The following is a 72,089-nucleotide window of genomic DNA, read 5'->3' on the forward strand; positions in this document are numbered from 1 at the left end:
CAAAGCTGTACCGAGCATCTTGCGGCGCCCCGTCTTCCCGGCCACCGCTAGGGGGCGCGTCGTTTCCGAAGGCGCCCTCCGGGGAGGCTGTGCCCCGCGCCTGGGCCTGCTGCGCCCGCAGCGCCGCCTGCTGGCGCTCTAGCTTCTCCTGCTGCCGCATGTCCTCGTAGATCTGGTTCATGATGAACTGCGTGGTGTTGCGCGGCGCCCGCATGCCGGGGGCGCGCCACCCGTACAGGTTGACCGGCCGCAGCGGCGTGCTCAGATCCACCGGGGGGCTCCTCTGGGCGGAGCGGCGAGAGTGACGGCGCAGGCCGCGGCCCCGGCGACCCCAGCGCTTCTTCCTGCCCGGGGGCCTCGCCCAGCCGGGGTTCCAGGGCCCGTGGCAGCAGGAGCAGCAGCAAAGGCAGAGCGGATGCAGGCCATACACCCGGATCACTTGCACCCGGCCCGGGGGCTTCCAGAATCCCGCTGGAGGCGGGCGCCAGGGCCCTCCCCAGCGCCCCCAGTTAGAATACACGGCCCAGCAGGGACGCCGGGGTGGCTGGAACCAAGGGCCTGGACCGTACTGCTGCTTCGGCTGGTTCCTCGGGGGCTTGTACTCGGCCTTGGGACCATAGCGAGGCCGCCGCCTGTAAACAGGAGCGCCCCTGCGCCTTCGGGGGCCGGATGACCAGGTGCGTAACGGGGCAGAGGATGCCCAGCCGCCGCCCAAGTTAAGAGGATCCTCTTTTGTGTCGAGGGTCTGGGTCATGATTCAGGGTGCTCCGAGAGGTCGACACGGTAGCGCCCTAGAAGCTGTCGTCGCGTTTGGACAGACCTGATGGTCTCAAGGGCCTCGTTTCTCTCTCTGCCCAGCACCACGTGCCCGCCGCTGGGATCAGGCCTTTGTCTCCAGAAGGATCCCCGCCTCTCTGCTCGCTCAGTCGCTCTCCACGTAAGCTCTGATCCTTCGCACCCGAGTTGTCTTGCCCAGGCGGGTTGGGTGGGACTGGGGCTGGGTAAGGATGGTGGGTGAGGAAGGTGTTGGTGGGCAACGCGCGGTGAGACCCGCTCCGGGGTCCCACGCACACCCGCCTCACTGGATGCGCGGGGTGGGGGGGAGGCAGGGGTCGCGCCGTTACCTTGCTGCTCCCTCTCAACCCAGGTGCTTCACCGTCGCCGTCCGGGCCGGACTGGGGTGGCGTGGGCCGCGGCAGCCTTTAAATACCGGCCGGGGCCCCGCGTGCCCACCGCATCCTTGGTTGCCCTGGGACACAGCCAATTGGGGTTGAGATCGTTCTCCCCCAGCGTGGAGGTGGGGTTCCGGCCGGAACCAGGTGCCCAGTGAACATTCGCAGGGGGCTTGTGACGTAGGTCTTGCGGGAGGGAGGGCGGAGGCTGGGTTTGTGCAGCCCACGTTAGGAACCGCCTGAGGCCGTTTCTTTGCACCGTCAAACCACCTTGAGGTGCTGGGTTAGAGAAGATGGACCCTCAGCCAAACCCAGAGGCGGGGGTTGGGGAGAAACTTGTCTGTTGAGAAATAATATCCTACACCTTTGGGGTGATGGAAGGGGTAAAGAGAAAGCCCCTAGAGTCGGGGACAGGGTACCATGCCTTACATTGTGGCCCCTGCGCTAACTTCTGGAGCTGTTTCATCATGCATAAAACCAGATGGCAGACGTTCATTGTGTGTGCTTACTCTGCAGGTGGGCTCATGGCTCACAAGCCTCACACCTACTCTGTGAGGTAGGACCTGTTACCACGTTTCGTAGGTTAGGAAGCTTAGACGTTAATTTACCCGAGCTTGTGAGGTCAGTGAATTTAAGGGCTAGTGTTTAAACGTATTTGACCTCTTAGCCCAAATTCTTAGTGAGGTTACTGCAGTGCCCAAACTCCTTAAACGAGGCTGTGATGAAGAGAACAGGGAATCTGTATGGTGAAGCTCCATACTAACTGTAGTATATCATGTACATGTGCTCTGATTAAACATTACCAGGATGTATTCCATGGGTTTGTAAGAATGCTACTGTGCCAGTTGTTTTTCTTTTCGTCTTTTTGTTAACCAGGCAGCATGGTACCTTGGGAGCCTCTGTAATATTACAGTTAAGAGTATGGGCTTTGGTTTAAATAGACAAGAGCCTATCCTGAATGACTCCCTACAGTCCTGTCAGACTCTTCGCCACCCTGTGGACCATAGCCTGCCAGTCTCCTCTGTCCATGGAGTTCTCCAGGCAAGAATACTGGAGTAGGTTGCCATTCCCTCCTCCAGAGTATCTTCCTAATGGAGGGATAGAACCTGTGTCTTCTGCGTCCTCTGTGTTGGCAGGTGGACTCTTTACCACTAGCGCCATCTGGGAAGTCTGCTGCTAAGTCACTTCAGTCGTGTCCGACTCTGTGTGATCCCATAGACGGCAGCCCACCAGGCTCCCCCGTCTCTGGGATTCTCCAGGCAAAAACACTGGAGAGGGTTGCCATTTCCTTCTCCAATGTGTGAAAGTGAAAAGTGAAAGTGAAGTCGCTCAGCCATGTCCGACTCTTAGCGACCCTATGGACCGCAGCCTACCAGGCTCCTCCATCCATGGAATTTTCCAGGCAAGATTACTGGAGTGGGGTGCCATTGCCTTCTCCGCTGGGAAGTCTAGGTTTATCCAAATCTGTAGAAGGTGTAACCGTCAAGAGGAGCCCTAATGAGCCCTAATATAAACTATGGACTTTTGTTGATAATGATGTGTCACTGAAGGTTCATTATTAATAAATGAACCACTCTGGTGGAGGATGTTTATAATGGGGGAGAGAGTATATGAGGAATCTCTGTACCTTCTTCTCATTTTGCTGTGAATATAAAATTGCTCTAAAAAAGAAGGGCTAATAAAAAAAATAATAATAATGGCTTCCCTGGGAGCTCAGTGGTAAAGAATCTGCTTGTCAGTGCAGAAGACTGAGGCTGGATCCCTATATTGGGAAGATCCCCTGGAGAAGAAAATGGCAACCCATTCTCCAGTACTCTTGATTAAAGCACTTAGCACAGGTACTTAGCACTTAGTAACTGGGAACTAGCATCATTGTCATACTTACATGTTTTAGGACTTGTCAAGAAATTGATACAGTACGTGTAAAGATAACTAACCTTATGCCTGAAGCAAAAATAGACTAGATGTCCCCATCCTTGTGTCCTTTTTCTTGTCCCACTTTTGAGAAACAGCAGGAAAGTACCACCGGCTTTGACCCTACAGAAAACTATCAAGTATATTCCTTTATTACCTTCCTGTGCTCCGTGGAATTGTGCAAAATGGAACACTGCCCACTGGGAACTGAGTCTATACAAGCTTCCATTAAATGACAGAGAAGCACAATGTGGGGAAGCCCTGATGCTTGCAAAGGGCATTGATACTTTCCTGGCTGAAAATTGAGAATAGTACAGGGGTTCTTGGATCAGCACTCCACCCTTTGACGTGGGACTTATAGACTCCACAGACATCATTCAAGTTCATGTTGCTCTGTGGTTTGCTGAGGAGACACGTTTGCTTGAGTCCAAGGGCAGAATGCTGACATTTTAAACCTCCAGTGTCCATTTTTGGACAGACTCTCACACACTTGGTGGTGACTCACCCCCTGATATGCTGAAGTTGGAACTGTGCTATTCCAGATTTATTTTTCTAAGAACATGTATGGTATATGATATTGAGTTTTAATTGAGATCTTTAGAAATTGAGCATGTTGATTAGTGGAATTCCCATCTGTTTCTTTCTTTAAAAAAAGATTACCTCAAGGATAATTAAGGGCATTTTTTTGATCAGTTGATGTGAACTTTATATAAGTAATACTGGCTTTATACACTTTTTCCATGGTGAGATATATATCCTTCAAATCTGTCCTCCCTACTTAATAACATTAATGCAGAATTGTCTTCCTTTTCTTAAGAGAAGCAGCAAATTACCATTTATGATTTTTGTTTTTTTTCAGTAGATTTACATTATAATACTGATTGTTCATGTACTGGTAAATTACCCAAGAGAATTAGCACTGGAGCTTGTTAAGCATCACCGTCAGAAATGCAGTTAAGAAAATTTAAAGACTTTTAAAATTGACCCGTATTCTTCAAATACTGCAAAAGGAAATACTTTGATTCAACATTAAAATCCAACACACCATAAATTTATATATTGTATCCATCTAGATTGCTACATTAAAAATTCCCACAAACTTAGTCATCCATAGTTAAAACAATGTGTACATACATTTGTTTTCTCAGCATTTCCAAGTGTTGGGATTCAGGAACAACTTAGCTGTGTTTTCTGCTCAGGATCTCCCTGGGGCTATGATATAAGCATTTGGCTGTTTGTGCTCTCATCCTGGAGCGCAATTTGGGAAAATCTGCTCCCAAGATCATTCATGTCATTGGCAGAATTTATTTCCTTTAACTGAAGGCCCTAAACTTTAGCTTTGCATGTTGGCTGGAGGAGGTCTTCAGGTCTGGAGGCTAATGGCAGGTTGGTGAGGACAACGGTGGTCCTAGAGGCAGCCTGCAGATCCCCATCACGAGCTTCCTCAACGTGGCCACTCACTCCCTCACACTGGCCAGGAGCCTCTCCTTCGTGCTTCCTAGCACGGTGAACACTCAGAGGCACATACATGTGTGTATCATAATCATGGGGCTTGGCTTTTGTGACATCCCTGAGCTTTGTCATATCCTCTTGGCTGGAAGCAAAGCCCAGGTCCTACCAGCACTCAAGAAGAGAGGTTGGATGCCAAAGAGAGGTATGCCAACAGGCAGGAAACCATTGGGGATCACTTTAGTCTGCTTGCACACATTTCAAGTAAAGGCAGTCAAATATGTCCTTTATAGCAACTAGTTGCAACTTGGGAGATTTTAATGATACTGCTGCATTTTGAAATTCTAATGAGTGCCATGTAACAGCATTGATTTTGCTCTGTTTTATGTTATTCAGAGCGTTATTTTGTTAAGTTGAAAACACTGCAGTCTTGGTTGTGCATTTGGGTGACTTGAAAAGAATGAATTCTAACACTTGATGGCAGTAGTAACTCAAAATTCAGTCAGTAAAAGTCCTTATACCAAAGAAACTGAAGCTAGACACTTTATAAAAAATATTTTATCACATATATCAAGTTACTCCAGGTTGCCAATATTAATTATCCTTTTTTTCCCTGGAGTGGTAGAATTGGGTATATTTATTAGATTTTAGCATTTTTTGGACTGGATTTTGGAAAGCTCAGCTCAGCTAATTGAACTTGTAAATAAAATTCTTCAGAGAAAAGTGAGATATACCTGATACATTTGGTCAGAGAAATGAAATGCAAAGCATATTTCAGATTTATCTTTGTAATCAATGTGTTGCTATGATATACAAAAAGTAATGTAAACATAACTCCTTTTATGCACACTCAAAAACTTGCCTTTTTCCACCCTGAAGATATTCATGTAGTTTAAAATGTCGTCGCCATCTAGTGGTTACAGAGACTAAATGCAAGGTATTAAGCCTTTCTGACTTTTTGAAAGTGAGAAAAGGATTCAAGATTACTCATTGCTTTCTCTCCACAATTTGGAAAGTTGTGGTGTTTGAAAGTTAATGAGGCACCTTGTACATCAGGGAGTGCCACTGTGATATTTTCCATTTATGATTCTCATATTATTTAAGTAAATTGTGAAGGGAAAGTTTATAATAAAATAACTACAAAGACAGTGTTGCTACAGATTTAAAGAGAAGTAAGGATGTGAATTTTACATTCATAATAGTAGACTGTGTAGGTATTATTTGCTATTGCCTTTTGAAAATATTACTAACCCTACAACAACTCAAGGTTTTCAGAGGATTAGCAAAATATATTGTAGTCCTATTATCTGAGAAATATGTGTATTTGGTGAGAATTACTTAGGAATTTCAATATGGAGATGTTTGCTTATAAATAGTTTTAAAGTACACTATAATATGGGACAATAAAATGCAATGGCCTCCCCCTTGGAAAAGAACCTGTAATAGTTAGAGAAAAAGAAATGTGTATAGCATATTCATGAAGAAAAACTGTTGCCATAAGGAAAAAAGATTGTGTTTAATCAGGGATCAATTTTAGAATCAGAGCTTTCAGTTAAGAATGTGATGTGTTTGAAGTGGTCATTTAAATGGGATACATTTAACAGGAATGCTATTATCACATACTATATTTTCAGGTTATAGTAGTTGATGGTGAATTACATCTGTAAAGGAGCCTTGTGAGCAGGCAGTCATAATGCGCATGAGAATGTCAACTGACCCCATAGCTTCCGCATAATGATACTCTTTTTATCCCAGTATTTTCTTTTCTTTCTTTCTTCCTTCCTTCCTGTCTTCCTTTTTCCTTCTTTTCATTCTTTCCTTCTCTTTTCATCCTTTCCTTCTCTCTCTCACTCTATCCCTCCTCCCTCTTTCTTTCCTTTGACTACAACTTCCTACACCCCATTCTCATGATTTTGTAGTCATGGTGTGTTGAGAATACTGTGAGAACAGAGGGGTTTTCTATGTCATTTGTGGGGAGATCTGAGATCATCAGTAGTTTGTGTGGGCAGGGCATTATGAATTTATGGACCCTTTCCTCCATTAAAAAAATAAAAGTTATATTTTATATCATGTTGCTATAAACACTAATATATTCCAGGCTGGATTCTTTATTGCCTGTTTACTATTATTATTATAATTGTGTGTTTTCTTTTTATTGAAAAGCATATGCAAAGTTCTAAAAATGAGTAAGTCAGCCTTGCCTGCTGGGAGTCTTTCTTTACCCTCCTGGTCCAAAGTGTCTCAGTCCATCTTTCTGCTGAATTTCTGGAGGTTGGGTATCTGGAAGCCTACTCTAGAACCCAGAAGTGTTTACTCAAATGTGACTCAAAGGCCTTTGGCCATTTGGAAGTCACTGTGGCATGCAAAAAGATAACACTGAGCTTGGCACCTATGTTAGTCTGTTTGGGCTACCATAATATCATACCATAGACTGAGGATAGGATATCCAAGATCAAGGTCTCAGCTGATTTGATTTCTAGTGAGAGCTTACTTCCTGGATTGCAGATGGACGACTTCTCATTATGTCATCACCTGGCTTTTCTTCTTTTTTTTTAAACTAATTTATTTAATTGGAGGCTAAATACTTTACAATATTGTAGTGGTTTTTGCCAAACATCGACATGAATCAGCCACGGGTGCACATGTTTTCCCCCTCCAGAAACCCCCTCCCACCTCCCTCCCCGTTCCATCCCCCAGGGTCATCCCAGTACACCAGCCCTGAGCACCCTGTCTCATGCATTGAACCTGGACCGGCAATCCACTTCACATATGATAATATACACGTTTCAGTGCTTCGCTCTCAAATCACCCTACCCTTGCCTTCTCCCACAGAGTCCAAAAAAACTGTTCTTTACATCTGTGTCTCTTTTGCTGTCTCACATATAGGGTCATCATTACCATCTTTCTAAATTCCATATACATGTGTTAGTATACTGTATTGGTGTTTTTCTTTCTGGCTTTCTTCACTCTCTATAATAGGCTCCAGTTTCATCCGCTTCATTAGAACTGATTCAAATGCATTCTTTTTAATGGCTGAGTAATATTCCATTGTGTATATGTACCACAGCTTCCTTATCCATCCGTCTGCTGATGGGCATCTAGATTGCTCCCATGTCCTGGCTATTATAAACAGTGCTGCGATGAACATTGGGGTACATGTGTCTTTTTCAATTCTGGTTTCCTCAGTGTGTATGCCCAGAAGTGGGATTGCTGGGTCATATGGCAGTTCTATTTCCAGTTTTGAAAGGAATCTCCACACTGTTCTCCATAGTGGCTGTACTAGTTTGCATTCCCACCAACAGTGTAAGAGGGTTCCTTTTTCTCTGCACCCTCTCCAGCATTTATTGCTTGTAGACTTTTGGATAGCAACCATTCTGACCAGCATGAGATGGTACCTCATTGTGGTTTTGATTTGCATTTCTCTGATAATGAGTTATGTTGGGCATCTTTTCATGTGTTTGTTAGCCATCTGTATGTCTTCTTTGGAGAAATGTCTGTTTAGTTCTTTGTCCCATTTTTTGATTGGGTCATTTATTTTTCTGGAATTGAGCTGCAGGAGTTGCTTGTATATCTTTGAGATTAATTCTTTGTCAGTTGCTTCATTTGCTATTATTTTCTCCCATTCTGAGGGCTGACTTCTCACCTTGCTTATAGTTTCCTTCGTTGTGCAAATACTTTTAAGTTTAATTAAGCCCCATTTGTTTATTTTTGCTTTTATTTCCATTACTCTGGGAGGTGGGTCATAAAGGATCCTGCTGTGATTTATGTCAGAGAGTGTTTTGCCTATGTTTTCCTCCAAGAGTTTTATAGTTTCTGGTCTTACATTTAGATCTTTAATCCATTTTGAGTTTGTTTGTGTATGGTGTTAGAAAGTGTTCTAGTTTCATTCTTTTACAAGTGGTTGACCAGTTTTCCCAGCACCACTTGTTAAAGAGATTGTCTTTTCTCCATTGTATATTCTTGCCTCCGTTGTCAAAGATAAGGTGTCCACAGGTGTGTGCATTTATCTCTGGGCTTTCTATTTTGTTCCATTGATCTATATTTCTGTCTTTGTGCCAGTACCATACTGTCTTGATGACTGTAGCTTTGTAGTATAGTCTGAAGTCAGGCAGGTTGATTCCTTCAGTTCCATTCTTCTTTCTCAAGATTACTTTGGCTATTTCAGGTTTTTTTTTTTTGTATCTCCATACAAATTGTGCAATTATTTGGTTTGGTTCTCTGAAAAATACTGTTGGTAGCTTGATAGGGATTGCATTGAATCTATAGATTGTTTTGGGTAGTATACTCATTTTCACTATATTGATTCTTCCTATCCATGAACACGGTATATTTCTCCATCTATTTCTGTCATCTTTGATTTCTTTATGACTTTTCTTTAGTATAGGTACACACACACACACACACACACACACACACACACACACACACACAGACACAGTCTCATTTTCTTCCTGTTCTTATAAGGCCACTAATCTCATCATGAATGCCCTACCTCATGACCTCATATAACCCTTATTAAACTCCTAAAGGCCCCATTTCCAAACACCATCACAATGGGGAGGGGGTTATTTAGGACTTCAATATACAATTTTGGGGGTAAGCATTCAGCTCATAACAACTTCCCTGTCCAGTCTGTACACCATTTTCTTGTATTCCAATACAGGGAAAAGACACATTCATGGTATATGAGACAGGACAGTGAGGTGAAGTAGAATAGGCCTTTGGGGTCAGCCCTTAACCAGGGGCAAGTTATTTAAGCTTTCTCTCGGATCTGTGATTGGAATAGTCATTGCTATCTTCAACTCCTAGGATGTTGTGAATTAATACATGCAGAAAACCTTAGATGCCTAGTACATCTTTTGTGTTCAAGAATTGGTTCCTGTTGTAACAATATACATTCTTGTAGTAGGCTGATATATGTTTTTCAAAATCAGTAGAGTTGTGTGTGCCAATATGATAGATATGGTAGGAATGATCAAGGAATAGTTTTAAGTGAAACAAGAAAAATAGTGATTATCTATTGTGCTTAAAAATCCATATTTACATGTACTGATACATACATAATAGTGATATATATATACATATTATATCCATGTGTATTTTTGTAAAAGAGGAGCAATTATTTTTGCTTCTCATGAAAAACTTGATAAAATAATGAAAAAAACCATTGACTATTTCCAAGGAGTGGAACTTAGGGTTTGCTGCAGGAAAGAAACTCACCTTTCATTGTGCACTCTTTTGTTATCTTTCAGTTTTTTGTATTATTATCACACATTTCAGAAAGTTCCATTTTCTCTCCTTAACTTCTTCCCTACTGTCATTTTCATATTATTGGTTATATTTTCCACTTTCTATGTTTTATTTTTTTCACAGGCACAGAAATATTCAGTTCAGTTCAGTTCAGTCACTCAGTCGTGTCCGACTCTTTGCGACCCCATGGACTGCAGCACGCCAGGCCTCCCTGTCCATCACCAACCCCCAGAGTTTACGCAAACTCATGCCCATCGAGTCAGTGATGCCATCCAGCCATCTCATCCTCTGTCGTCCCCTTCTCCTCCTGCCCCCAATCCCTCCCAGCATCAGGGTCTTTTCCAATGAGTCAACTCTTCGCGTGAGATGGGCAAAGTATTGGAGTTTCAGCTTTAGCATCAGTCCTTCCAATGGACACCCAGGACTTATCTCCTTCAGGATGGACTGGTTGGATCTCCTTGCAGCACACCAGTTAACTAATAATAACTAATAATTAGGAAAGGTCTAAAATCAGTTGGCAGGTCTTTAGGATGATAAAATATTATTATTAAAATACTGAAGCTATGTGTAGTACGATTATTTGCTTGTTGTGATTATAATGAATATTTTCCACAAGGCCCTCATAATTTTCAAATATTTTTATTCTTTTCTTCATTTTCTTTAATTAATTTGAAAATAAAAACATGCTTTAGTAAAAAAAAAAAAAAAAAGGAAAAGTTTAATTAAAACATTTAAATCTTGGCAATATACCTACATTGTTAATTTTTAATTTTTATTATGATTACTTTAAAATTATATAGGATATGAATTCCTAAAACTTGAAAATTACATGTGATTTATAAGAATATCTATGAAATATTTTCTCTTAGTCTCCTATTTCTGTACATTTTTGGTTTATTTCTGATTCATCTGGTGTTTTCTTAGACTACTACATTGCTATCATATATTAAAACTTTTAGCTGTATTTTATGTACTTATATCATCTTCCAGAACATATTTTGAAAGTATCATGCTGAGGTTTCTTTTTGAAGAGAGCAGGAAGAATCATTTTGTTATAGGAGGCATCATAATGTTAACCATTATCTGAAATCAGACAAGACTCCCAATAGGCAAACGAGGTAGGCACATGTAAGCTTGAGGAGTTTTGCTGAGATTGATAGGGTTTCCATCCAGTCGAATATCCTCTAATGCCTTACGAATATAAGTCAAATTTTTAACATTGCAGAAGGTATCTTCATGCATCTCCAGAATGTTGTTATTCTAAAAAAGATTAAGATAAATTATTAGATGAGTTATCACCTGTTCCTTGTATTGATTAACAATATAGTCCATTTTGCTCCACCCCTGCTTTTACTCTTTCATTCCTTCTCTCATCCAGAAATGCACATTATGCAATTATTATATATGTCAACACTTTCTAAGCAGTGAGGATAAGCCAATAAACATGAGAAACATATGCTTGCCTTTATGGAGCTTACTTCAGTAATGGGAGTATAAGATAATGAGATGAAAAAGCAAATTTAAACAAAACAAATTATTTCCAAAAATAATCTGAACTAAGAAGAAAGGAAAGTGTCTGTGAAAACTTACCTTAAGAGACAGCAGCGGAGCTGAGAATGGAATGACAAGGAGGCAGGGGCATGGGAGACAGCTGAGGTAAGAATGTCCCAGACAGAGAGAATGTCAAGTTCAAATTCTGAGTAATATGCAGGGAAAGTTCAAGAATGAGAAAAAAAAATGTCAAAATGGCTGTTGGGTTGAAAGTTTTGTACGTGACTGTTAGGGCTCATTAGGGCTGTTAGTGTTGCTCAAGTCTTCTGTTTCTCAGTATATTTTGTGGCTAGTTGTTCTATCCATTATTGAAAGTGGAATATTGAGGAATCTATTATTGTTGAATTGTCTTTTTCTCCCTTCAATTCTAATAATGAAGTCCTTATAAATTTTGAGGCTTTGTCATTAGGTACATATGTATTTATAACCCTTATGTCTTTCTGATGGATTGACTATTTTACAAAGTGTCCATGAGAAATAATATAGATTTAGTGCCTATGCACTATTCTATTTTCTTTGATAGGTAATAGATACTCAGTTAATAATTATCATGCCTTATCTTTAAGTCATTATCATGTATCCGTGAATGCTGCACCCACTTTATAAACTAAAACTGAGATGCAGGGAGGTTTAAATATTTGTTCAATCATTAAATAGTGTCAAGTAGAATTTCAGCCCAGGGAATCTGCTTTTGCCAGATCTGTCATTCTTATAGTATGTTGGAAAATATTTTTCAAATGAATCATAAAAAGAGATTTTTATAAGAGCATTAAAGATAAATATAAAATGAAGACAATGTAAATTAAAAACAGCTTTATACTGGATATTGGTGAGGTGATTGTGAAAGAGAAATATTTTTAAATGTTCACTTGATATTTTTTTAAACCTTAGAATAGGGAATATAAAGCCAATCACTTAAAAAAAAACTTAGATTGCATATGCAAGCACATTATGTTTAAATATAACATCAGAGACCTGGTTACTCTGTAGACTCAATATCATCAGACAGTAGTAATGAAATTTAATTCAGAATTGGAAAAAAATTTCCAATTCCTTTTATGGTTCCCTTGAAAATCCTCTTTCTAATCCTAAACCAGGCAAGAAATTCTCATTGACATAGACATTCACCCCCAGAAAAAGAGAAGACCAATAGAGAGCCATCCAGAAACCAGATAAGGGCTAGAAAGGGCATCACATTAAGGAAGTTAAGTAGTCAGAAAACCTCTCAAGAGATAGATATCTAAGAGTCATAGACAGATACACACACAAAGAAACCAGAAAGAAGTATGGAAAGATGTAAATAGGGATGGAAGAAAAGACACAGAGGTAAATAATTACAGAATCCACAGAGTAAATAAGAAAGAATCAGACTTGCTCTCACATAGCGGAATCACTTCTTGTGATGGTTTATACTTTTCATACTAAAAGACTGTAATATTGCACTATGATATTGTGTCTTTGAGCACATAATGGTTATGTTTTCTACAGATTTATTCCACAGAACAGATGAAATTATTACAGAAAGTTAATTACAACTGTATACCAAAAGTTACATCTGAAATAAGTAATTTATCTTTCTTTGTCTCAACAACCAAAAGTGTTTTTTAATTGATCATATTGTAATATACTTCAGTGGAATATATTTGGTTGGCCAAAGTTTGTTCGGGTTTTTCCGTAACATCTTACAGAAAAAAACATGAACAAACTTATTGGCCAACCCAGTATTTAGAAAATATTAGATCATAACATTTTGAAAATGTGTTTTCACTCATTACTTCAAAAATAAAATGTAGCTTAAAGGAATTTAAAATAACGCAAGCTTTCAAATATGTTGGTTTAGAAAAAAACTGCATTTTCTTAATCCAGAGAAATGAAAGTCCATCATCTCTCAGCAGATAGGAATGTCCTAGGATTGACTTTAACTCAGTTCATGGAACCTAAAATCAGGAGCTAAAACTGACATTTTTTTCCTTCTGAAAGCTATAAATCAAATTAAATTTTTCTTTCTCTCTTATTCTCTTCCATTTCTAATCTTCACACATTTCTTCAGCAGATGAAGCTCTTATTTTCTAAAAAAAGATTTGTGTGCCAAAAAGGTGCATTATGAGGTGGCAAAGAATGAAAATAAAGACTAAAGTTAGTTATCAGAAATAAATCAGTATAGATGAGTCATGAATGTGCAGACAGCTTGTACTCAGAGTGAGAGAGAGAATAAATGAGAGACAAAAAAAACTATCACGGTGTATTAACATGCCATCATACAGCTTTTGCATCGTGGCTTCTCCCGTCTGCATCCATTTTCCATGGATGTGTTGGGCATAACTTACTAGTATTAGCCTACCTGGAGGTGAAGGGCCCGCAGATTTTCCGGGAGTGGTAGCGGGATGTGGTCCAAGTTGTTATCCGTGAGGTAGAGATGATGGAGATCATACATATCCTGTAAACATTCCAAGTGTAGGGCCTTAATAGAAATTAGTGGTGCCACAGTCATACAGTTCATCCCCTGTTTATGAAACTATTTGTAAAATAACACATGCCTGTTCAGGTCTTGTTTTCTAAGTGAGTGAAGTTGTTCAGTTGTGTCCGACTCTGCGACCCCGTGGACTGTAGCCTACCAGGCTCCTCCGTCCATGGGATTTCCCAGGCAAGAGTACTGAAGTGGGTTGCCATGCTTTCTAAAGTTGAGGCAAATTAGTTTTCTCTGTTCCTGGACAATTCAAATGAGTTCCACAAGAGTTGATAGCAAGCAAATATCTCTCGATGTAAATGAAACATCTTTCTTAGTCTCTGGAAGAACCTACTTTGTCCACTCTAACTTTCTCAGTTTAAGCAAGGCATTGATTTCCCACATAGAGATTCTGCAATAAAATTTTGAGGATTATGGTGGGAAATAACAAAAAGTTCCTTCATGTTACAAGAATGGGGAAATGAGAAATTCTCCCCGAGAAAATGCTCCCATCTCCAGCACAAATAGCAAGAGGGCACCCTAGCAAGACAGAATATATGTTTAGATACGACCAGGTCTACTCCGACAAAATGTCACAGGGCAACTGTGACTCACTGTCACCCATGCCAATAGACTCTGAGTGAGGGGACTAGATTTGATCTTTGCCAGGCTCTGATGAGGTGCCCTAACTCCCTTGCCTGCCACAGTGGTGTCGCAGGAGCACTAGTGGAGATACAGGCTTTCTACCATTGCCCAGGGCTGGTGAATGAATCCACACAACCCCTTGTAGCCTCTATGGAAGTTGTGAGATGTCCCTTCAAACAGTAGCTTAAATTTATTTGTCCAACAGATATTTAGAGAGGCAACTCGAAGGGAGTTAAGACTGGGTGAGAAAGCCAAACTGGTTACTGTTGTCAGACTCTCTGCGGTCATGCCAAGCAAAGCCATTCTAACCCCAAACTTGTTTCCTTCACTTAGAAAACAAAATTCATAAGACTAACTGAATCCATCCCCCTTACAGATAATTTAGAAGGCTTTTACCCTCAAGGCATCACCCACACTCTGTACAAGTAACTGTCCTTCCAACCACACAAAGTACTGTCCTTGAGTGGAGCCTTGGTAAGTATGAATCATTTGGCTTATAACATTCCTAAGTGCAACTTAACAGACTGGTGCTCCACCCACTTATTCCAGCTCTGCTTTCTCCTCTTAGTTCTTGAGCAGCTTCAGAATGCACCAGTATTTCCCAAAGGCATGACACATAGTGTTCTAAAGTTTACTTTAGGCATTAAAAGTCTCATCAAATTGAATCCCTTTGTGGAAATAAAAAGGCTAGACACTGATAGCAAAGGGAATGGGAAGATTAAAGTATTTCATATTCAAACTTAAAACTCACTTTAAATGCTTCTTGCTTTATTCCTTTCCTTCCAAGTCTATTGTTGCTGATGTCAATAAATCTCAAAGTGGTTGGCAATTCTGGGAGCTGCCTAATTTTGTTGTCACGCAGGACAAGCTCTCGGAGTTGAGGCAGCTTTCTGAATGCATCTTCATCAATCTCAGATATTAAGTTTGATGTCAGATCAATCCTTCTTAGATCATCTGGAAAAAAAAAAAAGAGAGAAGTAGTTGAATATGTTTCACTCACATAAAAATATAAACATAAAATTTCCCACATATAAACAAATATAAACATGAATTAGCAATAGTTAATGAAACAATTATTTCTGACAACTTTATAAAAACTTAATAGACTGCAGCTGCGGCTCAGTCATGTCTGACTCTTTGCAACCCCGTGAACTATATATAGCCCTCTAGGCTCCTCTGTCCATGGGAGTCTCCAGGCAGGAATACTGGAGTGGGTTGCCATTCCCTCCTCCAGGGGATCTTCCTGGCCCATGGATTGAACCCCTGTCCCTATGTCTCCTGCATTGGCAGGCGGGTTCCTTACTACTGAACCACCTGGATTTCCTCCAAATACTATTCATATTTATGCACTCCAAAGTGTAGCCTTAGCAAAGAAAATGACACATTATATTTCATTATATTTAAAAGCATTGATCTTTTTCCTGTATTCCTCATAAATTTTGTCTGGATCTTACTATTTAAAATATTTTTTTTCCTCCGTGCTGGCAGATTATTATATTTTCTAACAGTAATAGATGCATTAGCATGAAAATACACAGGCATTAGAAAGAAATTTTCAAATGATTAAAACACTTAATGAAGACAAATATCAACTTTCTTCAAAGTTGGCAACAATCATAAGGTCAGAATTTAGATTTGCATTCATCAATTATAAAGCAATTGTGCTTTATTTTTTTTAATTGTGCTTCAATGGAAGTCTATTTGAACAAGCCAGATCCTACTAAATAGGATGGTCATGACTTTCTGCTCTTACTGTGATAATGTGATAATGAGTTTTAGCCTATAAAGTATAATTATTTGTGATTTTTGTTTACTTGAAAATAGTTTGAGAATATCAACAACTATATAGTTTCATGTGCATAAGTCACATCACTTCAATCGTGTCTGACTCTTTGTTACCTCATGGACCGGGGACTGTCATGGGGATTCTCCAGGCAAGAATACTGGAGTGGATTGCCATGGCTTCCTTGAGGGGACCTTCCCTATGCAGGGATCAAACCCATGTTTTTTATGTCTCCTGCATTGGCAGGCAGGTTCTTTACCACTAATGCCACTTGGGAAATCCATATAGTTTCATAATGACCTTTAATGATTCATCATTCTTTCTTATTGTAATTAAAACAAACCTTCAAGCATACAAATAAGTAAAAATTGATTTATGAGACATATTTTGATATTTATGTTTCATTTTCAGTGCCAACATTTTATAATGCAAACATTTAAGAAACAAAAGGGAAGGATATTAGTGCCAGCATCCATACTTAGGCTTGCAAAATCATTTTTGTTGATCTTTTTAATTCTGTTAAAACGGGAATAGAAATAAGCTGTGTTCTTGGGCAGCGGAGGAATAGCATCAAGTTCGTGGTCATCACAGTATACGGTGGTACTTATACAAGTACACAGAAGGCAGGTTGGAAAGTCTAAAAGAGAGGCAAATAACATGTAAGCAACAGGCAATTTCTAACAAATAATGGGATTACAAATGTTTATTAAGCAAGATTACAGTCTCATATAGAGTATGCTGGAATATTTAATATCTTCTTATGTAGTTTTCTATAAATAGAATACTAAAGTCAAATATAACAACTCAGGCTGCCCCAATAATGAATATATTCTTTGTAATATTTTAAAATTTTATATTAAATTATTTACTGAATATAGCATGATTGTTGCTTTTATATTTATTGAAAATTCTATTTTCAGAAGTAAATATTAAGATTGCATATTTTATAAATTTAAAACATCACATATAATATTTTTATTAGATCTTTCATTCAGTATTTAAACACGCCACTGAAATAAAATCAAGGGAAAAGGTAGGGCAATTATCATTATTAATTCACTCAATATGCATTTATTGAATCTATTCTATGTAAATTGCACTGTGCTAGCCGGTGAAACAGTGGTAAGCACAGAGACACAGTTCTGTTTGATGATCTGCTATGTAAGATGGATGTTAATCACACAAATAAAATGATGATTGTGGTAAATGTCATGGAATATCATAGAGGTATACAGTAGGAGAATTTGATCCAGTCTGAGAGTCATGGTTCTTTGAGGAGGTGGTAACTGAGTTGAAATCTGCAGGAAGAGCAGGACCTGACTGTTGAAGTGAGCAGAAAGAGTCTGCAGGCAGAGGACGCAGAACGTGCCAGGTCCCTTCACTCCAGGGGAACTGAAAGGTCCCTGTAGCTACAGTACAGAAGCACTGGAATATGTAGGACGCAAAACACACAGGCCTTATGGACTGTGTTACAGGTTTTGTCTCCTGTCCTAAGGATGGGCAGGAGTATTACATGACCAGATTTGCATGTTACGATATCACCCTGTTTGAAGGTGAGCTGGAAGACTGATTGATGGGGGTTGGGGGTGCAGAGTGGGATGGGCATAGGGGCAATGAGTTATCAAGATAAAAGATGGTGCTTGCTTGGCTTTGATAATGTGCTAGAAAAGGCAACAGATCCCCCCTAAAAAATTCAAGTTATATTACATCTCCATTTATTTATCTATTCTCTCTCTCTCTCTCTCTCTCACACACACACACACACACACACACACACAGCCCCCTCCTTCACTCTCTGCTTATTGCTCTTATTGGTCTTATAGAGGACAGAGAGCTTCTAAGGGAGATAGAGAAGCAATGGTTAAAAGAAAAGAAGGATAGTAGATGGTCAGTATTATGGAGGCCAAGTGGAGAGAGAGTCTGAAGGAACAGGGAATAGAAAATAATCTAAATCTGCTGAGATGTCAGTTAAGGACTGAAAAATGTCTCTTGGAGTAGTTACTATGGAGGTTATAGGAGACTTCGGTAAGCGCTGTGGAGTGATAAGGCTGGAAGCCAGATCACAGTCCCTGAAGGAGGATGTAGGAGGTGAGGAAACAGTTACAGAACATGCAGACAATGTTTCTGAGATGTTTGACTGTAAACAAAAAGGAAAGAGAGATAGTGATAACTATAAGACATATTTGTAGTGTGTATGATGAGGAAATGGACCAAAGTGGGAGAGATTTGCAGAAAAGTATCCAAAGGGAGAGAGATTGAAAGTAAAAAGGGCAGCAGGAAATGGAACCAACAACACAGTGGGAAGCATTTACATCCCACACGAGGGAGCGCAGACAGTGCCTCTGTTGTAACAGGAGGAAGGGGAAGAAGCGAGGATGTCTGTCAGGCAGTTCGGTTGCTCAGTCTTGTCCGACTCTTTGCAACTCCATGGACTGCAGCATGCCAAGCTTCCCTGTCCATCACCAATTCCTGGAGCTTGCTCAAACTCATATCCATCAAGTTGGTGATGCCATCCAACCATCTCATCCTCTGTTGTCCCCTTCTTCAACCTTTCCCAGAATCAGGGTCTTTTCCAATGAGTCAGTTCTTCCCATGAGGTGGCCAAAGTATTGGAACTTCAACTTCAACATCAGTCCTTCCAATGAATATTCAGGACTGATTTCCTTTAGGATGGACTGGTTGGATCTCCTTGCAGTCCAAGGGACTCCCAAGAGTCTTGTCCAGCACCACAGTTCAAAAGAATCAATTCTTCGGCACTCAGCTTTCTTTATGGTCCAGCTCTCACATTCTTACATGACTACTGGAAAAACCGTAGCTTTGACTATACAGACCTTTGTCAGCTAAGTAATGTCTCTCCTTTTTAATATGCTATCAAGGTTTGTCATAACTTTTCTCCCAAGGAGCTAACATCTTTTAATTTCATGGCTGCAGTCACCAAACGCAGTGATTTTGGAGTCCAAGGAAATAAAGTTGGTCACTGTTTCCATTGTTTCCCCATCTATTTGCCATGAACTGATGGGACTGGATGCCATGATCTTAGTTATTTGAATGCTGAGTTTCAAGCCAGCTTTTTCACACACCTCTTTCACTTTCATCAAGAGGCTCTTTCTCTTTCTTCACTTTCTGCCATAAGGGTGGTGTCATCTGCGTATCTGATGTTATTGATATTTCTCCCAGCAATCTTGATTATATCTTGTGCTTCATCCAGCCCAGCATTTAGCACGATGTGTTCTGCATATAAGGGTGACAGTATACAGCCTTAATGTACTCCTTTCCCAATTTGGAACCAGTCTGTTGTTCCATGTCCGGTTCTAACTGTTTCTTCTTAGCCTGCATGCATATTTCTCAGGAGGCAGGTCAGGTAGTCTGGTATTCCCATCTCTCTAGGAATTTCCCCCAGTTTGTGGTGTCCACACAGTTAAAGCCTTTGGTATAGTCAATAAAGTAGAAGTAAATGTTTTTCTGGAACTCTCTTGCTTTTTCAATGATCCAATGGATGTTGGCAATTTGATCTCTGGTTCCTCTTTTTCTAAAACCATCTTGAACATCTGGAAGTTCATGGTTCATGTACTGGTGAAGCCTGGCTTGGAGAATTTTGAACATTACTTTGCTAATGTGTGAGATGAGTGCAATTGTGCGGTAGTTTGAGTTTTCTTTGGCATTGCCTTTCTTTGGGAGTGGAATGAAAACTGACCTTTTCCAGTCCTGTGACCACTGCTGAGTTTTCCAAATTTGCTGGATGTAGATAGAAATGTATGCAAAATATGTAGGGTGTGGATATAGATGTAGGTAAATTATGTGTCTGAAAATAGAAAGACCAAAGAGCTGTTGACCTGAAGACTGTATTTTCTTTGTGTAGGAGGAAGCTAAGCTCTCTGACTAGTTTGAGGAGTTTTGGGAGAAGGAGAGAATGGTTGTGAGATGTGAGATGGATGGAGAAAGTAAAATAGCCATGAGAGACAGAAGAAAAAAGTGACAGAAGACTTTCTTGGGATTGCTTGGTGATCCTCATTTAGCTGAAATTTTGCTGGTTTTAAGCACTGGAAGCCTCGTGTCTTGGGACCCCTCACTCCCAGGCAAATCAGGACATTTGGTTGCCCTTGTTGAAGGATCCATTTGTGGTTTGAGATCAAGAATTAGTAATGCACCTATTAAGGTCTTATTCTTGTTGTTATTTAGTTGTTAAATGGTGTCTGACCCTTTGCAACTCAAATCTGACCCAGGGATTGAACCCAAGTCTCCTGCATTGCAGGCGCATTTTAGTGATTTTAATTATAGAATTAGGATTCCCAAGAAAACAATGTCATTAAATAGAAAAAATCACTTATAACAACTTCAGGAATGAAAGCTATTTTAGGAATGGAAGTTTGGGAAAAAATTTTAAGGGAGAGCTATAAAATATTTAATATTTAATAATTTCTCCAATTATTATAAATAAATATTTTCTCTTTATCACAAAGTTTCAAGAAGAAAAGCATTTCATTCTTCTATATATGCATGGCCATGCTAATTTAGCAATAATTGCTTAGAATAATTATATATAGTCACAACAATTGCTTTTAATTCTAGCTTTTTTTTTCACTTATAACTCAAGCCTACTCAATGTAGCCTCTGAATATTATTTCTAGAAACTGATATTTATAGTAACAAATAATGTTTTGGTTTTCAATGTTTTAAATATTTCCAAACTATTTGACTTAAATCAATTTACAATTTACATTTAAGTTTTAAAGGTTAGAATTTACTTCTGTGCAAAGTAAAATGTGAATTAAATTTTTAATTTCATTACTTAGACTCCTTTAAGAAACAAATTTTTTAAGTCATAATTTTTCTTACATTGTTTCAAAATTTACATTATTGAGCCATAAATTTTACTAGAGCTTTTCAAAAGATTGGGCATTCTGCTCCTCTTAGTCTTGGCACATCAGGTAATTCCAAATCAGTCAACTTTTGAAAGCTCTGAAATTACTTAAAAGTAAGTAATGTTCTAGAGATATTTCATTTCCCTGTTTTGAGGCCTTTCTGCTGGGTATGCACATTTCCTTCTCATTGTGTGTGTATCTCCCTGGTTCTGTTTTTAGCATGTTCTATCACCCCCACAGAAAGTTAACTGTGTGGAAAGACTATGATATATTCATTAAAGACAGGATTTAGTGGTTTCTGTCTTCATTCCAGCACCGTTACGTACCACCTCCATGATCCTGGACCACTTTTATGGCATTTGGAATTTTAGTTTGCCTATTTATAAAGTGAAAATAATAATAACTAGCATGTACCTAGTATTATTGTGTCTCTTCAAAGACACAATATAAAACACTTTAGGGACTGGCATATTGGCAGCATTTCACAAAAGACAACTTTTCATAGGACTTCTTAGTGAATAGTGAGAAGCTCATAGAATTAGGGAGTACATTGGTGATTACCAGGGACGGGGGGAAGGGGGAAATGGTTTCAGGTGTGTAAAATGAATTATGTTCTAGACATCTGCTTACAACACAGTGCCTGCAGTTAATGTATCGTACACTGAACAATTTGTTGAGATTAAATAAAAAAAATTCTCTTCTATCAATAATAAGAATCACTAACACTGATGATGTTTACTGTGGGCCAGGCACTAAATTTATTCAGTTAATCCTCGCAACAACTCTATGAGGTAACATCTATTACTTATTATCCCATTTTCTAGGTGAGGAAGCAAAGGCAAAAAAATATTGAATGCTTTGCTCAAGACAGTACACCCAGCAAATCTGAAAGTGGGGATCTGAATGCTCTTTCCTCTATTTTGTTCTCTCAGCGTGTTCTGTACAAACTTTTTCTTGTATTACCTGTAACACTTACTGCCTCTAAGTTGGTTTACATGTCCGTCTCTCTGAACTAGACAGAAATATCTGTGAAAATAGTAGTCATTTAAAGATGTTTTGTATATCCAGAACTTACAGTACAGAGACATTTGATGCTAAATAGACCTTTGCAATGGAAACTGTTCATTTTTTCTGCACCCCCCTCATCAGAGCACACACATTCTCCATGTATGTAAAAGTATTCTAGTGTGAGTCCACTTGAATACCTCCCAAGGTTGACACTGACAAATTCTTACATGAAATATAGACAAACCGTAGACTCACATTTAGCACCAGGAATTCCTTTTATGACCCCAAAGGCCCTGGTTTACATAACTTTCAGGTCCTACAAAGTGGAGTCCAATATTATGGAACCCTGTCTTCCCTTTTCCTTTCTCTGCTCCTAGGACTGAGTGGAAAGGCAGCCTGGTTCCCACTAAGAACACACTCAAGAATCAGAACAAGCTTGCTTGAAACTCAATGTGTGAAACTGATGCTCTGTGATCTCTTTCTGAGCTAGTTTCTTAAGTAAGAATGTAAAAAAAATGAATACTAATACCTTCACAGGGAGATTGTAGTAGTCACATGAGATAATGTGACATGCTGAGCATGATGGCCCCCAGAAACTGTGTGCTCAATCAATGGAAAACATTATTACTACCGTCACCATCATCCTCACCATCATCACATATCTCCTTGAAATGCTGGGACCTGATCTCAGCCATGGATTCTGATCTTGCTAATAGTGTTATCCTTTGGTCTAGAAATGCATTCCACCACAAAGCTTTTTGAGTAATGATACCAGACAAATATTTTCACCCCAGATCTTTGGTTATTTGATCATTTCCATCATGCCAAAGCTGTATTATTAAAACTGCTTTATATTTTAACACAAAATACACGTGTATCTCCTGCTTCACACCTAGCCTCTAGCAAAGCTTTCTCCTTGGGTCATGTGGGTCCCTGCAGAGTTGGAACTTGGCAGTTTTGAGAAATGGACAAGTGAACGTCATTACAATCCAACTGTGATGGACCTGACCTTCATTGGTCTGTGGACCCAGAACCCCGGTGAATTCAGGCTCTTGTGGGGAAGAACCATCGATCAGCCTGGGGGTAGATTCCTCTTCCTCTTCCTCTTCAGGCTCCTCTGGCTGTGGGGGCGGGGTGAGGAGCTCTCTGTTCCCGGAAGGCATCACTGTTGCTATTTCAATCTAAAAAAGAAGCAGAATTTCATCAGGCAACCTTCTCAATCACCTTTTGTGGCAGACACAAATTTAAAAATGTATCCATCTTTGCCACAAGAGGTCGCTGGTGTCCTGAAGTTGAACACTGTGACGCCTGCTGGCCTGGGAAGGCACATGCGGTTCCTGTTTTGTTTTTAATTAATTTTGTTTCTCAAATCTTAGTAATAGTTTCCAGTGCCTTTTAATTTTGGCCTTATTGATCTTTAAAACACCCGCGTGTGTTTATTTCATAGGTTTAAAAATAACCTTGTTTATTGTTTTCTAAATACATAGTGTTGCAAGAATGCCTTATTGTGAAAGCTTCTGAGTAAAATCTGAAATTCCCCTTCCTCCTGCAGCCCCAGTTCTACTCCCAATAAGAAAGTGATGTGTATTTTCAAGTCCTTTAGCCTTTGCTTTTCTAGATTCAAATATTCTGTTCCTTTACAGGGACTTACACTTCCTTCAGTTGCATTTTTAGTGAAAAGTATCCTTCATGCTAAACTAAAATATGTAAAGGTATAAAAACTACATGATTTGATCATGGAATGCCATTTCTCATATGCTTTCACTGTTATTTGAATAACCAATATTACCAATAATATTGGGATATTAAAATTGACCTTCTTGAGAGCTTTGACAATACAAGGCACTTTTATAAAATTTGAAAACCTAGTCAAAGATGGCTTCTACTTTAGATTATTCTTGATTTCCTCTTCTTGCATGTTTTATGTGGTGAGTTTTTGATTCTAAGAACACTGGCACTTGGAAGAACCCATTGCTCTCAACTTTCTTTGCTTATCTCAGCGTCTGTTTCTTTGTTTTTGTTATTTAGTTGCTAAGTCAAGTCGGACTCTTTTGCAACCCCATGGACTGTAGCCCACCAAGCTCGTTTCTCCATTGGATTTTCCAGGCAAAAACCTGGAGTGGGTTGCCATTTCCTTCTTCAAGGGATCTTCCTGACCCAGAGATTGAACCAGGGCCTCCTGCATTGGCAGGCGGATTCTTTACCACTGAGACACCAGGAAAGCCCCTGTTTCTTTGTATCCCTTAGTAAATCCCTACCTCCCTACCCTAACTTCCTGCTGACCTTGAAACTTTGGGTGAGAAGTTTGCCCAAGACAATTGGTTGTCAATATGTAGGAACTGGCTCAGAGGTAAAGACTCCACCTGCCAAGCAGGAGATACAGGAGACATGAGTCCCCTCCCTGGGTGGGGAAGATCCCCTGGAGGAGGGCATGGCAACCCACTCCAGTATTCATGCCTGGAGAATCCTGTGGACAGGGAATCCTGGTGGGCTATAGTCCTTGGCGTTGCAAACAGTGAAAAACAACTGAGTGACTATACCTGCTCACAGGCTTATGTAGGAATAATCCTTAGAGGACTAGTCTTTTCATGGCACCCTAGAATTTCCCAAGTTTCCCTTTATCACCTTGATTTTTTTCATCCTTCTTTATTTGTTTTCATTAAACACATACACACACAAATTACTTTCTAACTTATTTAATGTCAACATGATATGCAAGCTATTTCTTTCATGTTTGAAATATGAAACATGTAAAATATATACATAATTAGACTAGATACTTTCTGAGTATTTTAGATAGTTGTTTCAGATTATTTTAAAATTTTATGATAGACTTATGATTTAATGTCACTTTTATACACTTGAATACATTGCTTCACAAATGAAAATTACCCCTTTAAAGGAAACTAAACTATTTTTTGGTCAATTTATTTTTTTGGATTTTGTCTCCTTCTGTGCATCTGTAGTTTTTCAGCCCTTCCTGCATTGTATGGTATTGATTCCATCGGTTTTCTGCCAACCCAAGACTACTCTATGGTACACTTTGAGTTAGGTCTTCTGTCTTTGCACCCCAAGGCTGTAGCATAGTAGGTGATCAACAAGTGCTTATTGATTATAATAAAAAAAAAATTTGCTTGTCCAAAATATATCTAATTCACAGCACCATGCTTAGTTTTAGACATTTTGCTAAGAAAAATCAACGAAGGTATTAAAGCTTACTTTACTGCATTTAAAGCATGAAAGCAAACCTAAAGCAAATTACAGTATATTGGGTGCATTAGGAAGCCATACATGATATTATAAAACGTGTCCAGAAATCTCTGCTTGAGAAGATTGGGCACACTTCCTTAAACGGAGAAACATACGGTTTCCATCTGCAGGGTTAGAAGGAGGCAGTTTCAGAAGGAATGGATTTGCAGAGAGACCAAAAGGAGGTTCTGGGAAGAACGGAAATTGAGACAGATGTTTCATGGAATGGAGGCAGCCTAAAGGGAGAAACACATTCCGGACACGTTGCCTTGAATCTTTAGCTTTGTAGAAAAATGTTTGTGCATACTTTTTTTTACAGATAATTGTTTTTCCACTGATTTGACGTGAAGCTGTAAGATCTCAGTTGTCATTCAATATAATGAGGCAAAACAGCTTTTGTGTTTATCAAAAACTGTTTTGTTCATGTTTCCTTGCTAATAAAATGTGAATGTTGAGCAGCTTTTAAGACCGAGGAAAGGAATGCATTTTCAGTTCAGCAAAGTTACAGAACTATAACCTCAAAGTACTGTGCCCGGAGAGCCTTTTGCACTGCAGACGCATTTATTCTCACCATTGGGTAGAAGTGATTTAGGGTTCTGTCTTCTTTTCCTCTTTAACAATTTTCATACCGTGATATGAAGTGGTTGAGGCAATGCATGCAAGAAAATGAGGCCAGGGAAACGTAACCACCTGGCTCTCCGAGTAACAGACTTTTATGCTTAATGCTGCAGAATCCTAAACTTGGGAACAAACATAAATGGCCAGAAAATACCCCTGCCCCCTTTCTCAAATGCACACATAACTGAACCTCTGATATATATATTTATTCTTTTGGAGTTTTTCTCCCCTCTTTTTCATTTCACCTCCTAATTTTACTCAGACTTGCTCCCTACTGAGTTGACTTTTGATCTGATCATTATATTTCCCTAAATTTAAAGACACAGTACAAGATCATTCCCACATGTCATTACTTCTTGTGCCTATTTTCTTGACCCTGTACCAGTAGAGTATATCTTTGAGTTAATTGGTTGTCTCATTCTATTTTCTTGTTTACTGGCCTTGGAACTGTAGATAGTTGATGCCACGGCAGACGGTGTTTAGAAGTACCTTCCATATCCATGAAAGAGGTATATTTCTATCAGAGATCACAGATGCATAGCCCACAGGCTGGGTAGAGTGCTGAAATTAGTCTCTTAGTCATGTCTGACTCTTTGAGACCCAGTGAGCTGTTGCCTGCCAGGCTCCTATATCCATGAAATTTTCCAGGCAAGAATACTGGAGTGGGTTGCCATTTCCTTCTCCAGGGGATCTTCCTGACCCAGGGATCGAACCAATGTCTCTTGCATCTTCTGCATTGTCAGGCAGATTCTTTACCACTGAGCCACTTGGGAAGTCATAGTGAGGTCTCTGCAAATGTCACACTGAAGAGATAATAGTACCAAGAAGTGTCCTCCACCATCCCTTGGCCTCCACACGCAGCACAGCCCTGATTCCATGGAGGTAACCCTGCACCTCAATGCAATCTCTGAGAAAATAGGGCTGAAATGACCCTGAGGTGGCTTAGATAAAGTTTCTGCTCCTGGAGAAATAAGGACTCTAAGCAGAAAGAAAGTCAGTTACATTTTTTTTTTTTTTTACCAGATTATGTGTACTCAAACTTTTACTGGCTGTGTTTATATTGTTATTAATAAAACTGTGAAAGGTTTGAGACCTTCACTCTCAAATAGTCAGTAGGCAGGGAACTTAGCTAGGTGCTCTGTGAGGACCTAGATGGGTGGAATGAGGGTGGGTAGGAGGGAGGTTCAAGAAGGAAGGGATATGTATTTACATATAGCTGATTCATTTAGTTGGATAGCAGAGTAACAGTATGGTAAAGAAATTATACTCCAATAAAATTTATTTTTAAAAAGTAGTCTGTAGAGCTGCCCACGGAAGAAACTTTCTCTAAAAGCACCCAGCATCATTTTAAGTGACAGTAACATAAAGAAGGGGCGATAAATTGGGAGACTGGGATTGACATATATACACTACTATATATAAAAATATATAACTAATCAGGATCTATTGTATAGCACAGGGAACTCTGCTCAGTACTCTGTAATGAGCTATATGGGGAAATGATCTAAAAAGAGTGGCTATAATATAACTGACTCCCTCTGCTATACCCCTGAAACTAAGACAACACTGTAATCAACTATACTCCAATAATAAGAAGCTTAATATTAAACAAAAAAATACCCAAAATTTTTAAAAATCATTTTAATCAAATCAATTTGCCCCCTAGCAAAAAGCATATCTAAATGATCTATGCAACTGAATTGCTACCATTAAGCCTAAATTTATTTGTCTTAATTTCAGAGTAAAAATTTGAATAATTAGTATGTTCGGAAACAACAGCCACACCTCTTCTAATTGCCTTATTTGTCACTGATTCTTTCAGTAGAGACCTGTTGTTGAGCATGCTACTCACACCTGTTCAGAGTAGTCAGAAACCATTTTACTGCTCTGAAGCATTGTTTGAATTATTAAAAACTAGTATATTTTGTTTCTTGATATTTTAATATTTTTCATCTCTGTGCTTAATCTGCACTGTTTCCAGTGAAAAACTCAATGAAAATGTTATACCTGTGAGATGGAAAGAATGGAAAGAAAATGTAATACATATGAGATGGAAATCGTTACTTGGGTTTGATTCCTATCTTTATGAATGAGTGAAAGGATCACTAAAAGAGTGAATGCATTTATAAATGATGGAAGGTTTGGCAGTGTTTATCATTATCTAATCAACTAGACTGAATGCTTGTGCCAAGCATTACACTTAAGCTTTGGTCAACTGTCCATTTTCCCTGTCATTAATATTTTCTAAACATTGATCCAAGAATGAAAATATAATTGATCCTATTGGAAAAAATAATGCAGATTTTAGTATATAAAATAGAGTCCAGGATAGAGTCACAATGAGATTCCCAGCCCAAGAAACTGAAGTTACTTTAGATTGTTCTTATGATGCAGATCTGATCAATGAGAAGAGACTGTTTATCTCAAACCCTTGGGAGCAGTTTCTTGACTCATGATTCTTGACTCATTAGTGATGATGATATAGTCAAAGAAAGGAAAGTGAAGCTGCTTAGTCATGTCTGACTCTTTGCAACCCCATGGACTGTAGCCTACCAGGCTACTCTATCCATGGAATTTTCCAGGCAAGAATACTGGAGTGGGTAGCCATTTCCTTCTCCGGGGGATCTTCCTGACCCAGGGGTCGAACCTGGGTATCCTGCAAGTGAACTGAAGAAGAGGGTAGTCTAGAAAAATCGAGCTCGGGGAAATATATGATAGCTTGTTATTGTAGACATCATTGTTTGGAAGAGGGAAACATTAAATTCATTGAACCTAAAGATATCATCCCTAAAATGGAGAAGAGAGGATTCATTGGATCTCACTATGGGCTAGCTGAAAATATTGGGCATGGATTGAGTACTCATTGTATATGAACAACTGTTATACTCTTTCCATTGATTTGCATGTAATTCTCAAAATAGCCCTCTGTGGAAGGTGCAATGATTGTGCACATTTAACAGATCTGTAAACTGAGAATGGAAGGAGGGAGGGCTGAGTAAGCTGTCTGAGGTCACACAGCTCCTATGTAGTAAGCCCAGGATTTAAATCTGATTATGATTGTCATAAAACTACACAACTTCCTTAATACTTACTGATTCTGTACTCAGCCAAAAAAATTTATGCTGAATAATCTAACATCTTACAAATCTTCATTCTGAGAAAGAGGAGCTCTGGATAGGAGAAGTGAGCATTGTCATCGGTGGAAATGACCTCACATTATAAATTCATAAATAGACTTTCTTGTACATATTTTAAGCCTCTTGTGATTTTTTTCTTAGTGTCATTTATTAACCTACCATCATATCTGACCATGACTGATTACATTAGTCTGTTGCTACACATGAAGGCTGAAGGCTGAACACCCTCCCAAGGCCATGCTGCCCTATGAGAGAACTTGGCAGCCAATCAGTCTTTCTCCTGAAATTGACAAGTATAAAAAATATCACATAACACTGATGTAGGTAGAATGTAAAATTCAAGCAGCATTGATTATAATTTTCTCTCAATTTTGTAAGAAATAAGCTTTTATGTAGAATGAAGCTCTAGTCTGGTTAAGCTAAGATAGTTTCATATATTCATTTTCCTCTTGGGCATTCAGCTGAAATCAATTTTCCACTTTCTTAGACTCTAGATTGGGTCATGTGGCTAGTTCTGGCCAACTGATAGGGAGAGAAGGTCATGTGCAATGTCTGGTTCAAATCAGGGAAGAGCAAGCATTCTTTCTCCAGATTCTGTCTCTTCCCTTAATCTGTCAACACAAGATCCGCTGTGACTTTGAAGTCCAAAGGTGAAGATGGTGACGTTCTAACATGAAAGATGTTTGAATCCCAGAATAACTACTTGGAAGGCAGTAAACCCCTTGACCTGCATTAGGTAGCCATGTCAGCAAGATATAAATTCCTTATTGCATTAAGCCATTGAGATTTTGAATTATTTGTTACAGCTGCTAATGTAACTTGCCCTAAAATAGACCTTTTCAACTTTTGTTTTCTTATCCATTTCCTAATTAAACTAATGAAACAATTTTTAATATTTTTGGAATTTATTTACCTAGCACATTTCATTGACATTAGAAAAATATAAATATGCACATTTTTTTGGTCTCTCTATCCTCTCTAATTTCTCTTTGACAGACTACTGTTCTTTGATCTAGGTCACTTATGTAGTACTTACTGAAATATATCACCAAATTTTACTCAGTTCACCATTATTTCAATTTATCTATTTTTAAATCTCAGTTTTTTATTAGCTTAATGCAAAATTAATAAATCTATATAATGAACAAATGCCTGAAAGTCAAAATCAAGACTAGTTTATGGCTTTTTTTAACCAATATAGCATACAGTCATATTTGATGTTAACTTGCTAAGATATTATGTAAGTATTGACAAAAACCTGTAAATGCTTTTTTTAAAAAAAATCTATCCTAATGTACAGCTATTCTTCATAGATTTGTGTTCAATTCCATGTTTAAGTGAAAGCTGTAATGCAAAAGAAACAAAAGCTGATGATTTGAAGGTTGCATTTAATCATATCCTCTCTAGTTGGTGTCTCTTCTGGGACCTCAGTGTTTTTTTCTTTGTTCGCATGTTTATTTTCTCATTTCCTTTTCTTGTTGTCAGAAAATGGCAATATTTCATTTTTACTTGCCAGAAAGACTTTTTTTTAACTTCAGTTTTATCCCAGTTTATTCAGGACTCTGTTCACCATCACCCCCTTAGGCTCCAGAAACTTAATAGCTTTCTAATATCTTAGTTCTCACAAAATGTATCATCTAGTTCTAATTGAATGTCTCCAAATGATATTGGTAGGGGACTTTGGCAAAGGCTGTAGAAACATTATCTAATAGCAAAGTCAGTTCATGTTCCCTTTCCCCTTACTGCCCTTGTTCCCCAAGTAAGGTTGCCAGAAGGACAATTTAGTGCAGGCTGAAATCAGTAATCTCATGAGGATGGGAGTAGGGGGAGAGAGTCAATCACAGTAATTGAAAACAAAGAAGTTGGACTGAAAACCAAGATATTTGGAACCTTTCAAACACTGGCTCTTTATTTTATGATGGAGTAATTTAGTATTTTTTTTAAGTTTCAATCTTTCCCATCCTAACACAAAGCAAATTGTTCCTTCTAACACAGACTTTCTTGAGGCACAGAGGATAACAAACTGTGCCTTTTAATATGCAGAGCGCCTCTGAGTACAACTGCTATTCATCCATGATGATGATTTATGTATTATCAGGGGTAATTATAGACATTTTAAACAGGAAAACTTGCGTTTCAGAGGATGTTCTAGGGAGAAGCAGCTAAGATTCAATTGTCTTCAAAATAGTTATCACATTACATTTTTTTCTATTGTACAGGATTGGTGGTAAAGCCTTGCAAAATTTTGCAAATTTAGAAATCTGACTTAATCTCTCAGTGGCAAAATGACTTTAAACAAATTCAAAAGACCATTCTAACCTAGTATGCTAGCCTGAACCCTGTTATTGCCACCAGTATGTTCTCTGTAGTCTCTGTAGCTTCACTTGGGGGCTTAATTATAGTTACAACTTTGTAGAAACAGAAGCAGAACAGAGGACCCTGTGTATATCAGCTCTGTAATAACATAAAGTAACAGAAGGCTGTTTTTCAAGGGTTTGAAATCCTTGAATTTGTTGACTATCATAAGTTTTTGCAGTCATTAGCCTGATAGAAGTCATCTTGTCAACAGAAGGCTGCTGAGTAGCAGTTAATTGACTCTGGTAATATTTGGCTCTATGATCTTCCTTATTAATCTCAGTATCAAAATGTATGGATCTGTTTTAATCTCCATGCTATATATATGTTATAGATTCAATATAGTTATGGTGAAGGACTTTTAAATGTTCTGAATTTGATTTCTTTCATATTTATGTCTTTGATCAGAGTTTCAATATCATAATTCCAGAGAGAACACATTGAAAAAAGATTTGATCCATCCTCAATACCTTCTAGATACATTTCATTCGTTCTTCTCCTTATATGCTTTAAGAAATGGAGTGTTTTATATATTTACACCTATACTTTTCCTTTTTAAAGCCCACATTGAACGTTAGCAAAGATATTGATATGATGTCACTGATTATCCTTTGGGGCCCACCTATCTGCATCTTATTTCGAGTATATTGACATCATAAGCCAATAATTGTACAGCCTGATGGATGACAACATTGCTTGACCTCTTATTGTCCTGCCTAGCTTTTTTTTTTTAAATGCCCTATTTTCACTGGATCTTCCCTAATTCCACAAATTTCTCATTCTAACATTCCTAGGGAAAGTTATGGTAAACTTGGTCTTGAGTTTGCTAGGAACAGAGAGGCTTACACTGTTATGGTATGCAAACACACAGGCATTTTTTTAAAAGGCTGTGCAGGACAATAAGAGGTCAGGTCCAATCCTGGGTTAGAATGTAGTGGAAGAACATGTCTAGTATGGGATTATCCAACTCAGAAATGTGAAGATTTCCAAAATTCTTTTGAACAACGTTACTTTTTTCAGATTTATCATTTACTGATTTTTTTAATGTCTCTGTAGAAGATGCCACAAAACAATATCTGGAGAACTTTGTCAGAAAACAGTGGCTCAGATGGTAAGGAATTCACCTACAATGCAGGAGACCCGGGTTCGAACACTGGGTCAGGAAGATCCCCTGGAGAAGGGAATGGCAACCCACTCCAGTATTATTGCTTGAAAAATTCTACAGACAGAGGAACCTGGTGGGTTACAGTCCATAAGGTTGCAAAGAATCAGATATGACTGAGCAACTAACACTTTCACTTTTGTCAGAAGAACAAGTCTGGACCGGAAAGAAGAAAGAAGGCTCTCGTTACTAGAAGGCACACAGTACTAAAGAAGTAAAAGGACCAAACTAAAAAGCATCTTAAACTGGTTATAAACAGTTGTAACTGGCTAATACTAAAAGAATAACTGAGGGAAGTCACACCCAATCTGAGTCCTACCCCTAGATATTCTGATTTTAATAATCTAGAGTGTGGTCCAAGCATTAAAATGTTCTTTGATGGCTCAGACGGTAAAGAATATGCCTCCCTAGGTTGGGAAGAGCCCATGGAGAAGGGAATGGCAACCCACTTCAGTATTCTTGCCTGGGGAATTCCATGAACAGAGCAGCCTGGTGGGCTACAGTCCATGGGGTCGCAAAGAGTCGGACACGACTGAGCGACTTTCACTTTGAAACTCTAGAGGTGACTCAAATATATGGCCAAGGTCAACGTTAATTCCACAGACTAGAACGTAGGAGACACAAGTGCCAATTAAGTCCTGGAACTCTGAAATGTTGAGTGAGTGAGTGAAGTTGCTCAGTCGTATCCGACTCTTTGCGATCCCATGGACTATAGCCTACCAGGCTCCTCCATCCACGGAATTTTCCAGGCAAGAATACTGGAGTGGGTTGCCATTTCCTTCTCCAGGGGATCTTCCCAACCCAGGGATCGAACCCGGTCTCCCACATTGTAGGCAGACGCTTTACCCTCTGAACCACTATGGAAGCCCACAGCAGAGGGATTGTTTTTTACGGGCCTTCCAAGGGCCACAGTCATCAGAAACCTCAACTGGCAGTTTCAGTTCAGGAATCTGCTGAGGCTGATTCTCCAGCTTGAAACAAAACAAAAACAACTGTGGGGAAGAAGCGGAAACTCTCTGGGAGGTGGATTTCTTGAATTTCACAGCCTGAAGCAAGGGTAAAAGCCCCTGGGACACAGAGCTTCCAGACTGGAGAAACCCCTGGCTGAAAATCCTTGGTTACAACCATCTATCACTTGAAAGAACACATACTCAATGCAACACCAGGAACCAGAAAACCAGGATTTAGCAGGAAAATGGAGTTCAGAAGCTTTGAATGTGCAGAAAGATAAGCTTCAGATGGATCTGATGATTGGTGGGGTGGTGGTTTAGTTGCTCAGTCATGTCCAACTCTTTGCAATGTCATAAACTGTAACCTACCAGACTCCTGTGTCCGCGGGATTTCCCAGGCACGAATACTAGAGTGGGTTGCCATTTCCTTTTCCAGGGGGAACTTCCTGGCTCAGGGATCGAACCCAGGTCTCCTATATTTCAGGCAGTCTTCTGCAATGCAGGCAGATTCTTTACCAACTGAGCCACCAGGGAAGCCATCAATCACCTGTGCTAAAAAAACTGGATGTTTAAAACTGGGCCAGGAAACAGTAATATCTCCAGTGATACTCTGAGAGAAGAGACATGATGTTTGGGGATGTTTTCTAGTTCAGTGCAGCTCATAGGTACATCAGAATGACCTGGAGGGTAGGTTTCTGATTTGTTAGATCTGGAGTGGAACCTGAAAGTTTGCATACCTGACCAGCTTTCAGGTAATGTTGGTGCTGCCAGCTCAAGAATTACACTTGGAGAACAGCTGCTCTAAGAAAGGTAAAACAGTGCCATAATTTAACTTCTAGTGGAAGTTGGAGATTTCTCCAAATTGTACTTGACCTCAAATTCTGCATACTAGGGACAATGAACATAAGTTGACCAATATCTGGATGAGGTTAAACCAAAAGTTCTTCCATCTTCTGAAGTCTCAGATACCATCAACTCTCTTCTTGGTCTCTGGCAATAGTATGTACAGGCACGAGGAATACACTTTTGCCTAGAATAACTGTTTACGGACTCAGGATTAACATGTTTCTTAAAATTTGATGGAGATTGGGGTCAATATTGTGATAATATTGTATGTGCAAAAAAGTACTTCATTCTCTTTAAATATCAGGGTCATGGGAGACCTGGTAATGAACAAATAGCAATTTATGTGCCTTTGAAGAACTACATCTGTACCTGGTAGAGTCCACTCAGGTTGTGAAAAAGGGGAGTTTTGGAGTCCATATTCTTTGATCTTTTAAATCATGAGGCAAATAATTCTGACTTTGTACTATAATCTCTTTGGATTTAAACAAGTTTCTACTTTAATATGGGCTTCCCTTGTGGCTTACCTGGTAAAGAGTCTGCCTGCAATGCGGGAGACCTGGGTTCGCTCCCTGGGTTGGAAAGATCACCTGCAGAAGGAAAAGGCTACCCACTCCAGTATTCTGGCCTGGAGAATTCCATGGACTGTATAGTCCATGGGTTGCAAAGAGTCAGACATGACTGAGTGACTTCCACTCATACTTGATTATCGACTTCCCAGGTGGCTCAGTAGTAAAGAATCTGCCTCCAGTGTAGGAGATGCGAGTTCCATCTCTGGGTCAGGAAGATCCTCTGGAGAAAGAAATGGCAACCCACTTCAGTATTCTTGCCTGGAAAATTCCACGGATAGAGGATCCTGGCAGGCCACAGTCCATGGGGTTGCAAAACAGTCAGATATATCTTAGTGACTAAACAACATGCTTTAATATGCAAGGGACATTAATGTGTACTTTTTAACTTTTCCTCAAAAACTTTATCGAGGTAGGGGAGCTATATGCAAATCTGTATCCTCTATGTTTCTGTCTTATTGGTGTAATTATTCAGCATTTCACTTCATTGCAGAAGCTCTGATATTAAATATTGGGCCTTGATATAATTTGAGGTTAGAACATAGAACTGAGAGTGAAATTTCAATCTTTGAGATAAATTCACTGATGTTCTTGGACCTACTTGAGGGTTTTGTGTGATCAAATCTACAGAGGATATCTAAGAGTGCTGGTTGGTCTCATGCAGGCCTCAAGGGCAGGACTCAGGAATGTAGGAGCCACTGTCCTAAAAAGTGGGCTGACTTCCTCTCTTGATGTGGAGGTCGATATTGAACTCAGGGCCCAAGCCTAATGGCTTGTGAGGCCATTGTATTGGGGAGTAGGTCCATCCGCTCCTCCTAAAGGGAGAAGAATGACCAGGGTGATTAGTGAGTAGGAAAAGGAGCTCAGCATGAGTGGCTGTCTTCTTTTTTAGAAGAAGTTGTTGCCTGTTTGCCAGGAGCATGCGTTCGGTTTTGCCCCTTCATGCAGGCAATAAGGTTTACTGTATTCTGAGGTCTGTGGTTGACTAGCCTTGCCTGTGACTGATGACCTGGCCTATATCTGAAGTTTTATACTAAAAACCCCACAGTTGCTTCACACCTAAGTCATATATTGCAACTTAGCCTTTATCAGTAACAAGGGGGATATTTTGAACTCTATTGGTCTTAGTCTCATTTCTGTCTCTCAGTTGATCCTAAATTTAGGTAGGCCATAGCAGGAATATATATAAGGTTCCTTAAAACCTAACACTATTGCCCAGAAAATTTCTATATTATATGTATCTCTATGTGTCATATGTAGAATAGTATGCATTTTCAAATATGTACTCAACCCCTGGCTTCATATAATGTTAACAACTCTTTTCTTTGCCTCACTGTCTTAATTTATATTTTATATCATAATATAACACATAATAATATATAATACAAGATGTGATGTGGGGAATGTAATACAATATACTTTATATATAAATATTTTGTAAACTATTTTATGAGATAATATTATTATATATAGCTCATGCTGTCCTTAGTCACTCAGTTGTGTCCTACTCTTTATGACCCCATGAACTGTAGCCTGCCAGGCTCCTCTCTCCATGGGGATTCTCCAGGCAAGAATACTGGATTGGGTTGCCATGCCCTCTTCCAGAGAATATTCCCAACCCAGGGATCAAACCCAGGTCTTCCGCATTGCAGGTGTATTCTTTACCATTTGAGCCACCAGGGAAACCCATTGTATATAGCTTATGTTAATCTGATTCTATCTATAATTATATTTATATATATATGTATATATCTATTTCTGTATTCATTATAGCATTTATGCATGTAACTAGACTTACATACTATTCAAAAACAATAGTAGATAAACACATGAGTAAAATAATTTATATCTAAGATTTTCTATCAGGTCTGTGACTCATGACAGATTTGGAGACATAATTTCTCAGCACATCTGTATATTTTGTGGCTGAACTCACAGATACCTTATGTCCCTAAACTACTGATCTTATTAATACTAATCTTTTCACTTCCTTTATTGTGTTGAAGCTGTGCGTTTATAAGATGACTAGCCTGAGAGCTACTGAGGGACAGGGAGGGACTTGGTCTGATTTACCTGCTTCTATTCCTGACTTTCAGCAAAAGATTGGTAAGTGGATCCAAAGTGAACCAATGCCAGTAGAGTTAGTCTTCATTATAGCACAAATCCTCTCCCTTCCATGAAGGCTTCTCTGATCACCAGTGCATAACCCTCTGTGGCTGTTGACTAATAACTGATTCCATGGTAAAGATAACATTCATTGAATGTTAGCTATATCCCAGGCTCTAAGTTAAATCATTGTTATTCAGTCTCTTAAGTCGTGTCCAAGTCTTTGTGACCTCATGGACTGCAGTATGCCAGGCTTCGCTGTCCTTCACGATCCTCCACAGTTTGCTCAAGCTCATGTTCATTGAGTTGATGATGCTCTCCAATCATTTCATCCTCTGTCACCCGCTTCTTCTCATGCCCTCAATCTTTCACAGCATCAGGGTCTTTTCCAGTGAGTTGGCTCTTTGCATTTTTAAAGCTGCTACCTTCAAAAGTTAACTCTTTCAAAAATTCCCTTAAAAACAATTTTGAGCTAAATCACATGTTCTGAAGATAATCTTTCCCATCAGGGTTTTTTCCAGTGAGTCAGCTCTTCACCTCAGGTAGCCAAAATATTGAAGCTTCAGCTTCAGCATCAGTCCTTCCAGTGAATATTAAGGACTGATTTCCTTTAGGACTGAATGGCTTGATCTCCTTGTAGTCCAAGGGACTCTCAAGAGTCTTCTCCCAAGGTATCGTAGGACTAGGAAGCTGAAACTCAGGGTTTTTATGACAGTCCAAGGCCACACAGTTGGTGTGACAGACTTGAGACTCACACATGAGGAGTCTGACTCCATAGCCCATGTCACTCAACTCTGTGAAAAACTGCCTCTCAAGGGTGAATCAGGTGTATACATGAGCAACACCCAAAGCTGGTGGTTTCTATCCCCGTTCTTTGTAGTGTGCGTGGAATGATTTAAGTGCCCAGGCAAAGCCAGGTTGAGAAGCAAATATCCTACTTGTTTATTTGCTTAGAGTCTCCACTCTGCCAGTCTATGCCTAACCAGTGAACGCCATTCCTCCAGCACATAATATTTAAATTAGAGGCCCATCTCCCTGTTTTGTTAAAGTCTTCAAAATCCTATTTGGATTTTTATTCAGCACCAAGTAAGATTTTTGTAAAAACAGAATTTTGAATTTATCTTTCTCCCAAATTACCCCACCAGTCAATACTCAGTCTTGAAAGTGTTCTTTGTTGTCATCATTATATCAAAGTTTTGTTTCCAAATAGGCCCTGGGCCATTCATTCAGTCTGAGTTACTAAGAGTATTCTGTGGGTTCCACATGCTGGCATGTAGGTAGGCCGAGTGCGATGAAATTCTGCGCTAAGCATAAGTCTGGTGCTCAAATTGATTTAAGTGATTTATACTAATTATCTAAAAGAATGTGACCATGAACACTGGCAATGAAAGCTGTATCTTATTTTCTACTTTCTCTTGAAAATGTACAAGGAAGAAATGTGTTTGGCAAAGTTTACTCAATCGCCATGTTTTTGACAAAGCTGCTTCCAGTTCAGAAGGATCATCTTTCCTGTCTCTTCCTTAAATACTTTGACAGCTAAGAGAGATACTTAGATAGTATATTAATTGCAATCACTAGAAAACTTTATCTGGTTCCTAATACTCAAATAACTTAATTTCAGAGAAAGTAAGCCTCAATATGGGACACAGCTAAAAGAAGCAAAGATAAGAGAGAAGGAATTGAAAAATAATGGAGGTTTTAGTGCCTGGGTCTCTCTACTTTGGCATCAGAAGAATCTAGTTTAAATTTTACTCTGAAACTTACTAGTTGAATAAGAACTCTGATCCTCAGTTGCTCTGAAAAATAAGTCTTATTTCAAGGGCCAGTTTTGATAATTAACTTATATTGTGGTCTCACAAATAATGTATAGTACAGATACAAACACAAACAAATCACTGGCAAATAATATCAGTAATCTTTTTCTCCTGATGATCCTGCATGATTGTACATTTTTGTTGCTTCACTTCTTTAAGGTTTTCAAATAGCTTAAAATAAAAACCAAATGGTTTAATGCTGCTTTGGAAAGAAACATATGGAAACTCAATCAGACAACCATATTAAAGGATCATCAGCAAAATTCTTTCCTCTCATCCTCAGAGCATCTTTGATGAAAAGGGAGGGTAAAGAGAAATTTTAGCTTTTAATTTTTGCCATAGCCTGAAAAGGATATTTACTTCAGGACAAGTGACACTTTAACAAGTTACTTCTTCCAATAAGAGGTATTTTATATGCCAACCATATGTTTGAAACTTTAAAACATATTGTATAAATTGGCCAAAGTGAGACATGATTCCAGATACAATATAAAGTATTGCATACCTCTTTCACCAGAAGAAATAAATAGTAGAAATATTTCTAATTTAATTGTTTTTTGTTCAGAATATATACAGATGAGTTTTGAGACAAACTACTCTCTAGTATTAATGAAGTTTTACACCAATTCATTATACTTGTATAACCTAATTTTAAGATCCTTTTTATATGTCATTATCTAAAGTGGACATTGATTTCTATAAGTAGTCCCATATTAGTTTGATTCTACTTCAGCAGTTTCAGGTGTTACATGCCATCAACATATGTTCTAAAATTTTTTTTGCATAGCATCCTGTTATGACAGGAGAAAAATCACTGCTCCATTCTTAATTGATACAACTGCCTTCACTGAGTTCTCTCCCATTCCTATAACTTCACTAAATTTAATTTTCATTTCCTTGGCAAAGTTTATTGATAAATGCTATTTTTGAAGCTGAATATATTTATTTCAATGGAAGTTTTTGTTTTAAGGATAATTTTAAACAATCTGGCCACCTGTTCTTTCTGTGAAATTAAAAAAAAAAAAGGCCTTAATTTTAAGATCAGTGGAGAGTAACAGCAAGAAAAGCATTCCTCATTCAAGAAACTTACTCTTAGCCAATTACTAATGATGTTTTTGGTTAGTTATTAATGCTATTTCCTTATGAATGCATACTCTCACTCATTCCAGTATGTATATAAGGCAATTTTTAAAGCACACATGGTAATATTTCAGAAAATAACCTCCATGAGGAGATTAGGGTGATGGGAATATAGAGGTGTGGGAAATAATACAAAGCCAGGGAAGAATGAGGCAAAAATTAAGATCTAGTTTTCTGAAAAAAAATGACAGACACAGTTACAAGATGGATGGCCTAGAACATAAACAAATTTCTTAAAAACTGCAGCCTGTTCTGACACTGAGGCCTGAGAGAAATTTTTCCTTCATGTCCTCATGAAAGAGCATCGTGTGATGTTGCCCTAAATGTCCCCGACACCATCCTATGACAAATACAGTCAAGTGCTTCATGGGACCACATGGTATAACATCTCTGGTATTTATTGAAGATATAGGAACAGTGCAGGCTCAATTAAATAGAAGTAATTATGCAAGACTAAATAATGTGATAGAGGTGTGGAGAAGTCAAATTACCTGGATGGAGCCAGGAAAATTTCCTGGAGGAATGGAAGTTCATACTTTTCAGCAGAACCTCAATAAATATGAATACAGCCACTGAGTATGTTTCTAAGTAAAATCATTTACTCATGGGCAAGGCCAATGATTTTTTAGACCTAAGAGAAACAGACAATCAATAATGCAAAAACTGCATCATGAAAATGGGAACACCAAATACCTGCTCAGCCAAAAGCACAATCTCAACTTAAGCCATTCAAAGAATACAGAATTTTGAACTATTTAGATTTTTCATGAACTATTTAAAAAAATTAGTGAAATGTTTCCTTGGACCCTACACACTCAGGTTATTCCTTATAACTTAGATACATATACCTATTCGCAATTCTTAAGCAGTCTTAAACCATTTTTTCTTAAAAAATTAGGTAACTTTCAGTTGTCTATTAAGTTCACTTCTAGTTCACCATATGCACCCATAGAAGAATGTTTTTCTTTCTCAGAGTGCAGTATAGAATGCACCTGGCATTAAGTTCAACCAAAACCGGTGCAAGTTAAAAGGATGATTAGAAAATGGTAGAAAATGAAGGGAGGACAATATAATCTTTATTCGTTTGTTAGAAATTATATTCTGGTAAGAGAACATCACTATGATTATATATTATGAATAACTGTAATCTTAGTCAAGATACTTAACTGCTCTTTGTCTCAACATTCTTATCTATTCGATGGGAATAATAATGGACTTCATTCTTTGGTTGGGAGAAATAAATGATATAATACATGTGATATTCCTAGAACAGTACTGACATGTAATAAGTGCTCGGAATTAAGCTATTATCCATCAAGAAGGAAAACATCTGCATTTCAGTCTAATGGCTTATAACCAGTTCCTACTCATATCATTACAGTAAAATGAAAGCTTGAGGTAAAAACTGCAGCAACTTTGTATCAGCAGATTTATCCACAGGATAATTTGAAACACTGTGATGGAATTTGTTGTTGTTGTTTATTTGCTAAGTCGTGTCTGACTCATTTGTGACCCCATGAACTGTAACCTACCAGGCTTCTCTGTCCATGGGGCATCACAGGCAAAAATACTGGAGTGGGTTGCCCTTTCCTTCTCCAGGGGATCTTCCCAACCCAGGGATAGAACTTGCATCTCCTGCATTGGCAGGCAGATTTGTACTGCTGAGCCACCAGGAAAGCCCAGATGATGGAATTGCTGGGTCTAAAATCTTTTTCTAACATATGTCCAGTGGATCCCAGATATTCTAGATCTTCAGAAATCACGTAAGTCATCAGTCTGAAATATTAACTGCATATAATTTTCAAACCATTGAAAGAAATACTTTCCAACCACTGAGGAGGTAATGATTATACTACTACCAGTAGAAATTAATAAAGCTCTATTGAGATTCTAACCCTGGGAACCAAGGGTGGTTTGGCTCACTGACTAAATAAATCACTGGACTCATAAATGCAAGCCTTGCAGCCTTACAGTAATTCAAATGTGGCTTTCAGAAAAGCAGTTTAAATCACTACATATTATATTAGTTTTCTGTTGCTGCATTGAAAATTGCTATCTGGGTCAGGAAGATCCCCTGGAGGAGGAGATGGCAACCCACTCCAGTGTTCTTGCCTGGAGAATCCCCGTGGACAGAGGAGCCTGGCAGGCTATAGTCCATGGCGTTGCAAAGAGTCGGACACGGCTGAAGCGACTTAGCACACATACACACATAGCAGTTTGAAACTATACTCATTTTTAAGTTCATAGTTTCTGTGGATCAGAAGTTCAAGAATGACCTGACTGGGTTCTCTGCTTAAGGTCTCACAAGGCCGAAATAGAGGTGATGACCAGGGCTGTAACCTCATGTGGGTCTTGAAGTTTCTTGTATATTTAGAAATGGGTTTCCTCTACCCCCATATACTAGCTGGCTATCAACTTCTCTTCAGCATTTAGAGATTTCCTGCATTCCTGCTCCATATACCCATCTAACTTTAAAGCCAGAAACAGATCATTTCCCTTGCATTGAATTTCTCTCATGACTCCAATTTTATCCCTAACTTCAAGACACTGACTTTAAAGGGCTCGTGAGTTTAGGTCAGGCTGACTAAGATAATCTCCCTTTTTAAATTTCAAGTATGCCGTAGAACATAACCTATTACAGGAGTGATATCCCAATATATTCATGATGTTAAGAATTGTAGAGAGCATGGATGCCTCCAGGAATGGGCCATTTAGGGCACATCTTAGAATTCTGCCTACCACATATATCAAAGGCCTTAAGTATTAATCATACCAAGTTTAGACCAAAGGGTCAACTATATTGGCATAAGTTGACAAGTCTTAGATTTTATAAGAAAGAAAACTGGCATTTAAAAGCAGTTATCCTGTCATTTTACAATTTTAGAATATCAAGTTGTCTTTTGTACAGATGAAACAAATTCTAGGCTAAATTATGCAGAACCACACTCTTGGCATCAAGTACAAAAAAAAAAAAAAAAAAACAGCTGAAGAATCTGATCCCCTTATTCTCAATGTGCATCATTTACTCTGAACTTTTTCATCAACGAGACCCTGTATGGGCGTGTTATCAGTGTTCACTCAAAAAGTATCCCATAAGATCAAGAACATGTGGAAACATTGCCTTTAATTTATAAAGATGAGATATATAAGTTTATTTGACCTTCCAGAATCTAAACTTCCAAGACTGCATCCAGGAAATCCATGCCATGTTAATCAGATTCTAGAATCCATTCACATGACTGGAACTGTTGGCTGTATTTCATATTTTGCCATAGGGAATTATATGGTAATTGTTTATAAGGAAATTTATAGTAATAATTTGTGAAGATCTGAACTAAAGTTCTTCTGAATTTTGTTCCTCTTGTCACCTTACTTTATCATATTGATTTGGTTGTTTTTTTTATTTTTTCCATAGGTAGTAGGTGAGTGGATTGGTTGATTGATTTTTGCTACTGGACCTATTTCATAAATATCTTTTTAAAATTATATATCATTTATGTTTTCAAGTGTGTTATACTTTCATAACAGAAGCAGAAGATATAAAGAAGAGGTGGCAAGAATACACAGAAGAACTATGCAAAAAAGATCTTCATGACTCAGATAACCACTATGGTATGATCACTCACCTAGAGCCAGACATCCTGGAATGTGAAGTCAAGTGGACCTTAGGAAGTATATCTATGAACAAAGCTAGTGGAATTCCAGTTGAGCTATTTCAAATCCTGAAAGATGATGCTGTGAAAGTGCTGCACTCAATATGCCAGCAAATTTGGAAAACTCAGCACTGACCACAGGACTGGAAAAGGTCAGTTTTCATTCCAATCCAAAAGAAAGGCAATGCCAAAGAATGCTCAAACTACCACACAATTGCACTCATCTCACACGCTAGCAAAGTAATGCTCAAAATTCTCCAAGCCAGGCTTCAACAGTACATGAACCATGAACTTCCATGTGTTCAAGCTGGATTTAAAAAAGGCAGAGGAACCAGAGATAAAATTGTCAACATCTGCTGGATCATTGAAAAAGCAAGAGAGTTCCAGAAAAACATCTACTTCTCCTTTATTGACTACACCAAAGCCTTTGACTGTGTGGATCACAACACACTGTGGAAAATTCTTCAAGAGATGGGAATACCAGACCACCTGACCTACCTCTTGAGAAATCTGTATGCAGGTCAAAAAGCAACAGTTAGAACTGAACATGGAACAACAGACTGGTTCCAAATAGGGAAAGGAGTACGTCAAGGCTGTATATTGTCACCCTGCTTATTTAACTAATATGCAGAGTACATCATGTGAAATGCCAGGCTGGATGAAGCACAAGCTTGAATCAAGATTGCTAACTTTATGGCAGAAAGCAAAGAAGAACTAAAGAGCCTCTTGATGAAAGTGTAAGAGGAGAGTGAAAAAGTTGGCTGAAAACTCAACATTAAGAAAACTAAGATCATGGCATCCAGTCCCATCACTTTATGGCAAATAGATGGGGAAACAATAGAAACAGTGACAGACTTTATTTTGGGGGGCTCTAAAATCACTGCAGATGGTGACTGCAGCCATGAAATTAAAAGATGCTTGCTCCTTGGAAGAAAAGCTATGACCAACCTAGACAGCATATTAAAAAGCAGAGACATTACGTTGCTGACAAAGATCTGTCTAATGAAAGCTATGGTTTTTCCAGTAGTTATGTATGGATGGGAGAGTTGGACTATAAAGAAAGCTGAGCGCCAAAGAACTGATGGTTTTGAACTGTGGTGTTGGAGAAGACTCTTGAGAGTCTCTTGGACTGCAAGGAGATGGACTGCAACCAGTCCATCCTAAAAGAAATCAGTCCTGAATATTCATTGGAAGGACTGATGCTGAAGCTGAAACTCCAATACTTTTTCCACCCAATGCGAAGAACTGACTCATTGGAAAAGACCCTGATGCTGGGAAAGATTGAGGGTGGGAGGAGAAGGGGACGACAAAGGATGAGATGATTGGATGGCATTACCAACGCGGTGGACGTGAGTTTGAATAAGCTCTGGGAGTTGATGATGGACAGGGAAGCCTGGCACGCTACAGTCCATGGGGTTGCAAAGAGTCAGATATGACTGAGCAACTGAACTGAACTGATAGAACATTTATATCTATATTTCTATCTATACCTATGTCTATCACCTACCTAAAGCCAGTTTTCTGATGATGACTTCGCTGCAAAGGATTATTTTATCAGTGATGATTTGTGTATTTTAAGCAACTACGAGGTGTTGTCCATGACTCTCTGGAACCCTCTGGTGTTTAGGTTTCTGAGCTTGGGTAGGCCATTATGAAAATTAGAAATGTTTGCCTGAAATAAGGGCTAGAGTATGTAAGGGTATAATGTCACCCATTCAGTACCTTATGGAAAGGTTCTTATTCTAGAATAAGCAAACATGAGGAAAGGTTGTCTACTAAATCATCTCTATATGGATATATTGATTAGCTTATTTTTCTTGATGGCAGGAAGAACTTTAGACTTTCATGAGAATGTATAGGGCCTCTTGGGCAACAACAACAAAAAAAATCCTGACAGTGAGGAATAACTTAAAAGCAGTCTTCAGATGAAGTTCACTTCCTTCACAGTTTGCCCAGGGTATTAAAAAATGTGAAAGTGTTACTTCTGCCACCTCATGGACTGTAGCCCACCAGGTTTCTCTGTCCATGGACTTCTCCAAGCAAGAATACTGAAGTGGGTGACCATTTCCTTCTCCAGGGGATCTTCTCAACCCAAAGATCGAACCCAGGTCTCCTGCATTGCAGGCAGATTTTTTTATCATTTGAGCCACAAGGGATGCTTAGTCTCAAAAGGTGTTTTCTCTATTGTGCATCTGAAGTGCACAATAAATAGTGAATAAATAGTCCCTCGAAGCCAAATTCCTCAGCTCCACTTAAAATAGAGAATTCACTTATGGTACTCACCAATCCTATGAAATATTTTTTGGAAGAATGACAAATAAGTTTAAAATCTTTATTTTAGTAGATAACTGCAAATATACACTGTGGTTTTTCAAAAAATTTATGCAAGATGGAAAAAGGAGCAGGGCAGATGAGTTAAGTGCTGAAAACTTTCTTGTAATGCTCTCCATTGATGCAATAGAGATATAGACATCACATTTATTGCAAGATAGATAGTAACAACTATAAATTCTCTACAGAAAGCCCCCTTCATATAATAGAAGGCACACAGTGAAATGAATCAACAGTGAATATTAATAAAGATTTAAAAACAGTCATAACCAAATGTTCAGAAGAAAAGTCTCCTGCTGTCAAGCCTGAAATTTCAAAAAAAAAGACAGAGGGCAAACGAGAGAAAGACAGTAAAAGAATAGGGTGGGGAGAAGATATAAAAATATTGTACAGTGAAAATCTAACTGTATTTAATAAGGCAATAAAAAGAAAGATGAGAACATTTACTATCTTAAAAAGGATGTATCTAAGTCTCATACAATTTAAATACATGCTTTTGTTTAAATATTTCATGTCCCTAGTTATCAAAAGTTATTCTAAGGAGATTTGCACTTGAATGACTGCCCCAAATGTGTTCTGATTCTGTAGAGGTGATGTAATTTCCCTTTTGGCTTATTTGCACTTAATTAGTTTTTGTCAATGTTGTATGTTCGTTATACTCCAACATTTCAAGGTCTGCTTGTTTTCTGATTCAGAAAAAATTAGTCTGTATCCTTTAGTTATATAAAAAGCCTACCATTTAATTAGGAACATGTCATATTAGATTTAGGTAATGGTCTGTAACCTTGCCAATGCCTACATTACTGCTTAGAGTAATCAGTCATTTAGGGAAGCATATTTCCACTTGGAAAACAGTAAAGTTTCAAACCATTGTCCCTTTTTTGCATTCTTTTAGTTTTATTCTATTACATTTTAATCTCTCACATCTTTTTTCTTCACTTCAAACTTCCCAAACTTCTTTATCATTATAGGTGTACTATTTGAATTCACCTTTCTCTCACTGATTGCCTCTTTCTCTGTTCTAACTTGATAGAAACTCTTATTTTTCAACTTTATGAGGAGATATAAAGAAAATGAAGTATAAAAAAGAAAATAGTCTTCCAGTGTTAACTTCCATCACATTGAACATGTTCTGGAGAAAATGTTAATATGAAATTATTAATTTGGAACATTTCAGTGTATGTTCCCAGTTGCTCAGTCCTGTCCAACTCTTTGCGACCCCATGAACTGCAGCCCACCAGGCTCCTCTGTCCGTGGGATTTTCCAGGCAAGAATACTGGAGTGGGTTGCCATTTCCTCCTCCAGGGGATCTTCCAGAACCAGGGACCAACCCCCTGTCTCCTGCATCTCCTGCATTGGCAGGCAGTTCTTTCCCACTGAGTCACCTGGGAGGCCAGAACCATCTCTACTTCTAAGTAAACAAAAATCTATTTGAAGAGAAGAAACCCCAATAATCCCTCATATAAATGCTTTAAAAAGTCTCAGGAGTTGGAGGAATCAGTTACCTCAGCTCGCCCCACTGGGATGTTCTCGTAGCTGTACAGATGATCCAGGTCTTCTAAGGTGGCATCGTAGTTTTCTGAGTCGTAGTTAATGGATTCTAGAGTTGGGGCGGTCACAGCAGCGCCCAAGATGACAAGCCCCACAATGAGTCTTGCTAATGCTTTCATTTCTCAAACTCTCCTAATCATAAAACATTGAAACACATAAATGTTTAATTGCTAATAACTTATGAATAGCTTGCACTAAATAGGAATGATAGATCACCATCAATACTGAGAAACTCAAGCTGGTAGTTTTCTTTCAATGGATAATTTATCACATAACATGTGTAACTGTGTGGATTCTGAGGACTACTGATGCCAGGTCTTCTAATTAATTCACAAACCTACCCACATTTTTGCAGTAGATATTGTAATTACAATAAATCGATTTTATTTTATAAAGAAATGTGGAGAAAAAGAGATACAGAAAGACTGTGATAAACTTAGGTGGCTCAGACGGTAAAGAATCCACCTGCAATGCAGGAGACCTAGGTTCAATCCCTGGGTTGGGAAGAATTCCTGGAGAAGGGAACAGCTACCCACTCCAGTATTCTGGCCTGGAGAATGCATGGACTGTATAGTCCATGGGATCACAAACAGTTGGACACGACAGAGCGACTTTCACTTTATTCACAAAAGCCTTCGCATTATCTAAGTTTCCCCACTTACTAAGCATGAAGTTATTTCATCAGCTCCGGGATGCAGAGCTGATGATGATGATGATAATTACTATAACTCTCAGACCATTTTAAAAATGAGGAAACCAAGACAGAGTTGGCTAGTAATACAACTAAGACTGTTTCTTGTACATTTAAGCCCAAGTCTTTTTCCAGACAAAATAATGAAGGCTTTTTTTTTTCCCTTTTACTTCTTGGTTGCCGCTGGGTGTCATTAATACATACATAATTTAATATGTACATACATAAAATTAATATTTCATGCAATATTTTCAAAATTTGTTCTTAACTAAATGGAGGAGATAAGAAAAAACACTTTTCCTTTAGTCCTTGGTGTTTTATTTCAATTCTTAATGGCTACTTAAAGTTTAGATTCAGAATCAATGGGAATACATGTTTAAAAGTCACCATTTAGCAAGATTTCCTTAGAGGAGCATTTGCACACACACAAGATTAGAGCAATCTTTTGCAATTCTTTAATTAATATAATCCTTATTTTCCATGATAACATCACGTTTTTGGGGGAATCAGTCAATATCTTATAATTTTAATTATTTTAATTCTGTGTATACTCCTTTGAATACATTGTAGTTTAGAAAAAAATCTCTTAGTATAATTTTAAATGTTTAAATTAAGCCTATCAAAAGTGTTACTTCATGGTCATTTATTGAGGAACAAAGTATTTGGAAAGCTTTTTATCAAGCATGTCTAATTTTAAAGGTTTCGTATTTCAGATACACTTCTTTGATTTACTTATGAACAGTACGTGTGGTGTTTGTACCTACGCAGACATATAAAAAGGAATTCATGGTAAATATTACCTTTAAACTTGAATGCATTAGCAGACCAACTGACCTTCAGTTACTTGAAAGAAGGTCTTTATGAAGCAGGTTTAGGCAGAAGCATATGAAATTCCTCTGAGAATAAGAAGTAGTACAAGGAGCTCCTTTTTATCCCCTCCTATGCTGTTTTCAAATAAATTTTATTCACACAGGATAAACTAAGCCTCTATTCTACTTGCCTTTGCAGAAGGTTTTGCACAGTCTCAGATTTGAAACTGTATTATGCAATCACCAACAAAGTCCTGCTTAATAAACCAGTGTGATTTGCAAATCTCTCAACAACCAATCTCCATATTCAGGTGGGAATCAGTAACAATGGACACCACTAATCTAAGAAGTATATATTTTCCTTGTACATTTCTGGTGAGTTTCATTGTTCAAAAAAATTATGCACTTGCTTATTTTTTCTCACTTTTATACTCTATATTTGATTATGAAGATCTGCATATTAGAAGTTACTTGCATTTGATGTATCCCCTAAAGCTATCACCAATAAGGCAGTCTGTTAGCCTTAGAAATATGAAGAACACACATCCATGTGTAGATAAAAAGCATATCTCTTACTTCAAATACTTACATTAGTATTTAATGTAGTGGCTTGTTGAAACTTTGAACTTATTATCTACTTTATGCCATCTAATGATATTTTAATAGCATATACCTATATAAAGCTTTAAAATATATAGCTTAAAAAGGCATTCTAATTGCACAATTCCAATATGATCATCAGTACATTTTAAACACCTAATTTTTGTAATTTTCTTCTTTTGCATGATATTTCAATCAATAACAACCAACAGTGCCTGTCAATACTAGCAAAGAACGTGTTCTGTATCAGGGCACCTGATTTAAGGAATATATTGGAAACAACTATAATTTTATTGGCATCTGTCATGGCTAGTAAGATAAACTGTTTCACTGTATGTTATGAATTCCTAAGCTAATTCAGAACTTTGGATTTTCCAAGAATAATATAAATATAAAAGGAGCAAACTAAACCCAATCCATTGAAGTTCACCGAAATATTAAAGCAAGGTGAATTATTTTTTTCAAAGGTTGTTATAGTAGGAAAAAAAGTCTATAACCCAAGAAGAAGGCAAGTGTAAAAACTTACCTTTGGTTCCGACTTGTTGAAATGGCACGCAGGGACTGAGGATGCCGTCCCAGTGGTATTTGCCCCTGACCAATGGTTGTGAATTCTGGTCTGTGGGAGGTGGAATTTATAATTTATACTCAGTTTTCTGTTTGGAAAAGCTCACCTTGGGAAATGCTTCTTAGTCTTTTAAAAAACCCAAATTATTTTATAATCACTCAAATTAAGCAGCAGAAGCCAAATCACATAGTACATAAAGCTCCTAAAATTATGTTAAAGGAATTCTGATTGCAAATGTATCACCTTAAAAATTTTAAATGGAAAAAGCTTGTTTTAACATATCTCGTCTACAACACATTCACCAGTTAAGGGAAGACATTAATGTACACAGTGATACTATAAATGGATATTTCAGAAATGTTCTAAGAAGAAAGAATTTTACCAAACCTTGCATATGTTGAATTGTTTTTTTTCGATTTTCATTGACATTAACTGATATTTAGTAAATGTTTCAAAAACCTTACCTATATAATGTTGGGTAAGGAAAAGAAACAAAAGAAAACAGATTATTTTGATTGCTTGGAATGCTTTGAGGGCAAACAATAACCTCTTGCATGATTATCTTTTTAAAAAATTATGCCCAGAAATAAAGCATAAATATGATCTGAGTGTTTTGAAAAGAAGGCTCCTTTTCTTCTCTTTTATCTATCTGAGCTCAAAAAATCAAATTACGTTAAAAACTTTTTTGCCCCAGAATACAAGATTTATTTTAGGCTTTTGGTAGCTGATGTGTTTTGTGAAGCTGGGTTTTACTACAGGTATATAGAGAAAATATATTTGTATTAAATTTCTCTTCTTCACTTTCACTCACACTGCAAAAGTTCTAGAGAAAACTAAAATGTGCCTCTGGTATTCTGGTATGTCTTCTGTAAATCTAGACATCTGGCTCTCACCTGTACACCAGGAATCTTTCCTTCATGACCAGAGGTGAACAGCTTCCCTGGATTTTGAGAGCAGGTTCGGTCCTGGACAAACCAACGGAGGAGATAGTCTGTCTTCAGAACACTCATTCCCCTTTCTGGTTTGCGCTGATATTTCGTCCTTCAAACTGCTTTGCCCATCTCTTCAGGGCACTCTCAGTCATTATCCCCATCATCTGTACCTGGTTACAAATAATTTGTTCTCAGTGTGAATTATTTTTCTCAGGATCAGCTTTATTGATCATGGAAGCAGTGATAAAATGTAAAGTATGAAATCTACAAAGAACTCTGGAACAGTAGTGAGGCCATCTTGGAGGCAGTGATTTCCTCCTGGCAGCCGTGCATGCCAGGTCACCTAGATGTGCTCACCACATCATCTAGAGGCTACTTTCAGAGCATTTCTGGAAAGAGGCATTTCTGTCCTTCAAACCAGGCATCCCCAACCCCAGGGCCACACCTGTTAGAAACTCACCTGTTAGAAATTTACACAGCAGGAGGTGAGCAGCAGGCAAGCAAGCAAAGCTTCACCTGCTCCCCGTCACTAGCGTTATGTCTGAACTGTCCCCTACTCTTCCCACAGAAAAAGTGTCTTCCACAAAAACCACTCCTTGATGCCGAAAAGGTTGGGAACTGCTGTTTTAAGTTATTGATGTTTCAGTGATGTCTTTCATAGGCCCCAGAACACTCTCCACAAATGCAGTTTTTTCATGATGATTTCATAGCCAAATTACTTGTGTTAGATATAGAATTAACACTATATTGACAATTACTAGTCTTAATATAGAATTGAAAGCAAAAATGATCATCTGTGAGTCTTCTTCCAAGTTCTCTTTCCTTATAAAAATGGAAATCGTCATACTGAGTGAAGTCAGACACAGAAAGACAAATATCGTATGATATTGCTTATATATGGAATCTTAAAAAAGGATACATGTGAACTTATTTATAAAACAGAAGTAGAGTCATGGATGTAGAAAACAAGCTTATGGTTATTGGGGGTAATGTGAGGAGGGATAAATTGGGAGATTGGGATTGCCATATACACACTACTATAAATAAAATAGATAACTAATAGAATCTACTGTTAAGGCACGGGGAACTCTACACTCTGCGATAGCCTATATGGAAAAATAATCTAAAAAAGGGTGAATATATGTATATGTATAACTGAGCCATTTTTCTGTATACCTGAAACTAATGCAACTTTGTAAATCAACTATACTGCAACATTTTTTTTTTTAAGGGACAATTCTTAAAGTACTTTCTCTTCTTCTTATCTGGACCCTCTCCAATATTTCAAAACTGTTTTGAACTGTGGGAGCTCAAATTTGTAACAGCCTTCTGAGGATCTAATCTCCACTGAACAATGAGGGAGGATTAATTACCAGTTCTAGCCTTTCATATCCCTGGTAAATATCTTCTAGTTTCATGATAATTTTCTTAATAGGGCCTGAACTTGGTTATCAGATATGCTCAGGAGATCAGTTATTATGACTACTTGTATTATCTAGTAACTGAGGCCTTATGGCTTTATCCCTTTTAAGTCCCAAAACATTTTATCAATACAAATCCTTTTGGCTATAACTCTCTACACAGTTAATTAAATACCATTCTTCTTGCTGAGACAGAATTAATTTTTCAAACAGAATGGTCTTGTGTTAATGATTCCCTTCTCTGTTCTGTAGTCACTCTGAGGGCTGCCCACAACTCTCTGCCCTTGTTATCAGCTCCCAAAGACCACATCAGGAAGACTCAGCAGGAGGGTATAGATGTCCCACTCCACTGATTATAAGGAATAAAACCATTGCTTGCATGATTAGCTCTGAAGAATTCCCTTCTTGCCTCAAATACCTAGTCACCATCAGACACTCACAGCTCTTGTAAGTCTTCTAGCATCACCATACACTCATGTATTGATACAATGTGCTGCCTGTGTTCCCTAGTCCTAGCCAGTCTCCTCTTCCAGTATTCTTTCAAGCCTGATCTCCAATCCAAAAATTCTCCTTTGTCCTCAGTTTCTTTTGAAAAATTCCCCTCTGTTTTTCTTAATCTTAAAAATCTGGCTGTCTCCCGAGAAACGTTTTCCACTGTAGTCCTTAAAGTAAAAGCTGTGCTTCTTCTTTACTCACGGGACTCAAAGATGGAGGGATGTGCCCTGCTCTATATTTTCTCTTCCAAATGATTTCTTCTCTTTACTCTTAAAAAAATAACTTCATCCATTCTGAAACTCATGACATTTGGTTTAATTATCTGCAACCTCTTCCTGTCATCAACTGCTGGACCTCCTGGTCAAGCCTCTCCTTGTCTATGACTGACTCCTGGCTCCCTCATACTCTCTACTGAAACCCTGTCATCATGTCCAACGACGTGCTTCTATGTGCATAATCCACGTACCACGGAGGCCTTGGAGTTGCCTTATCTTCTCCCGGGAAGTTACCCACTACTACTGTCATAACCCCAGTTTGTCATCACCAGGCATTACATAATCCTATTACTGGGGTAGTGTTATTTTTCCCTTTGCCTCAGGAGAACTTCATTCCACAGACTCAGTCTCTTTTTCACTATTTATTAAATTACCTATCTTCAAATTCCTCCTTAGCTTTTAGATATGATGGGCCATTATCATAATCACTGCCTTTCAAGCACTTTCTGCTCTCTTTCTTCTTTTTCTTACATCATACTCATTTATGAAAACTTAAATTTTGGTTAAACACAACTCCCAACCCTCTTCTCTCTTGCATCTGAGCAGCTGTGTATTACTAATGAAAATCACCTACAGCAATTGGTGTCACTTTAAATTCTTAAAAATAAGCTTCAACACTAGCCAGCAGATCTACTTTTTTATCTGATGTTGATTCCCTTCCCAGTACTCTAAGATGACGACATTATATTTCCTTTGTCCTGAAACACATCCTATATTCTGTTTCTCCTCACGAACATTAGCAGAGTGATGGAGAAAGTCATCAGAGAAATGTTCAATTAACTCATTATAAAACCCACCTGCACTTATGTGTATCTTTGTTTTGCCTCCTGTGACAGTGGAAGAAGTAAAATAAATTCCCCAAACAAGATCTAATTCCCTGTTTCTCTTCTCAAGGTCTATGCTTCTTTAATTATCTCCTCTTGCTCCACTAGCTCCCCTCTGTATTATCATTTGTAGAAACACACATAGCCTGTACATAGTCAAGCAGATATTCTATACTGAGTGAAAGTACAAAACACCATGGGTACAGTCGTAGCTATCAGAGCATATGCCGCTTCTAAAATAAAATTCAAAATCAAATTATTTTAAAACACTCCACGGTCCAAAAATATATATCTACAGACTTGAGTCATCCTATAAACTCTACAATTATGACTTCAGATGGTATGTCTCATCATTAAAAGTAATGGCTCTTAGATTCCACATTTTCATTCTACTACTATTCCATTTCTTTCTCCCCTTTACAGAAAAAAAATTCTGAAACTAATGGTATGCATTTACTGTTTATTCTTGCTCTTTTCTCATCCACTCTTCATTCTACTGCAGTTTGGGGTTCTGTATGGATAATTCTCTGGCTTTGTCCTAATTGCTGTCCTAGGAGCCCACCTTAGTTTCCATATCTCATTGGCTATGCCTTCTCAATTCCTTTCTCAGCTTTCTCTTTCTCTAACTGGCCTATAAATGTTGGAGTACCTGAGCTTTTAGTCTTTGGGTGACCTCATCTATTTCCACTCTAAAATTAACAACAAAAACAAAATTTTAAGAATAACGACCATTTTGAATGCTCACTATGGGCCTGGCATTGTTTATTATCCTCACTTACTGGAGAAGTAACTAAGGTCCAGGAAGATTAAATGACTTCAGCTAGTAAGAGGCAGAGCCAGAATCAAAGCTGAAGCCATCTGGCAGCAAAGCCCAAGTTTTGAACCACAACTTTGAACCACCGCCTTATGTTTAAATCTCCCACTGCTGCCTCTGCAATCTGCACAGCTGTCTGGGCTGCCAATTCTTTTCTTTTATGCCATTGACTGCTTAGAACTTGTCATCCTCACTTGGGTATTTTATCAGAATATGCCCAAAATAATGGCCTTAGGACCCACCCTAAACTCTGTTCCTTTACTCTACACTTTATTAAACGGTAATCACATCTCTCTAGTTGGCTCCACTCAGAGCTTTACAATTATTGTAGATTCCTTCCAATTCTTTACTGTGTCCCATCCAATCCATCAAAGGGATCAGTTCTACTTAAAATATATTTCATTCCACTATCTTCTCTCACCTGAACTACCAAAAAAAGCATCCTACTGGGTCTCCTTGCTTCCTGTTTTGTGCTTCTATCATTTATTCTCCAAACACCAGCAAGAGTCATTTAAAATATAAATACATAAAACTCCACATCCTTTTCACTGGAAGCGTTCAGTAGCTTTATATTTCCCTTTGAACAAAATCTAAACTCCTGACCCATGTCCCAGAAAGGTCCCCATCAGCTGGAGCCTACCTCCTTCTCCATGCCGAGATCAAGCACCTCTCCCTCAGTCTCTCTCCTGCAGTCATATACATGACCTTTCTGTTCTCAGGTCACCCCCAATCATTGTTTCCTCCAAGGGTTGATCTTCATGGCACCCATTACAACCTGCTATTATATTTTTTCTTTTCTTATATACATCGCTCTTAGGTGAATACTAGCTTCACGATGCATGAACTTTACTAGTCATATTCGCAATTGTATCCTTAATGTCGAAAATAATTCTTGGCCCAGAATTTGTCCCCAGTGTTTCTTATGTGAATCAGTCAATTAGTGATTGTATGAATCAAATGCATAGTAATTCAAAGTAATCAATAATCACTTAATAAAATTATAATGATTTGCTTGGGCTAGTTGGATTACTTCCACTTATAGTAACTGGTTCTTGGTTAACATACCAAATTCATTCTCTTCTGGTTTCTTTTTTTGTTTTTTTCAACTACATTTTCTGTTCTAGCAACTGCTAATCTGTCCAGTGACACTTTCCAAGCTGTTGCCCATTGGCCTCAGGGAGCAAGGTTTTACATTTGTTTGTTATGACTTTCTTGTGTCACATACAAAGATATATAGTACAGGCTTTTGATGAGAATCTAAGAGAGCTTCCATACCACTTAGGATTCCTGGATAGAAGTATAAAAATCAAACTGACTTAGGAAACAGGTAGTTCATTGACCCAATTTACTGAAAAGTTACTTGTAACTTGACCCAACTTACAAGTTTCTCTTTTTCCAGAGAGCTTTCTTTTTGTTGATATCATAATTAGTGATCTTCCACATAGAGGTGGTAGCTACATCTGCTCTGTATCTTATATCATTTTATGTTAAAATCAAAGAAGAAGATGAGAATTCTTTGTGCTCATAACCCAAGAAAATATTATCTTCTGTACTGTTGATTCTGATCAAATCATAGGCTCACCACTCAAAAAACAAACAAGCAAAAAGATAACAATGGGCTTGGGAGAATATAGTGTCTATTTGGTTGAATCCTTACCTCATTTGAGGCTCAGCTTAATGTTACCTCCTCGGTTACTCCTTCTCTGAGAACTCCATCTAAAAGTGAATGAACTTCTTCATAACACTCATAACTATATGACATAAATGTATAAATTATTAGTTTATTTATTTTCTCCACCAGAATGTTATCTCCACAAAACATGGTTTATCAGTTTTGTTTATTGCTACACTTCTGCCCATTACACATATTAGGCATTCAGTAAATATTTGTTGACTTAGACCTTTGGCCAAATGCTTTCTCCTTGAGCTTGTAACAGACTGAAAAGGGAGTGAATGGTAGTTCTCATCAAAAACTAGTGATAAAAGAGTGAATTTGTCATGCATCACAAAGTCTTTGAACTTTTGTTCATGGACTTTCTAAAAACTATTTTGGCTGTTTCTTTTGCTCAATTTCTGATTCTTATCTGTCTTCTAACGAATTGAATGTAAGATATATATAAATACTTGAAAACTAAAATTTTATGGTAGTATCATTAAATCTCTGCTTCATGTATAGCATATGTATATATTCTATTTTCCATGTCATTTTGGCATTACTTAGTAATGCCAAATCAGTAAAATTTAAAATAGCAATTTTAGATACTGCTAATGATTATTTTATCATAATTTAGACTCTGAATTATTACATTTTACTTGTCTTTTTTATGTTGCATTTTTTTAAAAGCTTATTATTTTGGTAGAAATTATACATACTCATCATTATGAAAATTCAAGGACTATAAATTTTGAGAAAAAGACCCAATAATCATCCACATGCTTATCACACAAAATATTATTATCTCTGCATATTTAGAGATAAAAAAGGATGAAAAAGATAAGTATAGATAATATTATAAGATATAATAATATGATATATTATTTATATAAGGAATTGGTAAAAGTTTAGTAGACATTTTATCCCTAAAATTCAAAATTATTCATTTAAATATTAAAAATTATGAAATTATTGAGTTAAATTTTTTAAAAAATTATTCTAATTTTTATGTACTCATTTATACTTGCACTTCTTTTCACTTTCCAATTTTGTTATATTTTACTTATCAGAGACTGGCAATTTTTCTTATTGTCTGAATACATGTTTGCTTACTTTAGCCAACATAGTCTAATGTCTCCTGCACTGTTATTTGCAGATTATAGCACATTTAATCTTCAAATCTTCAAAATGACCTCATGAAATAGTTTGTATTATTAATTTGCCCAAGGTTACAGACCTAAAATTTGTCAGAGTTGAAACTATAATATAAGAATATGGGTCCAGACCATTTATTTGTCACATTATACAATTATATGTCTTGTGTTTGATTTTAGATATATGCACAATAGTATTTAATATGAATGACTCATTCTTTTTTGTTCACATCTGCTTCAGTTTTGAATGTACAATTTTGATAGAACTCTTTTTAAAGTATATTCACTTCTTTCTCATGTGCTATGTTCCCTGAGTACTTGCTTTTTTTTTTTAATATCTGTGAACATTTTACTTTAAGGACAAATTAGTAGAATATTCTTAGGTCACATTTTTCTTAGACTATTGAGACATTGCTTCATTGTCTTCTGGCACTAGAAGTTGCAGTGGAAAAGTCTGAAGCCAGCCTAGTTATTTTCCACTGTTTAGGTTACTTACTTTTCCTCTCTGGACACTCAATATGTTTTCTAGACTTTGAATCTTAGTAACGTCACAAAAGATGGCTTGACCTTTACAGTTTTGTCAATCTTTACAAAAGAAGAAGGTTCATTTTTTACTTGGAGGTTAATTAGTATTCTTAATTTCAGGACAAATCTCTTCTAATGTACTTTTGAATTTTTGTTTCTGTTTAATTCCTTGTAATCATTTTCTGGAATAATAATTATGTTATACTGAAATTAATTTTGCTTTGTTCCATCACCATCAGTTTTTGCTCTAATCAGTTTTTTATTATCTCAATATTTTCTGTATATTTTCTTAACTCTGCCACTCTTCTACAGATTTTAGTAAATATTTAAAAGTATGCCCAAAGAAAACTTAACAGTGTCCTCCATGGGGAGCTTCTCTACCCTGTCTTACTTGAGCAAAGAACAATCGGACAACTCCAGACCCTGCTAGATTTGTCTGTCATAAACAATGAGAAGATGGGGCTAAGGAATGTTTTGAAAATCACATTTCAGGGACTAAGGTCTATTAAAAATCTGAAATTTATTATAAGAATATAGAATTCTTACCCTTCCCAACATCTTACAGCTACCTCAGCAGGGCTTCAATATTAAAACAGATCATAAGGAGTCACAGATTGTAAATGAGAATCACAGATTCTATTTAAGAAGGAGTCCCTAGGGAAACCCAAAAGCAACAGGAAGAAAAAAGTCTGACAAGGAAACTAGAGAAAATCTAAGCTTCTGGCAATTACAGTTATGGCAAACACTGAACACAACCCAACTCCTAGCCAGATTAACGTAAAATGTCACACTAAAAGCTTAATTACCTCAATGACTATTACTCAATACAAGTCCAGCTTTCAACAAAAAATTACAAGGCATTCTAAAAGATAAAAAGGAACAATCTGAAGAGACAAAATAAAACAAGTTTTAAGACAAAGAGACAAAACAACACAACTCAGATATGACATGAATTTTGATATTATCAGAGAACTTAAAACTGTTATGTTTAGTATTTTAAAGACTCCATTGGAAAACATACTCAACTTTCAAGAACAGATGGGTAATATAAATGGAGGGACAGAAACTCCCAAGAAAGAGTCTAAAGCAAAAAAATTTTTTTTTCCCACTACACTGTGTGGCTTAGGAGATCTTAGATCCTAAACAGGGATCAAACTCAGGGCTCCAGGAGTTAAAGCACTGAACTACCAGGGAATTCCCAAAAGGAAAGTATAGAGGTCACAGATACTATAATAGACACTAAGAATTCTTCTGATGGTCTCATAAGTAGACTAAACATGGCAAAGGAAAGAATCAGCGACTCTCAAGATATGCCAGTAGAAACTGCCAAAAGTGAAATGCAAAGAGTAAAAAAAAAAAAAAAAAAAATCAAAGAAACAGAATAACCAAGGCAAGTGGGAGAATTTAAAAAGGTGTAAAATATGTATACTAAAAAATATGAGAAGGGCAAAAATGACAGGAAGGAGCAGCAGAAATATTTGAAATACTAATAATAGAATTTTCTAAAATTATTTACAGACACCAAACTACAGATTCAGAAAACTTTAGAGAACAACAAGCAGAATATAAATTACCAAAAAAAATCTACACCTAAGCATATTATAGTTAAATACCAGAAAACCAAAGACAAAGAGGAAATCTAGAAAAAAATATTAAACAGTAGAGGAAACCATCTTTAGAGGAGTAAGAATAAGATTGCATTGGATGCAAACAAGAAGAGAATGGAATGAAATATTCAAAGTGTTGAGGAAAAAAAACCCCTAAATTCTTGAGTTATGTATTTGTTTAACCATCTTTCAGGTTTCCCAGGTGATGCTAGTGTTAAAGAACCTGTCTGCCAATGCAGAAGACATAAGAGAAGCGGGTTTGATCCCTGAGTTGGGAAGACTCCCTGGAGGAGGGCATAGCAACCCACTCCAGTATTCTTGCCTGGAGAATCCCACGGACAGAGGAGCCTGGTGGGCTACAGTCCATGGGGTCACAACAAATCAGATATGACTGAAGCCACTTAGCACACACACATGCAACCTATCTTTCACAAATGAAAGAGAAATACTCTTAGACAAACATATACTGAGGAAATCTGTTGCCAGTAGATCTGCCTTGCAAGAAATGTTAAAAGAAGTCTAAAGAGAAGAATGATATAGGTCAGCAACTTGGACCTAAAGAAAGGAAGAGCATAAGGGAAGGGATAAATAAAGATAAAATAAAATACTTTATTTATCTTATTCTTAATTTAATAGATAATAGTTTGTTTAAATAATCATAGCAATAATGTTTTAGATGATTATAGCATATGGATAAATAAAATAAATGGCAACAGTATTGTAAAGGATGGAAGGAAGGAGTTGGGGATACTCTGTTTACAGCAGTTTTATTTATAATCACCCAAAACTGGGAGGAATCGAGATATCCTTCAAAGGTGAATGAATATACAGTGCTATATCCATACAGTGGAGCATTATTAAAATAATTTTTTAAATGAGCTATCAAATGATAAAGTAACTTGTAAAAAATTGAATACATGTTGTTAAATGAAAGAAGACAATCTTAAAAGTCTACATCAGTGGTCCCCAACTATTTTTGGCATCAGGGACTGGTTTCATGGAAGATGATTTTTCATGGACCAGCTGAGGGGGTGGTTTTGAGATGATTCAAGTGCATTACTTTTATTGTGCATATTATTTCTGTTATTACATCAACTCCACCTCAGATTGTCAGGCATTTGATCCCAGAGATTGGGGACTCTTGGTCTATGTATTGTATGATTCCAACCATATGACAGTCTGCAAAAGGGAAAACTGTGGAGACAGTAAAAAGATCTGTGGTTGCCAGGGGTATAGAGGGAGTGAGTAGGGGTTAAGAGGTGAGGCCAGGGGGATTATTAGGGCAAGTAAACTCATCTGTATGATATTGTGATGGTAAATATATGACATTATGTGTTTGTGTTAAGTCACTCAATCATGTCTGACTCTTTGCGACCCCATGGACTTTAGCCCACCAGGCTCCTCTGTCCACAGAATTTTCCAGGCAGGAATACTGGAGTTGCCATTCCCTTCTCCAGGGGACCTTCCTGGCCCAGGAATTAAACCTGGGTCTCCTGCATTGCAGGCAGATTCTTTACTATCTGAGCCAACAGGGAAGCCCTACATGACATTATGCATTAGCCAAAATCTATAGTACCATGCATCACTAGTGGTGGACTTTAATATAAATGATGGGCTATAGTTAATAGTAATGTATTAATATTGCTTCATTTATCATAACAAATGTACCATGCTAATACAAGATATTAATAAAATAGGAAATGTGCACGGGGGATGGGAGAGTGTTACATGAAAATCTCTGCACCACCTGTTCAATGTTTTTGTAAATCCAAAATTGTTCTAAAAAATTATATATCCAATCTCTTCATTTCACACCAATAAAAAGATTAATATATTATTTTACTCCCTAATTTGCCTTATTTTCTATGTGCCTGTTACTTATCAGGCACTGTTTTGGGGGTATATGACTTTACAGAAATCGCCTGATGTAGAAAGAACTTAGACTAAATATTCAGTATTATACTGGATTAAAGATCAACTTGGAGAAGGAAATGGCAACCCACTCCAGTATTTTTGCCTGGAGAATTCCATGGACGGACAGAGGAGCCTGGTGGGTCCATGGGGTCGCAGAGTCAGACACAACTGAGCGACTATCACTCACTCAAAGATCAACTACATTTTAAAATGAGGTTAATATGATTATGGGTACTACCTCTTCCACAGTTACTACTTTAATTACAGATAGGTTCCTACATTAATCTTCAGGGAAAACCCGCACACTGTGTACATTATATACCAATTCCAGAAATTTTGTCTCCTCTAGCAAATATTTGCTGAAGGAAAACATTTGAAATCAAAAGAGGCTTTTATCAGAACAGGAAACTGTATCACACAGTCCATTTATGATGTTCTTCCTAGAGATTATTTTCTGACGTCTAACTTTTAAGGTCTACACTGGTATATAAATGCCAACAGTCTTAACACTTTACTCATAAGTTTTCTAACTCTGATGTTTTTGGCTCTGTTACAATTAATATCTAGTCTTTCTTGGCTGAAGTTACTTTATGTTGTCTAACTTGGTTAAATCACTTGTTCTGGATTGAATAAGTTAATTCATGTACTTGTTTACAAGATGATATGTTTTTCTTCTTGGCCTTGACAGTTGGTATAAGTGAATAGGCTTTTGCTCCAAGGTTGATTCTAATTCCAAAATATCATCCAACTTTCACTCTTTCTGTGTTTCAGACATTAATTTGACTCTGGTGTTTGCCACTTCAGATAGCACTCAATGAGCTTTTATAAGTTGCTACTAAGATTTCCACCCCCTCCCCCCACCTTGTTCCATAGGTTCCCCAGTTATAATAATTTTTAGGCTTTATATTTTATTATTTAGTTGCCAAAATCATTAACAAAAATAAAGTTAGATAATAAAAAAGAAAAATATACCAAAGAAAGAGCTAGAATGGGTTTTTGGAAGGTTTATCAATAATTGATAAAAAATTTTAAAAGCAACTGTATAGTATATTAGGGCTTCCCTGATAGCTCAGTTGGTAAAGAATCCACCTGCAATGCAGGAGACCCCAGTTTGATTCCTGGGTTGGGAACATCCACTGGAGAAGGGATAGGCTACCCACTCCAGTATTCTTGGGCTTCCCTTGTGGCTCAGCTGGTAAAGAATCAGCCCCTCAATGCGGGCGACCTGGGTTTGATCCCTGGGTTGGGAAGATCCCCTGGAGAAGGGAAAGGCTACCCACTTCAGTATTCTGGCCTGGAGAATTCTGTGGACTCTGTAGTCCATGGGGTGGCAGAAAGTCGGAAGACTGAGTGACTTTCACTTTTATATAGTATATTACATAGAATGGCACCAAACTTAAATTTTATTTCATCTTTTTTTTTATGATTTAAAACACCAAGTAAACGTCTCAAAGAATCAGAAATGCTTCTCTTTACAAGAGGAAATATAAAGAGTCTGTTTATGACAACTAAGGAAATTTTCCATTTGAAGGACTATAAAATTTATATTTCTACTTAATGCATTGGTTTGAGTTTCTTTAAATTGTCTACAGTGCATCGTTTTACACTGTAATTACTAAAATAACCCTCTGATAATTTGGTTGATATTTACAATGAAGCAATGACTATTGTGCTTAGGATTAAATAGAAAAACACTAACATAGCTGAAATATGTTTTCTGATATGACTTAGTGCCTTTCGAACTTGATATTATGCAGCCATGTTCCTAACTCATCAAAAATTCAGCCGCAGCAGTCTTCTGTGCCTCCAAAACACCAAGTTCATTCTCATTTCAGGCACTTCACCTCTTTGTTCCCTTTGTCTTATTTGCGTTTTCCTCCTACCACCAATTTATGTCTGGGAGAGGCCTTTCTGACCCATCCAAACTAAAATACTTCTTCTTATTATTATTTTCCATAGCATCCTGCTTTATTTTACCATATTTCATATCAGATATTTTGCACGTGTATTATCAAATTTAACCTCCACAGAAATGAAATTCCATGGGAGCAAACATTATGCTTTATTTTCCCTCCTTTGGATACCCACTGTCCAGCTCTTGTCTCTGGAACAGAGGAGGGCTCGAATCAATGTTTGCTGAATAAATAAAATATAACTTCAAAATTTATATTGTGTTACCCTTCAGGCCATTCAGTTTTACTGAGTCAAGTTAGTATAGAACTTCCCTTGTAGCTTAGTGAGTAAAAAGTCTGCCTGCAATGAAGGAGATCCTGGTTTGATCCCTGGGTTGGGAAGATCCCCTGGAGAAGGAAATGGCACCCCACTCCCATATTCATGCCTGGAGAATCCCATGGGCAGAGGAGCCTAGAAGGTTACAGTCCATGGGGTCGCAAGGGTCAGATACAACTTAGCAACTAAACCACTACCACAATGCTAATACAAATTAGACAGAAATACTTGGTCCAAATTAAGACCACCTGAATCACTGTGTCCTTGTATCATCAAAGTGTCTATTTTGTAAACAGTACTGGGTACTGGTGATTATTCAGTATGTCTTGTGTCAGTCTTTGAGCTGATGCCATTTACTGATACTTGGTTAAGTGAGACATCATCCTAGCTATTCAATGAGTAAATGTTGTTGGGTTTTCCTAACTTTCCTTCTCTTTAGCATTTCATAAGAACCCTTCTTTCATTCAAGATGCCTTTTTTTTTCAGTTCGGATATGCCAGTCACTTATATGTCTTATAAAAATTTCTTATAAAAATTAAAGTGAAAGCAATTATTAATTATTTTGCCAATATTTCCAGTTAAATATTATGTTTTACTCTCCTGTTTAGGTATTTTGTAATTATATATCTCAACTACTCGTGTTTCCAGATCTAAGAAATAAAAATGCAGCAAACACAGTGAAATTTTAATTTCAAGGGAGTGAAATATTTTATAGGTGTAATTATGTCTCATGCAATATTTGAGATGTATTTATACTGAAGAAGTTATTTATTATTTACCTGAAATTTAAATTAACTGAGTGTCCTGTATTTTATGGTCAACTCTAATTAGTTCAGAACTTGAAAAAGAAAAAGTAAGAGTGGATCTTTTTAAACCCAAAAAGTCATTGTGAAGACCCCTCATAGAACCTCAAAAATCTCTCAAATGACAAGGAATTAAAGGTGTTCTAGGATCTAAGATGTACATTATGTACATAACTCTCATTGGGTATTCAATGAGGTTTCATTGAAGGCAACTAAATCTACAACAATCAAAAAGAATTTGGGAGCAAGTGTTTTGAAGCCTGGGGGCAGTGGGAATGGGCCAGGACAGGTTTATTCATCCTTTGAAATCTAAGGTGATATCTTTGAAGTTCCCTGAAATCTTAAAGGCATGTACAGTTTCAAAGTAGCGCATAAGATTTCTGAAAGTATGCATGAAAAAATTCCTTTAATTTTTAATGGCCAGCATGAGTCAGCATGTACCATAAGATGGTGCCATTTATGAGTTCTGTTACAGCAGTCTAATTTAAGCAAGCAGGTTTTTTACCAAAATCTTTCCTTAAGTGTCAGTGATGCACATGATATGTGTTAGAGTAAGTGTGAATGAATGCCCCTTACATCAGTCAGGATTGTCCAGAGAAACAGAACCAAAAGAATTTATATATATTTATATATTTTATATATATATAAATATATATATATATAATATATATATATTTATATTAATTTATTTTTATATAACATAATATATGTTTATATTATATATATAATTCTTTTATATATATATATATTTGTGTGTGTGTGTGTGTGTATTCTATAGAGATTCATTTTAAGGGATTAGCTGAAACAATTGTGGGGGTTGGCAAGCCCGAAATTCTAAGGGCAGGCCAGCAAGCTGGGAATTCAGGCAATAGTTGAGGTAGCCTTGAATCTGAATGCATAGGGTAAAACGCAAGTTGAATACTGAGGCAGGTTTTGTATATTACCGTCTTGAGGATGAATTTCTTCTTCCCTTCAAAACTTTAGTTTTTTTCTCCATAGGCCTTAAACTGATTGGGTAAGCCCCATCCATATCATCAAGGGCGATCTCTTTGACTTAAAGTCAACTGACTGTAGAGCTTCATCACATCTATTAATATAAAATACTTTCACAGCAACATCTAGACTAGGGTTTGACCAAATGATGGGTACATTAGCCTAGTCAAGTTGACATGTAAAATTAGCTATCACACCATGTTATTTCTGCTATTTATTTAAAGATTTTAGAGCATTTTATTCCTAACACAAGGTGAAGAACTTTGGCTCTGGAGTCAGATGGCTCCTGAGGTCAATGTTTGCTATGTAACCTTGACAAACTCATTTAATCTATATTTACCTCAGATTATCATTCTGTAAAACAGGAAAAACAATACCCTCATAGGATTAACATGAAGGTGGTATATTAAAATAATACATCACCTGTAAAAGTATTTAGAACCATTTCCAATGCACAGGAAGCATTTGATAATAGTAATTTTTGTATACATTGATAGTTATTGCTATTATTCTCTAACTTTCAATGAGTTTTATTATAATTAATTATGCTCCCTGAATTATTTAATTAGATAGCCGAGGAATGCTGGCACTTTCTTTTACCGCTATTTTCCTTCCTTGTAGATTTTCTAAGGGCACTCGACATACAAGGAACATCAAGAAGTAAGAAATTAAGTGCAAGTTTAACCTTAATCAGGCTTCCCAGGTGGCACAGTGGTAAAGAATCTGCCTGCCAATGCAGGAGAAATCAGAGACCCACGTTCAATCCCTGGGTTGGAAGATCCCCTGGGGAAGGAAATGGCAAGCCTCTCCACTATTCTTGCCTGGAAAATTCCATGGACAGAAAAGCCTGTCAGGCTGCAGTCCATGGGGTCACAAAGAGTTGGATGCAACTGAGCGCACACAGAAACATACACAATGTCCTTCTTAACCGATCTTTTTACTGACAACTTCAAGCAGAGGTCTTTGGTAAACCTTTTAGGTAATCTCACTCCATTATCTTGAGATGATGATAAATACATGTGTGCGTGCTAAATAGCTTCAGTCTTTTCCCACTGTTTGCAATCTTATGGCCTGTAGCCTGCCAGGCTCTTCTGTCCATGAGATTCTTCAGGCAAGAATAATGGAGTTGGTTGCCATGCCTTCCTCCAGGGGATCTTTCCTAACCCAGGGATCAAACCCATATCTCTTATTTCTCTTGCATTGGCAGATGAGTTCTTTACCTCCAGTGCCACTTGGCAAGCCCAGTGACAATGTTATTGCTGTTCAGTGGCCCAGTTGTGTCTGACTCTTTGCCACCCCATGGACTGCAGCATGTCAATCCTCCCTATCCCGTGCCATCTCCCAGAGTTTACCCAAGTTCATGTCCATTGCATCAGAGACGCCATCCAGCCATCTCAATCTCTGATGCCCTCTTCTGCCCTCAATCTTTCCCAGTGTCAGGTACTTTTCTGATGAGTCGGCTGTTCACATTAGGTGACCAAACTACTGAAGCTTCAGCTTCAGCATCGTCTCTCCAGTGAATATTCAGGGTTGATTTCTCTTGAGATTGACTGGTTGGATCTCCTTGCAGTCCAAGGGACTCTCAAGAGTCTTCTCCAACACCACAGTTCAAAAGCATCAGTTCTTCAGTGCTCAGCTTTCTTTATAGTCCAACTCTCACATCCATACATGACTACTGGAAAAACCATAGCCTTGACTAGATGGACCTTTGTTGACAAAGTAATGTCTCTGCTTTTTAATATGCTGTCTAGGTTGGTCATAACTTTTCTTCCAAAGAGTAAGCGTCTTTTAATTTCATGGCTGCAATCACCATCTGCAGTGATTTTGGAGCCCAAAAATATCAAGTTGGCCACTGTTTCCAGTTTCCCCATCTATTTGCCATGAAGTGATGGGACCGAATGCCATGATCTTAGTTTTCTGAATGTTGAGCTTTAAGCCAACTTTTTCACTCTCCGCTTTCACTTTCATCAAGAGGCTCTTTATTTTCTGCCATAAGGGTGGTATCATCTGCATATCTGAGGTTGTTGATATTTCTCCCAGCAATCTTACTAGAGGATAAAGGGTATTCAGATAAATAATGTATCCTTTGCAGGGAAGTATAGAAGAAAGTATGAGAGAAGCCTCACAAGCATTTTCTCAGCAGACATATCTGAGAACAGGTTTAATTAGAAGAAAGAATCTGTGCTGGAAGGGAAAAGCATGAAACAAATTAGAAGCAAACTAAAAATCCAAGTCACGTCTGCCCAGCTTTCTCAAGCCAGCCACTTCCTAAAAAAATAAAATAAAATAAACCCAATTAAAAAGTTGGTAGCTAGTGGGACGCAGCCATATAGCACAGAGAGCTCGGCTCAGTGCTCTGTGATGACCTAGAGGGGTGGGATGGGGGAGTGGGATGGAGGCTCAGGAGGAAGGGGAATGTACGTATGCTTACAGCTGATTTACATTGTTGTACAACAGAAAACACAACACTGTAAAGCAATTATCCTCCAGTTTAAAAAATATTTTAATAAAAGGGAAAACAAACAAATGCAAAACCTGCTGTTGTTCTTTTAAAGTCAAGAAGATGAAGCTCTGTTAAGAGCCCATGTGAGTTCCCATTCTCCTGGCATGGCCAGTAGACAAAAGATAGCAGGACAGGGGCTCATTGGGGATCTTTAGAGAGAGAAGCCATGGAAAAACACCATCTGGGCAGGTAGGAGATTGAAGTCATTGCAGCTGGAATGATTAAGAAAGCATCACCTGATTCCTAATCCGGGACTAGTGTGGCCCAGTAATGTCATGCTTAAATGTATGAATCAATACAGTATTTTCCAAACTTCCATATTCCCAGACCCTTAAATGAGTTTTGTCATATCCCTATAAACCCATTGTTTTAATTATAAAAACTTAATATTTTTTCAAATCAAATGCAACTTGATTTCTTTAAAAGTTTAGCCTCATACTATCTCATGATTTCTGTGAAGTTGTGTTTTTGTTAATGTTGTGTGTGTGTATCACATTAAAAATAAATTTTAAAGCTGCCTATGTAAACTGCCAATATATGTGTCTATAAACCACTTGGAAGTATATCATGCTTTGGGAAAAAATTAGTTTTATGTGGGTGAAAATACGGCTTTTAATAAAATATGTATATATCCTGGACTCCTATTGCTTCAATAAGTATTTGTGAATTATAACGTCAGGAGCTGTTCTATGCACTACAAATGCAGAAACAATCTAGTCAATAGTGATATGTGTTATAAAGAAAATAAAACATGTCAAATGAGGAAAGTTCCCAGGAAGGTGAAATTTTTATTTGAATATGGCCAAGTATAATCAGGTGGCACTAGCGGTAAAGAACCTGCCTGCCACACAGATGTAAGAGGCATGGGTTCAATCCCTGGGTCAGGAAGATCCCCTGGAGAAGGGCATGGGAACCCACTCCCGTATTCTTGCCTGCAGAATCCCGTGGACAGAGGAGCCTGGAAGGCTACTGTCCGTAGGGTTGCAAAGAGTCAAACATGACCAAAGCAACTTAGCATGCACACAAGTAAAATCAACATTCCCCTCTTTTTCTTAGCAATCATCCAGAGGCAACAAGGAGGATAAGAGATAGAAACAGGAAGTCCATTAGAAACTAAATTAAAATAAATGAATATAATCTAGATGTATACAACGAGCAATCTTGAATTGCTAATTAGGAGAGAGGATAGTCCAAAAAGTGAAGACCAACAGGGTAATAGAGAGAGGATCTTTGTGGTTGCAGAACTCCATGAAAAAACCGCAAACACTGCCTACTCTTAAGTAGGTGGTAGAGTCTTGAAATTCAAAAACAACATTTTCTTGTTTGCAAAAAAAAATGGCAACAGGGTACCTGGGGCACCTGGGGAGTTTCCTTGGAATTGGCTCTATTTTGAGGAAAAGAAGATGGAAAAGGATGTAATCACACAGCTTACATCTCAGGTCAGCCCAAAGAGAGGTGAGAGGCACTTCACGTCATTGTGAGCTGCCTGCCAGTTGCTAACCTCAATATTTTTGGATCAGTAAAAGCTAATAAACTTCTCACATACACCAACCTAGAGCATAAAAACTTTCTCAGCAGCCTGGGATATAATATTCGTCCATCCTTCAGGAAAAGCCCACTGAGGTCTTAGGGGAAGAGACTTAATTTCTAAAGGCAGCACACTAAGTCTTCCCATTGCAGTAGGTTCCAAAGTCAGTTAACTACTCAAAAGACTTCATCTTCTCCATTTGCCTGAAGACTGCATGCCTTTGTATCTGTAGCCTACTCCTCACTATTATGCATGCAAACAAATCTGTTTGCATCATAAAAATAAATAAATAGATAAATGTGTGTGTACTCAGTTGTACCCGGCTCTTTGCGACCCCATGGAATGCAGCCCACCAGGCTCCTCTGTCCATGGGATTCTCCAGGCAAGAGTACTGGAGTAGGTTGTCATTTCCTTCTCCAGTGGATCTTCCTGACTCAGGGATCAAACCCACATCTCTTGTGTCTTCAGCATTGGCAGGCCCATTCTTTACCACTGTGCCAGCTGGGAAACCCAAAATAGATAAATAAATAAATAAGTAAATAATTGTTTTAAAAGAGATGAATTATTGCCCATAGATATAGCTCTTCAAACACTTCTGGCCTTTGCAGTCACCTGTTTCTGATATAATTCATATTGCAGGAGAGTTTAAAGATACAGATGTCAATTCAGATTTGAAAAATAAGATTTGGATGCATTAAGGAATTGCCCATCATTTTATGTATATAATCATCAGAGCTGAGTCCTATTCTGGCCTTTGGATGCAACAGATTCTACAAATCAAGACTCATTGCCTTCAACACATCACTGAAGTTACAAAAACCTAAATCACTGCCCAGTTAGGATTTTTATAAATTATGACCACAGGACAGGACATAGACTTGAAATATTGGAGTTCGGCGTATAAAATGTTCCCCCATCCACTTACCACTAGTTTTTATACTAAGGTTTCAGTACTAATTGAAAGAAAATCTGTAGTCCTTGTGTGTGCACTGTTAAATCATTAATGCAATATAATTTCTCTAGAAAATGTGTATTTGATCTTTCATGGAAGGAATATTTTTTTCATTTAGAACAAATTCACTTCTTTAGTAAAAGTCATTTTTGTAATAAGTTTCTTTGAAAAGCATTGGCTTTTAATTAAAAAATAAAAAAAGAAAATTACCTAAGAATTTGGCAGCTTAAAAACATCAGTTGTTTATTCTCATGGATCTGAGGTTGCCTAAGACAATAGACTGCTATAACTGCCATGGCTGTGCTCCACCTGAGACCGACAGGTTAGTTGGAGTCTGTTCATCTAAAGAATGGCTATTAGGTGGGTAACTAACAGTACCACAAGGATTAGGTTAATGACTGAATTTAGCAACAAGGGTGGCCCTGGTGACACTGACTTAAAAAAAAAACAACTGCTTTAATGATACTAGTTGGGTTAGGAGACGAATTAGAGAATCTAGAAGTAAAGAGAAAGGAAAAAGAAAGAGTATGAGGACAAAATTTTCATGAAATTTGACTCTAAAAATAGCTAAAGGAAGTTGGTATAGGATAAGCTTTAAACACTATGCAATTATATAGACATGCAGTGTTTTATTTTTATTAATTTTCTTTAGATTTACAAAATTTTGAATTTAAATGTGTTTCAAAATTTAAAATATGTATATATTCCCAACTATGAAAATAAATCAATATAAATAGTGACTCAGTAGTAAAGAATCCATCTGCAATGCAGGAGACTTGCAGGAGACATGGGTTTGATCCCTGGGTTGGGAAGATTCCCTGGAGAAGGAAATAGCAACCCACTCTAGTAGTCTTGCCTGGGAAATCCCATGGACAGAGGAGCTTTGTAGGCTACAGTGCATGGGGTCACAAAGAGTCAGACATGACTCAGCAACTAAACAAAAAATTATTTATATGTATAGATATTCATGATTCTGGTTGCAAGATCTCATATGTCTTAAATTGGACAATTAGAGGAAGAGTGTCATAAAAATGACATGTAATAGCAGATCAAGGATTAACTGAAAACCAATTTACCACAAATATTACATGGGAGAACTCCAATTCCGCAGTGGTCACTGGCCTACCTGTGGACTTGGAGGAACATGGTCTATCTTGGAATCTCTTTATATTCTCATTTGTGGAAGCCTAGTTGAGTACTTTGCAAATATTATACCCAAGAAACCACATGATAAATTTGGCAC

The 72,089-nt window shown here is 37.8% G+C and overlaps 2 protein-coding genes across 2 annotated transcripts in view; both read right to left on the reverse strand.

The window, feature by feature from the left end:
- The window catches only part of CCER1 (coiled-coil glutamate rich protein 1), a 1,332-nt gene extending 578 nt beyond the window's left edge, over positions 1–754 (reverse strand). The window contains exon 1 of the mRNA XM_061125644.1: positions 1–754. This exon is cut by the window's left edge and continues 578 nt beyond it. Within this exon, the coding sequence (XP_060981627.1) occupies positions 1–754 (754 nt within the window).
- A 9,732-nt stretch (positions 755–10,486) lies between these two features.
- Positions 10,487–47,677, reverse strand: EPYC (epiphycan). Its single transcript, XM_061122182.1, has 6 exons — positions 47,513–47,677; positions 23,090–23,261; positions 16,689–16,847; positions 15,179–15,381; positions 13,678–13,773; positions 10,487–11,045 (listed from the first exon to the last, which is right to left on the reverse strand). The coding sequence occupies exons 1-6, from the start codon at positions 47,675–47,677 to the stop codon at positions 10,875–10,877; spliced, it is 966 nt and encodes a 321-aa protein (XP_060978165.1). The 3' UTR covers positions 10,487–10,874.
- Positions 47,678–72,089: the final 24,412 nt, after the last annotated feature.

This window comes from Dama dama, chromosome 3 (assembly GCF_033118175.1).
Source record: "Dama dama isolate Ldn47 chromosome 3, ASM3311817v1, whole genome shotgun sequence".
Lineage (NCBI taxonomy): Eukaryota > Metazoa > Chordata > Mammalia > Artiodactyla > Cervidae > Dama > Dama dama.

Excerpts from the sequence above, each read along its gene's own strand:
- EPYC (XM_061122182.1), bottom strand. The coding sequence starts at position 47,677 with ATGAAAGCATTAGCAAGACTCATTGTGGGGCTTGTCATCTTGGGCGCT. Across the intron at positions 13,774-15,178 it reads TAAAGCAAGAAGCATTTAAA|GATATGTATGATCTCCATCA; the intron begins GTGAGTTTTAAG and ends GAATGTTTACAG. Across the intron at positions 11,046-13,677 it reads TGCGGGCCCTTCACCTCCAG|AATAACAACATTCTGGAGAT; the intron begins GTAGGCTAATAC and ends AATCTTTTTTAG.